General features: G+C 46.2%; 1 protein-coding gene across 1 annotated transcript; it reads left to right on the top strand.

The window, feature by feature from the left end:
* Positions 1-35,103: 35,103 nt before the first annotated feature.
* ASB4 (ankyrin repeat and SOCS box containing 4) lies at positions 35,104-63,429 on the top strand. The gene is made up of 5 exons (XM_014603037.3): positions 35,104-35,296; positions 41,865-42,164; positions 59,205-59,695; positions 62,030-62,143; positions 62,501-63,429. The coding sequence occupies exons 1-5, from the start codon at positions 35,104-35,106 to the stop codon at positions 62,687-62,689; spliced, it is 1,287 nt and encodes a 428-aa protein (XP_014458523.1). The 3' UTR covers positions 62,690-63,429.
* The last annotated feature ends 211 nt before the right edge of the window (positions 63,430-63,640 follow it).

Raw genomic sequence — 63,640 nt, 5'->3', positions numbered from 1 at the left:
CTAAGTCCCCTTCCTTCAGCCCCTTTCAGATGCTCCGCGGCTTCAGCGTGAACTAAGAAATTCGTGTTCACGGAGAGGGTAGTTCAGGTGATCAATCTGACCCGGGCTATACTTGCGATTTTTCCTTCGTTGGTCTACAAGTATAGTCACCTCCAAATTGGGACAGTAAGTTACAGTTTTTATTGAGTGAGCTGCCGTCAGGGGGCTCCTCCTACTCAATATGTCACTGCTCCCAAATTTGGGCTCGGATCTTACTCAACAGATTCTTTTACCTTTGTTGAGCATTTTAAATTACCTTTGGGAAACTTCCATATCACTGCAAATGCCCTTTTCTTACCAACCTAGTCAAAAGGCCCCAGGGTTTGATCTCTTGGAATTCAGGATATTTGCTCTCTTTGTAAAAGATTTCTAAAAGATGAAATTTAAATTAAGACTTTAAGCAAAGTCAGGACCTTTTGCACGTAGTCCCAAAACAATGAACTAGATAAGGAGATAAATCTTATCTTCTTCCTGAAACTGGCTAATGGGCAACCTTTACAAACATTCAAACTATTTCATTCAATATGACAATTGTATGGGCTCTTGATGTTCTAATTAAAAAACCCCACAACCCCAACTTGGTATGACATAGTTTACTTAAGTAGATTCATCTCTGATATAGCTCAGCTGCCCCTTAAATATTTGTACCTCAAACTACACATTTCAGAGACAGAAAAAAAAAGAAAACATGGATAAGAGCTACTCACAAGGCAGATATGCTAAATGGATCTTAGAGCTGCTCCAGGTTTCTTTTATCAAATTAAAAAATTTCTCCCCAAAAATAATTTTGACATTTTGTCATTGGATCTTTTTATCAGCTTTATGTTTACCAGAAAAGTGTGTGTGTGTGAGGGGGAGGGATTGCAAATATGTCGAAAAAAATCTTAGTTGATACAGTTTTTAATCACATCAAAATTGAAATCAACCTGATGTTTGAATAGGTATTATTTTAAAATAGTCTTCATCTAGTATAAATTTGTAGCTTCATTAACTTCAAAAGAGTTTTTACTGTAGCTGAATAGCTGGACTATCATTTAACCTGATATTGTCCCTCAAATTCTTTTACTGTCTAAATAGGGTAATAGCTAGGGATCTACCCAACTGGAGAAAACAGCCAGACAATTTTGTGAGCAGATCACGGGGCCAGTTGCCATTTTCACAGGCTAATCATGATGGGGACCCCCTATGACTCTGATTGGCCAAGGAGAACCAGGAGTCCTGCCACTTCGTGTAGATTGCCAGATGGCCTGAAACCACAGCTTAATTGCTTAATAAAGTTTCCCTTACTGGCTTCCACAGGCTTAATCAAGGGATTAAACCTGTGGACTCCATTAATTGATGTGTTATTAAGTAATCTAAGCATTTCATTAAACTCTAAACTGAAATGTCTTATGAAATTAAAGCTATACACAACATGAATTGTAACTAACACCAGGACTACTTTATTGAACATTGTTAAAAGTTTATCAGTGCTTTTCAGAAGACAGGCAATTCATCCTAGCTATTAAATGCTAGCATGCTGCATGCAGCAGCAGTACCTACCTGCAGACATTTTCTGTCTCTATGGGGTGAACACTTGTCCATACACTGAGATGGCATGTTCAGCATCCACTGAGTTTGTTGGGATGGCAAGACAGTGTCTTGCCAGGGTGTAGATATGTGAAAACTAGTCTCAGACAAAGTCCCAAAACACAGGCAGAGGTATCTGGCACTCTTTGAAAAAGTTCATGTAAGCAGCACATTTGTTGTCATGCTCTTTCCACCATCCAGGGATCAATTTCAGTAGCTGAGGGTCACAGCTCAGAAGACGCACTTGTTTGGAGTCCAAAATGCGAACAGCACTAAGGAAGGAGGCACTAAGGAAGGAAGGAGGCTGTCTGAACTTCAGTGGCAGTAACAGTTCATATCTGTAGTACTGGTTCAGCTTCACAGCTATTGCTTAGAACTGGTCCCTTCTCTGCTGGTTTTCACTAGGACACCTTGACAGTTCTTGTGATGCCCTGTCTTCAACCCAGTTTATCAAATCCATCAGCTTGTTGTTTGTGTGGTGGTTCACAGTCTGCCAGCCTTCAAACCACATTAGAAGCTGCATAAACCAGGCAGCATTTTCCACCATAAACTTCACTTGTTCTTAAATGTCATCTCTCTTAAGATCTCTTGTCTTAAGAGATTGTGAAGTTTAAGTATGCACTGTGTGCTGGGTGTGATTTCCAGCTCCTCACTCACAAATTGCTGGTAGTACTACATATGCTTGGCATGGTAACGGACCATGCTGAACCACAAATTCCACCTTGTGAACACAGGCTCTGGTGGCAATGGCACAGTCGCGTGTGGGTCCCCACTTGGCAATGGATTCCATGTACTGGAGTTTACGGCCTGAACAGTCCTCGAAGGCTTTTTTGAAGGTGGACACTAGGCTAGCCAAATCAGGGGACTACATGTACCAGATGTCACTTACTAAAGATAGAATCTGTGCATTGCAGGTGACATGAATTGCACTGGGCAGCATTCCTTGGAGCATATCAGAGAAAGCCTTGCATATGTACATGGCATTGTCAGACAGAAATGCTGAAATCTTGTTAAATTATAAAACTGTAGTTCACAATTGACTTCACAATGGCCTGAGACATGGTAGAAAAATTGACAGAGATGAGGTGGATCAGCTGTCTTTGAAATACAGGGAGGTCCTGGTCTGTCCAGCTCCCTGGCACAAATAAAATGTGCAGCAGGTAGTTATCTTGAAGGTCAGTGGTTTTGTCTGCCACAATGAAGAAGAAGTCATACTCTACCAATACAGCCTTTGTGGACCGGTCATGTCAAGCAGTCACTGCAGAGAAATAGCGTTGGTGAAGCTTGTTGGCACACAGAAAACTGTCAGCATTTGGCATCTTTTGGTTCAGGTAGTACCTTCACTCAGGGTGATCTAGTTTCTTCAGCAGGAAAAGCCTCCAGGAGGGAAAATGCCAGCTCTCACCTTTCCAAGCTGCTTTCTGTGGTCCTTTTAAAGAGCAAGAATATGGTCCCTTGCTCCTTTCTCTGACATTCAGCCTCCGTAGCAGCTTTTCACTTCATGTGTGCCTTGGACTCTAAGGCTGCATCCAAATGAGCATGGCTGTGTGGTATGTGATGCCGCACATACCTGCCACTCACCACACATTCAGGTATTTGCCATACTGCAAGGTAGCAGCAGGGGAGGGGGGGGGGGGGGGCAGAGTGGAGAGGGGATGTTGACCCCAGGAGATCTCAGATCAAAAAAATCCACGCCAAAAAAAAAGTGGGGCAGTGCACACAGGGGTAGCGCATGCTGGCTAAGCTCTGAGCAGGAGGATTGCCATGGCTGCAGCCCCAGGAGGCCCCCAGGTAGGGCTTCTGGGGCCTGCCCCATGCTGGCCCCAGCCTCCCCTACCCCACCTGGGGAACCTGCTGCATTCCAGAGGGCACATGGCACAGGCATTCTCTGGGGACAAGTAGCAGCAGCACAAGGTGTGCCACTGCTTCTTGTCCTCATGGAAGCAAATGTCCATGCTCATGTACACGTGGCCTAAGGGCAGTTGTACATGCGGCATTTTTTGCCCTTTCTTGCACTGCAATGGCATAACTGTTTGCATGAGTGGGTTTTCCGTATGATTTTAAAGTATTTCTGGTGCATTAAAGTAAAACTCCTTAGATGTAGTTTAGTTTGGCTCACCGTGAATTAAAGCATCATGTCCATGGATTTGTTGAGTGCAAAAACAAAGGCACTCAAAGACTTGTACTGGGCCTCTTTGTCCACCAGATGGCACTGCAACATTTTGTAGTTCACCCTTTTGAATTACTGCTGCTTTCAATTTCTTGTGCTATGTGCCTGCTCCCACAGCTGCATGGCAGGACATAGGTTGGAGGGCCAAGGACAGGGGGGCAGTGTGGGACCGTCTCACTCTTTTGCGGCGCTGGCTGGGGACTAGGCTTAATTTGTTTGAAAACCTAGTACGTGCAAACACTGATGTGATGCTCCAAAATAAGTTTAACATTTTAAAACCTATTTAATTTAATGAGGATTTAACCCCATGGTTTGTACAGGTACCCTAGATGTCTATACTGATTTGCCTTGACACATCTTGAGTCACATTGCAGGTGGGAAAGAAGCCAGTTTTCTACCGCCTCCACTTGTGTGCCAGGTCCCTGCAGGATAGTGCCATGTACAGTCCAGAGCTGAAATACATTTGGCTCTCTTGGAGGAGTTCTTCTCAGTGTTCATGCTCAATCCTCCTCAGGCTGCAGCATGCTGTACCAGAATGTCTATGGCTGCTTAAAAGCTGGCCCCAAAACCCTCTTGCTTCCCTGACTGGCTCCTGTACTGAGGCTACATCATAGGCTCACCCTCTGATTTGCTCCCTTCGCCCCGCCCTGCCCTCCACCCCTGGTGGTTCAGGACTGCAGGGCTTCCTGACCTTTTCTCTGATTGCCAGTAATTTTTTTTTTCCGTTCAGTCCGCCAAAATTGCAGAGCCTGCCATTTTCCCAGAGCCAGTCATTTTTTATGGAGCCCTCCCAATTTCACATTTTGCATGAAAAATGCAAGATTGCGATTTTGGTCCCCAGTAATAGCATTTTCATTTTGGCAGAAGTAACCCAGTATAAATACACAAACATTGTAGTTAATGTCTTTAACACCGTTAATCAATAATTTGAATGCTTGCCTTTGCTTAGTAAGTATTCCCTTAAAAATCTTTACATCTATCTTTGTTTGGGAATTTAAGAGCAAATAGCTTATTGGAGAAATAAAAGGGGCAATTGTATGTAGAGTTAAATTAATAATCAGACTTTCTATTTTTGCCAAATATTCTACCTACAGACAAAAATATCTGCACTACTAATTTATTTGGTAGAAAAAATAATTTCAGGTTTGAGGTGCAGACTTCTTTGGATATTGTTCTTAGACATAATAAGTAACATGATAATCACAAACTAAATACAGAGGATGCAGAAGGGGGCTGGACTGTAGGCTGGTGTTTAGGACATGTGGATGAGATTAGAAACCTAAGTCCCAGTCCCCGCTCTCAGGTTGAATTAATGATTCTCTAATGCAAGATATACAAGCAGTCCAGATCTCCCCTCTCCCAGCTAAATGCCCAAACCACTTAAAATGAAATTATTGTGGATTTGCATGAGTGTAACAGAGAAAAAGTCTAGTCCTAGATCCTTTTGTTGTTGTTGTTGTTAGAACCTACTGCTTTTGCATTTCATTATGGCAGAAGCCGATTAGTTTTGAAAAGGTCTGTGTTAAACTGATAAGCTATGTGTATAATACATACCATCCTGTACAGTTTATTTCATTAAAAGAGAGACTTTCTCTAAAATGCAACACTAGAGAAGTAAATGTAAATGGCATGCAAAATAAACTAAAAACTCACAGTCTTTAATCTATTTTGCAAATATCAATTAAGAATACCATAAATCTATTCTAAAATTATTCTGATTAGTGGAACAATACTAAATAGTGGATAATTAATTGCATGGTGCACCCCCATGACTGGGAGCCCCATCAACTGACAGGGCTCCCTCTGCACTGGCAATAAGGCATGATGGGATCTGAAACTTGATCCCACAATTACACCTTCTGCCATACCACACATGCATGGCAGGAGACGTGATTGTGTGAATCATGCATCAGATCACATTACACTTTTACCTGCATGTGTGGTCAGTGCCTAATACTATCTTCAAAATTGACGTGACCGTGACCCACTTAATTTCAAAGCTACTGCTATTATAATACTGAAAGCATTGAGATAAACTAAGATTAGCTATGCTGCCCATTTTTTTAGTACCCAATAAACCCACTGTATGTAGTTTAGTTTGTAGTTGCAGATCATATTATTTCTAATTTACAATACAGGACATTTAGAAAGCTGTTTCAATATATTGTTCTATGAGTACAAAATTAATAGAAGAATATTATGAAAATCATTAGGACAAGATATGTAAGTGTAAATGTCTCATATGAGTTTTAAAATCCAATACATTTTACAATATTTACTACTTTGTGTCAGTTTTTCACCTGCCCAAGGGGGTCACACTGTCAGATAGGACGCAAAGCATCCAGGAGCCAGGATGGGCCCACAATTGACATAGATCAAGTGAGAGAACACCTCGAGAGGCTTGACATCCATAGGTCCACAGGTCCAGATGGACTGCACCCGAGAGTCTTAAACGAGTTGGCAGACATCATAGCATGCCCTATGGCCAAGATATTTTGAAAACTGATGGTGCTTAGGCAATGTACTGGAAGACTGGAAAAGAGCCAACAGGGTCCCAATCTTCAAGAAAGGGAGGAAGGGAGATCCAGGGAATTACAAACCTATCAGTCTGACATCCATCCCTGGAAAGTTCTTGGAGAAAATTACCAAGGAATCCATCTGCAACAGGCTAATGGAATGCAATCTACTGAATGCAATCTACTTCTGCATGGAAGCGGAAAGGGATCTTGGAGTCCTAGTGGACTCCAAGATGAACATGAGTCCTCAGCGTGATGAAGTCATCAGAAAAGCTAACTGCACTTTATCATGCATCAGCAGATGCATGACAAACAGAGCCAAGGAGGCTATACTTCCCCTCTATTGGGCGCTGGTCAGACCGCATTTGGAATACTGCGTGCAGTTTTGGGAGCCACGCTTCAAGAGGGATGTGGATAACCTGGAGAGGGTCCAGAGAAGGGCCACTCGTATGGTTAAGGGCTTGCAGGCCAAGCCCTATGAGGAGAGACTAGGGCACCTAGACCTCTTCAGCCTCTGCAAGAGAAGGTTGAGAGGCGACTTTGTGGCTGCCTATAAATTCATCATGGGGGTGCAGAAGGGAATTGGTGAGGCTCTACTCACCAAGGCGCCCCTGGGGGTCACAAGAAATAATGGCCACAAGCTAGCAGAGAGCATATTTAGACTCAACATTAGGAAGAACTTCTTCACAGTTAGAGTGGCCAAAATCTGGAATGGGCTCCCAAGGGAGGTGGTGCTCTTCCCTACCCTGGGGGTCTTCAAGGGGAGGTTCGATGGGCATCTGGCTGGGGTCATCTGAACCCAGCACGCTTTCCTACGTATGCAGGGGGTCGGACTCGATGATCTATTGAGGTCCCTTCTGACCCTAACATCTATGAATCTGTGAATGCCAACCAACATGGTTTTATTACTGGAAGGTCTTGCCTGACCAACCTCATTTACTTCTATGACCAGGTGACACATTGCCTGGACAAGGGAGATGAGTTTGGCATTATTTATCTGGATTTCTTGATTTGGTCTCCCATGATGTCCTCATGTCCAAGCTGGGGAACTGTGGCCTCGACCATCTCATGGTCCGATGGCTGGGGAACTGGCTCTGGGGTTGGACCCAAAAGGTACTAGTTGATGGGAACAAATCAACATGGTGCAAGGTTACCAGGGGAGTCCTCCAGGGCTCAGTGCTCAGGCTGGTACTCTTCAATATCTTCATTAATGATCCGGATTTGGGCATCAGATGTGGATTAGCAAAGTTCACGGATGACACAACTATGGGAGAAAGTGGTCATGCTGGAGGATAGGCTGGGGATACAGGCCGACCTGGACACGCTTGCAAAGTGAGTGGACCAAAACCCGATGACATTCAACATAGAAATGTGCTGGGTACTACACCTTGGGAGAAAAAACAGCATCATACTTATAGGCTCAGCGGTGCTACACTTGCTAGCACCACGACTGAAAGAGATTTGGGGGGTCTTGATCGACCACAAGATGAACATGAGCCACCAATGCAATGCCATGGCTGGCATGCAAACCAAACTCTGGCATGAATCCATTAATGCATCTCAAGCAAAACCAGGGACGTCATCCTCCCACTTTGGTCAGACTTAGTGAGGCAACAGCTGGACTAGTTTTGGGCCCCCTACTTCAGGAGGGATGTGGATAAGTTTGAGAGAGTCCAGAGAAGAGCCACCCATATGATGAAAGGACAAGAGAGCAAGACTTACAAGGAGAGGATGAGGGACATGGGACTCTTCAGCCTGGTGAGGAGAAGGCTCAAGGGGGACTTGGCGGCTGCCTATAAGTATATAAGAGGGGTGCCTCAGGATCTGGGAGAACAGTTGTTCACCTGGGCTCCCCAAAGGATAACTAGGTCTAACAGCCCCAAACTTCTAGAAGGCTGATTCAGACTCAATGGAAGGAAAAACTTCTTTACAGTCTGAGTGTCTAGGGTCTGGAACAGACTCCCCCCAGGGGTGGTGCAAGCACCTACTCTGGACTAATTCAAAAGGCATTTGGACATTTATCTTGCTGGGATAATTTGATCTCTGTAGACTTCCTGCCTCTGGCAGTGGGGGCTGGACTCAATCTCACGAGGTCCCTTCCAGCCCATAATGTCTATGAAATCTATGAAATCTTGTATTATTACAAAGGAGGAAGATACAAATATCTCCATATTAAAAAACAAACAAACCTGAAGAATGGTTTGTAAACTGACATGCCTAAAAATAAATCTGTGGGTTCAGAGTTTGAGTATACATGATTTATTTATGAATCTGCTTTTTTAAGTTCTTTTCAATAGCATAAAGAAGATTAATTGGTTTTGATTCCCAGGCCTCCTCTTTCCCATTCTGAACTGTCCCAGATGTGCAGCAAAATTCTACTCTTAGTTTACACCTGCGTTTATCCAGAATAACTCCAGAGATGCCAGTTTTCTATTGTCTTGAAGTAGTCTGTATTATTGTCTGCTCTGTATTTTTGTCCTGTCCATGGACTGCTACCTTGATAGGATGGAGAGGCTTGCGTGTACTGATGACTCTAAGAGCGACATCCTCAGGAGTCTTGTACTTTGCAGCAAGGCCAAAGGTGAGGTATCAGATGAAGAATAGCCCAACATAACGTAAAGATCTCAGTGGTGAAGCAGGCAGATGAAGAAATCATACCTGTCAATGGCTGTGAAAGCAGATGAAGGATGCAATGAAATAGTAACCCCAGTCATCTTGCATCTCCTTGCCACTGGACACAGGTTTCTCCTCTGCCAAGATCCTTGTGACTCCTCACAAAGAAGTCACACACAGGCTTGTTCCTCTAACACCTACCACAATAACCAATCACCGACGCCCATAATTTCTACAAAGTTCTGCAGTACTGGATGAGTGGCAATGGGGACAGACAAAGTGATCTCTGGGAATCCTTAGTCACAGATCTACATGCAGGTTGCTTCACCCTTGGAATGGGACAGTAGGGTGATTTGGCTGTGATTGAGACTGAGAAGTCCTTTTCAGCATCCCCTCTGCTCACCCTACACTGGGAGGGGGCTAGAAAAGGTGCCCCAAACATAGGCTGTCCCCCATTATCTTACCAACTGGATAGCCACTTCTAGGGGGATTACTCAAATTGAGGTTGAAACACAAAAATGTCCTTTGCATCCTAGAATGTACAAACCTTACTAGATGAACCAAACAGTGACAGACCTTAACGTAGAAGATCTGTTGCTGCGTGAGAACTCTCATGATACAACATCAATATTGCTACTATCAGTGAGACCAGACGTGCATACGAAAGCCATCTGAGGGAAGAGGGGGTGGCTATATATTTTTCTGGAAAGGCAAACCTGTAAACAACAGGCAAATATACAACATTGGTTTCACCATTAAGAGCCAGATTATAAACCAAATGACCGAATTCCCTGTTGGAATTCATGAGCACCTCATGACTCTCCACCTCCAACTGACCAACAGTCCATTTGCTACCATCATCAGTGCATAAACCCGAACATTCAATGCCAATGAAGAAGAACAGAAAAAATAGTTTTATGGTGACCTTGATGAAATCTTTACTATGATCCTGAAAGAGGATAAGATCATCCTCCTTGGAGATTTCACTGCAAGAGCTGGCCAAGACTAACATGTGGAGGAACACCACTAGAAAGGAAGGAGTGGGCAAGGCCAATTCCAACAGCATCATCTTAGTAAATGTGCAGAACATGACCTTGTCATTACTAACACTATCTTCAGACAATGTGACAGGTACAAGACCTGGCAACACCCCTGCTGAAAACAATAGCACTTCCTCATCTGTCTCATCATAAACATAGGAGACACATAGGGTAGGCACAGGGGGGGCCAAAATTGGACGCCGCCAACGCTGCCACCAGTGTCTGTGGGTGGTCACTGCTTGCCACCCCCACCCTTGCTGCTGACACTCCCGCAGCCACCTGCAGGTGATCCCTGCTTGGCCTGCCCTCGCCACCAACATCCTGCAGCCACCTGTGGACAGTTTATTGAAATTATTTTTCTTTCTCCATCTAAAAAAATGGATTGTCCCCGTGTCATGCATCCAGCTTTTCAGGCTTCTTAGGCTTCTTACAGACAGTTAGGGAGGTTAGAGGAGTGGTTAGATCATGTTAAAAATAGCCACCCAATCTAAGATAATGGGGGGCTAGCATAATGTGGTAATTGGGATTGGGGGGCTAGCAAGGAGGGTTGAGGAGCCTGGTGGGAGATCATGGAATCCATGGGGGAGCTTGGGAGGTGGGGAGCTCTGTCCCCCACCCCCTGGGACCAGGGGCTATTAATAGCCCCCTGACCCCCTACCCACAGGCAAACAACCCCTCCAGTGAACCTACCTCCCCATCCCTCTTGGTCCTCCCCCTACTTGAACTTACTCCCTCAGCTCCCAGCATAGGCAAATGCTGATAAAACTGGCACTGGGAGCAGGGTTTGGTGGCCTCAGGGGGTGGGGGTTGGTGGTCTGTGGGGTTGGGTGTCCATCTGAGGCTGGGGAAGAGGGGCTAGGGAGGCTAAAAATAGCCTGGGGCCAGGGAGGGGGTAGGAAAAGCACAGCCACAGGGTTGGGGCCAGTGGCTGGACAAATAGCCCTGGGGCTGCACTGGGAACTGTGCAGAAGCTCAGTTAGATCAGTCTTGCCAGACCCAAGATAAGTTAGACTACCTCAAATATACACTTAACTTAGATCAAGTCAGTCATTTTTAGACTGATCTAACTGTCCTGAACTTGTGTATAATTCACACATAGATCCACTTAACTAGTGCGAAGTCCACACCTGGGTGAACTAAGTTAGATCCTGAGGCCATTTTTAATGCAATCTAACCTCCCCCTAACCTTCCCAAATGTTTGTGCACGGCCTCAATGAGAGTAAAATAACAACAAGTAGAGTCTAATTACTTTTCCAGAAAGAATAATTTTTTATTTATTATTTGCTGTCCACTGATCTTTGAGAGTTTCAAAAATTATTTCAGTATTTCATTGTAATCTCCATTCTCCATTTATAAAGCCCCCCCATTTCTAACCTGGATGATTTGCACAACATTGGACCTTCACTCTGTCATTGGCCTTAAATTAACCATGCCACGTTTGAATTTGAATGCGATTTAGAGGGAGGAAAATGAAAGTGATTTTATGTTTGTTTCTTTGTTTGTTTATAAAAATTGGCTGGTGTTTAAAAGTTGCTCTGAAGTTTGGCATGTAAGTAGTAAGCCAGCTGCAAGGCTGGAGTGTTTGGCAGAGGGCTGATAAGGGTATTGCAACTGCAGAATAAATGGAACTGAGACGTTACCATGTGATCCACTAGATATTAGGACTGTCTTAAGATATGATTGCACCAGGAGTGCTTAAGAAATAGGGCCTTTAGTTTAAAAACAGCATGGAAAACATTACATTTGATTTATCATTCCTTATACCCATGAGCCTGTTAAGAGAGAGATGAAAGCAACATTGTTTTCTTCCCACTGCTTTCCAACACTAAATAGAAAAATCTTTCTACAAATCTCACGTTTGCTTTGTTTGATTTGTTTTCATAATCCTGCTAGCAGATCTGCTGTCACATGAGCTACTTGTTAAACAATGCTAGTATCTAGATATTCAAGAGGAAATAATAAAAAGATTGTAGGAGATTTAAATGTCATTAGCTTACTACAAATGATGTAATAACCCACATTTCTATAGTAAGAAGAGACAAATATATTGGATCTCTTACTTAAAAATCTGTTTTCTTCTAAGCAACAAAAATATACTGAAATAATACTGTTCTCCTGGCAAAGGTAATCTGAGTTACAGTGGCAATAAAGTTCTATATTATACTTGGAAATTTAATGTAAGCATATGAATAACCAAATGAGGCTATTGCCATGCAAGAACTATTCACTTACATGCAGGCATATACTTAATGTACTGCTTTCATTTAATTTGTGACCTACTTATACCTCCTGAGGCCAGACTGCTAGGAAGGTTTCTTGAAAAGGAATCAGGGCCTAATCCAATACCTGCTTAGATAAAAAAATAGCCAGTAACTGTTAGTGTCTACCCATGCAAATGCGTAGGGTGATGTTTTGTCATAGTTCCAGTGCAGTCTTTGTGCAGAGTACTTTTCCAATGGAACAAGGAGGAATAACAAAAAAGTCACATTACTACTCGAAGTCTGTTGACAGACATTTAATATTAAACCATTTTAAAAAGGGAGGAGTAGTTGCCACTCAGGGGCATACATCAGCTGTTCTGATATAATTGCTACATCTGTGTGTTTGTATAGGGATACAAGTGAGCTAAATCGTTGTAACTTTAACCATGGGTGAAACAAGGCTCAAGTTATAGTGATTTTGTTCTACTTATACTGCAATAAGAACATGCAAATGTAACGAAGCAGAACAGGTTATACTGGTATATCTGTCCATAACTTCAGATTCAGTCTGCTGCAGCCCAACAGTGTGCTGTCTTTGGTGGATCTTCATGGGAGAGGCATAATTTAACTTCAGCACAAGTCAGGCCATTTTTCTATTACAATCTTATCCCAGAGACACATCAGAGGAAGGTAGCACTGGTTGACCCCAGACATGCGACTGGTGGAAAATGGCATCCCTTTGTTTCTTACTCCTCAGGCTGTGCTGATCTCTCAACTGTGGAGGGAAGAGACCACCACATGCTTATAGTAGCATATAGTGATATGCTACTATAAGCTTCCTCTTGTAAATGTTTTACCTCCTGGGAACAGGACCCAGGAGGTATTGCATAGAGCAGGGGTGGGCAAAATATGGCCTGCTGCCAGATTCAGCTCATGAGGCCATTCTGTCTACCCTATGGGGCCCCTAAAAAGTTTAGAAAATTAATATTTATCTGCCCTTGGTTCCTGTCAAAAATGACAGGAACCAAGGGCAGTAGGATCCAGGGGAAGCCCAGTGGGCTCCCACAACAGCAGGACCCACCCAGCCCTACCCCCCAAGCCAGAAGCTCCAGCTGAGGCTTCTGGCCTGGGACCAGTGGCTGCCCCGCACTGGAACAGCAGGTAAGGAGGAAGGGAGGGGGAAGGGCAGAACCCGAGGCAGGGAAGGAGCCCAAGGAAAAGAGGCCTGGGGAAAAGCTGAGCACAGGCGGGGGAAGTGGCCCCTCACCCACCCCGTGGCTGGCACTCCATGCTGCAGCCGCTTGTAGCCTGCCTGGGGCTGCTTGTGCCTACTCCAGACAGCCCTGTGTAGGCTGCAAGCAGCTGCAGCAGGGAGTGCTGGCCAGGGGGCAGGGGAGGGGCCACTTTCCCCCCCACCACCACACTAAGCTTTTCCCCAGGCTCCTTCCCAGGATGGAGGAAAGTGGCCCCTCCCCCACCCCGTGGCCAGCACCCCGCACTGCAGCCGCTTGCAGCCCACACAGCGCTGTCCAGAGCAGGCATAGGCAGCCCCATGTGGGCTGCGAGTGGCTGCAGCAAGGGGCGTCAGCCATGGGGTGGGTGAGGGGCCATTTTTCCCCCCACCCACGCTCCGCACGAGCTTGTAACCGGCCCCTGCAGCCAGCCTGGGCCCCGTGCCGGCTCCAGGCTCACTCATTGTTGCTGCACATGGCAACAGCAGCTGCGGCCCCCCCACTTGCCGCTTCGGGCAGTGTTTACCACCGCCACCTATAGGCTGCCCAGCGTGTGAGCTCCGGGCCGGCAGCAGCAGCCAACACTGCCCAGCATGGCAAGTGGGGGCGCCACAGCTGCTGCCGCTGCACGCAGCCTGGATGGGTGAGCCTGGAGCTGATGGGCCTAGGTTGGCAGCAGGGCTGGGTTACAAGCTGGTGCTGAGTGCGGGGTGTGGGGGGGGAAGCCCCACACTGTAGCTGCTTGCAGTCCCACCTGGGGCTGCCTGTGCCTGCTCCAGACAGCCCCACATGGGCTGCCAGCAGCTGCAGCAGGGAGCCCCGGCCATGGGGCGAGGGAGGGGCTGCTTTTCCCCTCACTCAGCACCAGCTCTCCCCCTGCCAGTGAGCAGGGGACTGGGGCTGTGCGCCGCCCCACACTGTACTGTGGGGCTGGGAGTGAGTGGGTGGAAATCCAGCAGGTGTACGGGGCCCACACCGATGTCCCGGGGCCACTGCTGGCAGGGCCCAGAGCAGGGTGGCAGGAACACGGGGTCCCGGCCAGCAGGGGCTCTATGGAGCCGGGCCAGCTCCCCCCTCTCCCTGCTGGTGCAGCCCAGCCTGGTTCCACAGACCCCTGCCAGCCTGTGCCCCGCTTTGGGCCCCACCATTGCTGGCCCTGGGACATTGGTCCCAAGATGGTGACTGGGGGGAGGGCAACTGTCAAGGGGTGGGGCTACCCATGTGGCCGTTGACAGCCTGCCAAAACTGGGCAAGTGGCCCACTGCCCGAAATAATTGCCTGCCCCTGGCATAGAGAGTCAATGGCAAAGCTGGGAAGAGGACATGAATTATTGCCTTTGAATCCTATAGTTTGTTCACTGCATCACATTGCTTCTCTATCCTCTTAGTAATTGCCTGTGTTCCTTGCTACAACATTCCCAGTAAAACAAAACTGACCTCGTTAGAGTACAGGCTTTTGAGTAGCATCTATTACTCTGGATAATACCCAGCTTCTTGCAATATGATACATAACAATCATAGAATGTGAATTGTTCATTAAAATTCTGATAGAAGTAAATATAATTTTAAATTGTGCAGTACATAAAAAAGGTAACTTCCTGTAATCCTTGGTATTCCAGGTATTAAAATTCTGAGAAAGGCAGTTCTTCACTTTCTATTATTGATTTACATCCCCAAAACAGGTAATTTTGTGAAATAATTAACAAGTTCAGCTGTGTATTTCGTTGACACAGTTGTAGCAGCTCAGACAAATTGTCTTATGAGTAAAAACTGTTTCTAATATGTAATGTTCTAAAGTTAATAAAACAGAAAATTGGTATATCCAGTTTGATGGTCTTGAAATTCTAGTAAGGACTTTGTAATTTTTTACAACAGTATTTTAATTAAAGTATTACATAAACTAAGGATTACAAGAAAAATCATAGGGTATTTCTAATTTTTCATCACACTTGAAAATGGTTTGAATTTGATTGAAGCAAGTAAGTACTTTCCTGGGTTAGATGCAATACAGTAGCTCTTAATGTCTGAGAATTATCATTTTAATTATCCTGAAATCTATCAGCCTTCAAAATAAATGCTTTAAAGTCCTTATAGGGTTGAAGGTTGTAGCTGTGTTGGTCTAAGGACATAGGCAGACAAGGTTCCTTGGGTGAATCTCATATCTTTTATTAGACCAATCCAAATAGTTGGAAAATAATTATTAAGCAAGCTTTCGGGTTCAAAAACCCTTCGTCAGGCTAAGGAAGTTTCAGCAGCTGGTGTGTGCTCTTCCTGGATGGAACTTTTCATTCCATCCAGGAAGAGCACATACCAACTGCTGAAACTTCCTTAGTCTGACGAAGGGTTTTTGAACCCGAAAGCTTGCTTAATAATTATTTTCCAACTATTTGGGTTGGTCTAATAAAAGATATGAGATTCACCCAAGGAACCTTGTCTGCTTAAAGTCCTTATTTCATTTGAACTCTGATTATGGTAAAGAAAATTCAAATTGAAAAGTTATATTTTTCTGATTTTTCCTTCATTATTTCAAAGGAAGGGCCATGTCATAAGATTTGAAATGCAACTGGCAAGGGACATAAAAAGCAATTAAAAGGAATTCTACAAGTATGTCAAAAGTAAGAGAAAGAAAATAAACCATAGAAAAGAAGAAGATAAGAAACAAAAGAAGCCACAGGTCCCTTACAAAATACAGAAGGCAATCTAGTTATGGATAATGCAGAAAAGGCTGAAGTATTTAATGCCTTTCTGACTACAATGTTCACAAATAGAGGCAGCAACTCAATGACAAATGGAGTTGGCAGCAAAGATAGGGAAGGAGACAACCTGGAGTAGCAGAAGAGCAGGTAGGCATTACTTAAAGATGCTTGATGGTTTCAAGTTGGCAGGGCTGGATGGGATGCACCCTAGGGCTGGATCCAGGCATGCAGGCTGCTAATTTGCAGCACGAGAGCAAGATTTGTTATCAGGATTTCCCGGTAGCATAAAAATAAAATAAAATAAAAAATTTGGAAAAACAGCTGCACAAACCACACCAAAGTGGTGGGCACTGGGACAAATGCAAAGATGGGAGAGCAGGCAATGCAGGACTGCCTTCTCTTTTGTCTCCACACACTGTAGACAGCACAGCCCAGCCTACGGCTGAAAAGCATGCTGGGATGCTGAGGGACTCTGATTTAATTTCAACTAGGAAGGGGTCTGGGACAAAATTTTATAAACTGGTTTGACCTAAATCAGTTAAGTCTGATACTACATTCAACCAGGTTTATCTTAAACAACTTTCAGCCATTTTGAAACTGATTTATGTGCATTGAACGTCTGTTCTGTTACAGGTTTAAACCAGTTTCTGATCACTTAAACCAGTTTATGTATAACTTCTGTCCCTAGCCCAGAGGAAAAATCTCACATTCATCATCTCAGTTTTGCAGAAATGTAATATTCAGAGCCATATTCTAAAGTTCCAATGATAGCTAGTTATGAGTTTTTGTTCCTCAGCCACTTGGACTATAAGACTTTTGCTCATGCCACTCCTACTATGAACAGGATAAAAGAGTTGGAAAAAGGCTCCAGTTCAGAAAAGTTCACATCCCAAGTTCAGTTACAGCAGAAAGGTAAGGGCTTGCTCCTGTTAACAAAACTATTCCATGGGTAGGGGGTCTACAAAACATGAAGAGGCAGCCAGCTGATTTTGTGAGCAGATCCCAGGGCCAGCCACCATTTTTGTGGCCTGTGCATGGTGGGGTCCCTCCATGCCTCTGATTGGCTGAGGGGCCCCAGCAGTCCTGCCCCTCCTCCAGCTTTCCAGATGACCAGAAAGCATGGCTTAATTGCTTACCATTAATGGCTTCTGTGGGTTTAACCAAGGGAATTAAGGGATTAATCCCACTGCAGTCATTAATTGATGTACTATTAAGCAATCTAAGTATTTAATTCAAGTACTGAATTCAAGAATTTAAGAATTCAAAATTCAAGAATTTAAGCAATCTAAGTATTTAATTCAACTTTAAACTGAAATATTTCATCAAATTAAAGCTATACACAACATGAATTGTAACTAATACCAACTATATACACTTTGTTAAAGGACATTGTAAAAAGGAGTTTACTGAATGCTAACCTTGAAACAGGGGTTTAGGTTGTAGCCGTGTTGGTCTAAGGATATAGGCAGACAAGGTTCCTTGGGTGAATTTGATATCTTTTATTAGACCAACCCAACCTTCTGGATACTAGAGATCAGGGACTAAACATAGACATTGGATTTTTGATACATTACAATCTGACTGGCAACTGACTCCCCAGCCCAGCCCCTGGCTTCTTTACTTTTCATTCCATCCTGGAAGAGCACGCAGCAACTGCTGCAGCTTCCTTAGCCTGACAAAGGGTTTTTGAACCCGAAAGCTTGCTTAATAACTATTCTCCAACCATTTGGGTTGGTCTAATAAAAGATATCAAATTCACCCAAGGAACCTTGTCAACCTTGAAACAGAACTTTCATGCTAGCTATTAAATACTAGCATGCTGCATCCAGCAGCAATTGCTGCAGACCTTCTCTGTCTCCATGGGGTGAACATTTGCCTATACACTGAGATAGCATGCTCAGTGTCTACTAAGTTCACTGAAATGGTGAGGCAGCATTTTGCCAGGGTGTAGAGATGTAGAAACCAGTCACAGACAGAGTCCCAGATCACAAGCACAGGCATCTGGCACTCTGACAAAGTTCACATAAGCACCACATTTGTTGTCATGCTCTCTCTGCCATCTGGGAATTGATTTCAGTAGCTGAGGGTCACAGCTCAGAAGATGCACCTGGTTGGGGTTCAAAGTGAGCACTAAGGAAGGTGGCAGCTAGTTGTCTGAACTGTGGTGGCAGTGATGGGTCATACCTATAGTACTGGTTCAGCTTAACAGCTATTGCTTGGAACAGGTCCCTTCTCTGCTGCTTTTCACAAGGACAGCTTGACAGCCTTCAGACCACATTAGAAGTTCCATGAATGAGGTGGCCACAAATGTCACGTGATCTTGAGTGTTCCTGATCTTGATCTCCTGTTCCAGGAGCTTGCAAAGCTTAAGCATACATTATGTGCTGGGTGTGATTTCCAGCTCCTCACTAGCGAACTGCTGATAGTACTGCATATGCTCAGCATGGTAACAGACTGCGTTGAACTTTGAATTCAATCTTGTGAGCACAGGCTCTGGTGGCAGTGGCACAGTTGCATTTGAGCCCCACTTTAACTGGTGAGGAACTTCCTGTACTGGAACTTACGGTCTGGGCAGTGCTTGAAGAGTTTCTTGAGGGGGAACACCAGGTTATCCATATCAGGGAACTGTGTGCACCAGATGTTACTTACTAAAGGCAGAATGTGCACATTGCAGGTGACATGAACTGCATTGGGCAGCATTCTTTGGAGCACATCAGAGAAAGCTTTGCACATATACATGGTATTGTCGGACACAAATGCTGAATTTGTGTTAAATTCTAAGCCATAGATGACAATTGCCTTCATTGCAGTCTGAGCCATGGTAGAAAAATTGATGGACATGAGGTGGAACAGCTCTGTTTGAAAGACAAGCGACAGATCCTGGTCAGTCCACCTCCTCTGTACAAATAAAATGTGAAGCATATAGTTATCTTGAGGGTTGTTGGCTTCATCTGCCACAATGGAGAAGGAATCACACTCTGCCAGTGCAGCCTTTGTAGACTGTACATGTGAAGCAATAAATCACTTCAGGGAGAGAGTCTTGGCAAAGCTTATTGGCACAAGGAAAACTGTCAGCATTTGGCATGTGTTGGTTAAGGAGTACTTAGAGTGATCCAGTTTCTCTAGTGGGATATTTCCTGCCACAAAAGCCTCCATGATGGAAAACGCCAGCTCTCGCCTTGCCAGGTTGCTTTCCATGGTCCTTTTAAAGAGAAAGAACATGGTTGCTTGTTTATTGCTCTGACCTTTGGCCTCTGCAACAGCTTTTTGCTTCATGTGCGCCTTGGCCTCTAAGGGTGCCTATACACATGCGAGGAGGCTGCTTTGATGTGCCGTAATTACAGTGTGTCAGAGCAAACTCAATTAATTAAATCTGCTGAAGCATGCTAATTAGCGTGCTTCAGCCAGCCTCTGTGTCTCATATATCAGCGTCCCCACACTTCAAAATGGCAGTAGAGACACTTTAAGTACATCTTGTTCAATGAATTTTAGCTAAAGCACCCCAGTACCATTTTGAAGTGTGTGGATGCTGATATGTGAGATGCTGTTGCTGCTTTAATTAGAGAAGCTCTCAGAAAGGCTCTTAGAGTGGCTCTAATTAAAGCCCTCCCCCACACCCACCCCTGAGTACATGTAAAAATGCCCTAAGTGTCCATCTATACTGATTTTCCTCAACACTTCCAGAGTCACATTGCAGACAGTACCGAACACTTGTGTGGACACTTTAAAAGCAGAGCCAAAATCCTCTTACTTTTCTGTCTGGCCTCAGACTGGATCCTAGACTGAGCCTATGTCATAGTTTCAGCCTCTGATTTTCTCTCTCTCTCCTCTTACCTGCCCCTTCCCCTACAGCCCATGCTTCAGGATTGCAGGGCTTCCTGCTCATTTCTCTTCTTGCAAGCCAGTTTTAGGGTTTTGTTTGTTTGTTTGGTTTTTTGTTGTTTTTTTTTTTTGGGGGGGGGGGGGTTACAGCAAGCCCACCAAAATCATGTAGTCTGCCATTTGTTGTGGAACCTTTCCAATTTCACATTGTGAAAATCATGCATTCGCAAATTCAATAGGTCCTTATCCATGGGTTAGATGCTTTAGAGCCTTAATCTTATTGACTTAATTCTGAATTCTGCATTTAACCATGTCTGTTTTGCACATGCTAATACTTTTGAAGCATGCTTTCTCAAAAAAGTAGAGTCTACAGGCTTCATATCCAAAGTACACTGTTTGTTGGAACTGTTTTCCAAAAATATCCATGTTTTGCTTTAAAATTTAAGGAAGACGGGGTATTAAAATTAAAAATGAAAACAAATTGGTTGCTTTTCATAGATTTCATAGACACTAGGGCTGGAAGGGACCTCGGAAGATCATCGAGTCCAGCCCCCCGCCCGAAGGGCAGGAAGTCAGCTGGAGTCATAGGATCCCAACGAGATAAGCATCCAATTTATTCTTGAAGGTGTTCAATATAGGTACTTGAACCACCTCCGATGGCAGGCTATGCCAGACCTTGGGGGCTCGGACAGTAAAGAAATTCTTCCTTATGTCCAGCCTGAAATGGTCTTGCAGTAGTTTATAACCATTCAACCTTGTCATCCCTTGGGGAGCTCTGGTGAACAAACGTTTCCCCCAGATACTGGTGGTCACCCCTGATAAACTTATAGGTGGCCATCAAATAACCCCTGAGCCTGCGCTTTTCCAGGCTAAAAAGCCTCATAGATCTCAGCCTGTCGTCGTAAGGACTGTTTTCCTGACCTCTGATCATGCACGTGGCTCTTCTCTGAACTCTCTCAAACTTCTCCACATCCTTTTTGAATTGTGGGGCCCAAAACTGGATGCAGTACTCCAGCTGGGGCCTCACCAAGGCTGAGTACAAGGGGAGAATGACGTCTCAGGATTTGCTTGAGAAGCATGTATGGATGCAAGCCAGCATTTTGGTCGCTTTACTAGCCGCAGCATCGCATTGCAGGCTCATGTTCATCTTGTGGTCAATGATGACCCCCAAGTCTCTTTCTTCCATAGTGCTAGTGAGCATAGCACTGCCAAGCCTATAAGGATGCTGCAGGTTTTTTTCTCCCAAGGTGGAGAACCTTGCATTTTTCAGGGTTAAACACCATCAGGTTCATGTCCACCCATTTGTTGAGCCTGGCCAGGTCAGCCTGGATTGTCCTCCTGTCTTCAGGTGTGGATGCTTTGGCCCAAAGTTTGGTGTCATTGGTGAACTTGGCCAGTCCGCTTCTGACTCCAATGTTCACATCATTAATGAAGATGTTGAATAATATGGGTCCAAGGACAGAGCCTTGGGGAATCCCACTGGTCACAGGGCACCATGACAATTGACTTCTGTCAATTACCACCCTCTGGGTCCGACCACGGAGCCAATTTCCCAGCTAGCAGATCGTGGTGGACCCACGTGGCTTTGATCTTGTTTGATGTATATCTCTGTAAAGGCAACACACTATTTATTATCTCAACTCCAGTTTAATGAAGATTTTTTTTATTCATGGATTTTAAATGCCTCTCAAACCTAGTAGCTTCTTGGCATCTTAACAAAATAAATTCATATTAGAATTTAGAGCAATGTGGAAAATCAAATACAACAACAATTCCCTGAATAAAAGGTACAGAGAAACACTACACAACAAAAATGAAATGGATTCCAAGCCAGCTTTAGCTAGGTCATTCCCCTGGATCTCTGTAAGCCAGGAGGTAGGTGTCCCAGAACAGAACAAAGTGATAAGCTTCCACTACATTATGATTTAAGAGTATCAGCATCAACACTTGATTTTACAATATATGTGTGCCTCTAGGCAAAGCAGATGTAGTCTTTCAAGCACAATCTGCAAGAAGAGAAGAAAAAGGGGGCATACTTTTCTGAACTGGAATATTGCTATAGCTCAATGACATCTAGTAAATTTGGATTCTATTTGATTCTAAGACCACTGTCAAATGGAAAAGAAAATTTTGGATATTTATGTAGTTTAAGAATATGGGCCTAATTTCTTTACAGCTTCATTAGAATGGAGAAAAATGAAAGAGTGATAAAGGGAGGAAGGATAACATTCTACTAAGCAAATGAGGAGGAAAAAAGTCAATAATTATTTCTGGTTTTTGTATTCAAGCCTATTTTGCGGCAGAGTGAATTCACTTCAAAGTGTGCTTCCAGAGACAGAAACTAGTTTTGTTAATCAACAGAGCTCCTATGATGAGCAGTCTGTGTTCATGAACACAGTGCCCCTGGCAGCTGGGGATGTGGGCACGGCTACGGTGGCGACGGCAGGAGCCTGGCGGCAGCAAGTACAAAGCTCCCAAGGAGCTCCGGTAAGTGTTAAAGTGTATTTAAAATACGGGTTCAGCATTCGCGAACATTTGAAACCGCAAATGCTGAACCCACAAATACCAAGGGTTTCCTTCATGTCATTATAGGAGGCTTTAACTTCCTGGATATAGATTAGAGAACAAATGCTATTGATGATAGTTTCTCCTAGATGTGATTTTAGACAAATTTCTGAACCTGTTACTGAACCACTCAGGATTTATAAATGAACTAGTCACAGAAAATAATCTTGGATGGAGTGATTGTAAATTGGTATGGTTTAAATTAAAAGTAAAAATGAATTAAAATTTGTCTGTGACTAAAATTCTCAATTTTAAAATGCCAAATATTGCCAAAATACTGCAACAACCTAAAGAAATTAGATGCACTGGATGAATTCAGGGACTCATAAATAGAAAAATATCAGGATTTCTTTACTTAACAGTTAAAAAAGTATCTTGACTTTGTACCCAGGAGAAAAAATGGTAGGAAAAAGCTCCAGGCCTAACTGGAAGGAAGAACCACCTCAAAAGGGATATCAGGAATAAGCAGACAGCTTGCAAGAAATAGAGTGAAAGACTAATGAGCAAAGAAATGCATGCTTTAGAGGTAAAAAAAAAAAATACAGATAGAGGAAAAGCAATGCCCCTTCTTTATACAGACTGTTTCTATGTAGTGGCAAAGGTAGGGTGTGAATGGAAGCAGAAATTAGCATTCTGGGGGAATGTTTGTTCACCAGAGCGCCCCAAGGGATGATGAGGTCGAATGGTCACAAACTACTTCAAGATCGTTTCAGGCTGGACATAAGGAAGAATTTCTTTACTGTCCGAGCCCCCAAGGTCTGGAACAGCCTGCCACCAGAGGTGGTTCAAGCGCTTTCATTGAACACCTTCAAGATGAAACTGGATGCTTATCTTGCTGGGATCCTATGACCCCAGCTGACTTCCTGCCCTTTGGGCAGGGGGCTGGACTCGATGATCTTCTGAGGTCCCTTCCAGCCCTAATGTCTATGAAATCTATACCTGAAGCAAAATGCACCTAGACTGGGAGGCCTAGATGATCTCCACCCCAGAAATCTGAAGGAATTTGCAAATGAAGTTGAAGTTCTAGTAGCATGTATTTTAATTAATCTATTAAGCTGGGTGTGATATTATATGGTTGGAGAACGGGAACTGTATATTTAAAAATGAAGGCAAAAATGATCTTGGCACATACATGTTTGCTTTTATGACCTCAGTAGCCCATAAGGCACTAGAAAAAATATTGAAAGAAAGAATAGAGACATGGGGAGAAATAGAAAATAGAATAACTCATACCACATTTTTCAAAGGTAGACTATTCCAGACTAATGTTGTATCTTTGATAAGAAAACTGATTTTCAAGAAAGAGGGAAGGTGGTTGTATTTATCTGGACTTCAGTAGAACATTTGATATGGTGCCATCTATTAGTTAAATGGAGAAGGTGGGAGTTATTAAAGAATTGTAAGGTATGCAGGTACGGGTAGGGTGGATCCAGGGTGGTGTGGTAGCGCAGTCTCACCCCTCTGATTCTTCCTCCACTTCTGCTGTCTGCAAGAGCCAAAGGCCTAATCCTACTGGACTGGGTCGCCTGGCTCATCTTCCTGAGTTGGATAGGCAGCCAGCAGCAGCTCTGGATGCCAAAGTCCTGATCCTGACCACACTCCTTTTTTCAAAATCCTAGATCTGCTGCTAGCTAAGGGCCAACAAGATTCTTTCCACAAAGATTCCTCTGAAAAGATGGGGGTTACTAGTGGAGTTCCTCAAGGAATGGCTTTGGGAATGATCTTTAATTTTCCTCAATGACCTTGACCAAAAAAATGGAAGTGTACTTGTCAGATCTGCAGATGACACAAAGCCTGGAGGTATCACCTGTGCAGACTATTATTATTCAGAATATTATACAAAAAATTAGATAACTTTAGGTACTGGAGTAACAGAATCGGGACAGAAGTAAATATGCAAGTTCACATACATAGGGATTAAAACAAGCCTTTCTGCTATGAGACAGGAGATCTTCAGCTGGAAATGACTTGAGAAGGAGAAGGACCTATATGTGCCAGCTGACCACAGAATGACTTTGAGCCATATTGTGGCATGGGGATGAATAAAGCAGACATGGTCTTAGGATGTCTCAGGAGAGGTGTTTCCAATAGACAGAGAGATATAAGAATGCCATTATATAAGAGCTCATCTGGAATACTGTGTACCAAAGTTATGGTCACCTGTATTCAAGAGAAATTAATTTAAATAGAGTAGGTGCAGAGAAGTGCTGTTAGTATGATCAGAGGAATGGAAACCTTATATGAGAGGAGGCTAAAATAGGTTAGCTTGTGTTGTTTAGCCTAGAGAAATGATAGCTAAGAGAGGATAGGATTGCTGTCTATAAATACACCAGGGTAGGTACTGGAGTATTTATAGGGAGTGAAAAGAACTTTAAGACAGAGGATGGTGTTGGCACAAGAAAAACAGGATATAAACTATAAATTTAGGCTGCAAACTATAAAAAGTCTTCAAATCCTCAAAGCAGTGAGGATAATGGCAGTAGTAGTGGCAAAAACTTCACTCATTTGATAAATTCATTGAGATCTGTTTTATGATGCAGTATCAAGGGACTGGACCCAGGAGATCCCCTCCAGTTCTGTGTTATGTTACTTTCTTAGAATGCATGTAGTTGTGAAAAAGTTAATTGGACTCTTCATCCTTCCTGTTGGAGCTGTGCAACTGCACAGAAGTAAAAAGATACTGATTGAGAAAGAGAGAGAATCCATGACTCTGTAGCCTAGATGAAGCACTCACCTGGGAAGAGGGGGGCCTGGATTTTGTCCCTACTCTAAGAATGTATTTTACATTGAATAGGTCTTGGATATAATACAGAAGCAGTCCTCTGATCACAGACCAGAACCCAAAATCCTATGCCTCCCTGACAAGCGTCCTAATCATTTGGCTATTGAGTCTATCTCATTCCGTCTGTTCACCCAGTAGAGAACGGGTAGGCAATGTTTTTTGGCCAAAGTGCCAAAAAACCCACAATGTCTACCTTGGAAGGTGCTGGAGTGCCAACATGCCAGAGCCTGGAGCAGTTGTTTGCAGCCTCACAGCTGCAGCCAGCCCATGGAGCAGTCTGGGCTCTGTGGCTGACAGCAGCTGCTTAGAGCATGGGCTGGCAGTGGTGCGCCGAGCAAAATGGCCTCGCATGCCATGCTCGGCTCGTGTGCTGGGGGTTGCTGACCCCTGCAGCAGAGCTTTAAGGTTTTTCTGCAAAGTGTATCAGCTCCACAAGCAAGGAGTGAGACTATCATCCTATAACACCCCGAACAAAATGTGTCCTAATGCATCTGTGGGAGATGAAGTTTTGCAGCTTGTCAGGCTACGGAGAGAACTGAGCTGGGGTGAATGCTCTTTCCACTACATAGAAACAGTCAGTATTTAGAAGGGGTGCTGCTTTTCCTCTGTCTATATTTTTTAAAGAGATGGCTCTATCTTGTTTTCAATAGAATAGACACTTAACTCCAGGAAAGAATTCATTACTGTGAAACCTGAGTGAGGGTAGTTACTTCCCTGCAGCCCAAAACTAAGAGTTTGAGTCCTGAAGAGAGATGAAACTTAAGACATACCCTTGCGTAATTGCTTTCGGGCTCCTGGGTGGCTAGAATGCCCCCTGGAGGCCATGCAACCCTTACCCTGCTCCAGCTCTAGGGTGCCTTCCCCATCTCACTCACCCACTATGCCTTTGATGTAATCATAGGTGGTGGGAGAAAATATTATTTGGGGGGGAGGAGGGTTTGATCCCTGCCCCTCCCTCCTGCAGGGCCATTGTGGGGCTAGCACACACTGGTGCTGTAGGCAGCAGCAGAACAGTATGGGACGGGAGCGCTGGGCATGGTGCAGAAGTGGTGAGGCATGGCGGTGGCACTATGGGATGGCGTTGCTGTTGTGTTGCTGCTGTCATAGGCTGCTGCAAAATTAGCTAAGCCCTGTTAGCCCCAGCCTTCCACCGCCTACAGATGTAATTGATTGGAAGGAAGGCTGCCAAATAGGTCTTTCAGTGAGCCCCTGTTTTTCTAGGTGCCAGCTAGTTCTCCCTGGGCATCCGTTAGCCTTAAGGACTAATTACATGGCTCTGACTGCCCTTTACAACATGCCTATGCTTTGCAGAAGTTACCAGTTAATGACTTGGGTGGGCACTTGGCCCCAATCCAATAGCAGAATGCCTAAGGCCCTTATACCCTTGTTGGGGCCTCAGCCTTCCTGACCTCAGCCCTGTTTCTCTTGATGGTTCCCTTAGTCTAGGGCCACTGTGCCAGGCCTGACTTCTGGGTCCCAGCCTAAGTCTCACCCTCTCAGGTTGTGCCCTGCTTGGGCTCTGGATCACCAGCCCTGATCTCACCTCTCTATGGCTGTCTCTGTCCTGCTCTGGGCACTGAGCCTGCTTTGGCTCTGTCTGGGCCCTGGGCCCCTGTCTGTCCCTCTTGTGCACAGGACCCCTGGCCCTGGCTCTGCCCTCCCTGGGCACTGGACCCTCTAGCCCTTGTCCAGCTCGGCTTCAACCTTTCTTTCTCTCTCTAAGCTTGGATCTCCCCTTCACATCTAAGCCTGAATCAGGGCCCCTAGCAGGGCTCTAAACACTAGAGCATGCCCTCCATGGGTTAAACCCCCAGGTGCCCCTGCGGTGGCTTCTGCTCATTCCCCTTTCAGCCACTCCCAAACTACCAGAAACTGTAACCCAGGAGTAAGCCTTTTGGCAAGCACAACTACCCCATCTGGGTCCAAACATAAACAATGGCTACTGTTTGCACAACAAGGCTTCCCTTAATCCAGGTAATATTCCCCTGTAGGGCACCAGCACTATTTGCCTTTCTCAAGACAGCCTCAGTGCCAGCTAGCAGAGCTTCTGCATGTCCCTTGCTCTGGAGCTTGCCCTTGCAGCCTCCAAGGCCAGACTGATCCTCCTGGCTCAGGCCTGAGTTCTTATACCTCCCTGCCCCTGCCCCCTGCTGATCATGTGCCTCCCTGAGCTGCCACAGGTGTTTCCTGATTTAGCTCGCTGGCTCAGTCTCAGGGTGACTTACTGCTATCTTACTCCTCCCCATACTCCTATTTTGTGTCCTATGCCAGGCTCTAGCTCATTGTGCTACTTCAAGCCCAGCTAGTTCTGTGCTAAATGTTTGTATCAGGTACTTCCAGTACATGTTCCTTGGGAGCTCATAAGTGGGTTTCCATGCATGAGGCTCTCTCTGCTGCTCCTTCACCCCTAAAGTAGCACTACTCTTTTTGAAGCTGAGCCAAGAATACAAGATTCCTGGGGTCAGAGGACAGCAAACACAGCAAATATGGCTATAGTCTAGTGAGAAAGGCTTTCAGTTGTGGGAAGACACTTAGGCTATATCTACATGAGATGCTTACTGTGCAGTAGCTCGTTAATACTGCACCATAGCATTGAGGGGCACGAACCATGATGCAATGCTACTGCGCAATAGTAACAAGCTACTGTGCAGTAGTAATGAGCTACTGCATAGTCAGTGTCACTAGGAAGCCATGTGTGGACACAACTGTGCAGTAACGCTGGTTACTGTGCAGTCATTTAGTATTTGGGTATGCATGTACTAAATGACTGCCCAGTAACAGCTACGCAATCAGCATCTCATGTATATGCACAAGATGACATCTTTGATCTCTGAATTTTCTGTTTTTCTTCAAAAGACTCTCTGCTCTGAAAGTGTAAAGAGTCCTGAGAACAGGGACCAAACACTAGGACTCCCTTCTTCCAGCTCTGTACTCTATTCCTAGGGTAGAGGATCAGCATTTTCAAAATATTTGACAGCATTTGGACTCAACTCCCATTCATCTTGACTTTCAAAAACAAGCTGCCATCTTGTGGTACAATTGGAGAAGTGTACATAGAAAATTGGACTCAATGCTGTATTTGCCCCTGTTTACAATCAGTTTTAAAAGTAAGGCCTGAGTCTCATTAACAATGAAGCACCAAATATTAATACCCACTTTTAGATCCTTTCATAGTATCAGAGTGGAATAAAGACGACTTAGGACAATGAAGTCCTTTAGACTTTTTCATGTAGTGCTACATTGAAAAGCTATGTATTAATTTTATATCTGTTATTAATTTAAAGTAGATGAAAACTACTGGTAATTCACTTCACATACACTTACAAGAATATGTTACCTAACAAAAATGAAGTGAAAATACTGCTAACTTTAGGAAGTCAGGGAAAGTAGAGTTATAGTTGCATTTTGTAACACCCAATAATCCTGTAAGACAGCCTACCATTTACCTTGCTTCATAGATAGAATAAAAATGTAGGAGACTAAGAAGGAGAGAGATTCTAGGCTTCATGCAAAAGCCATTCTAATTTTATTTCAGGCTCTTCACTGAAACTGATCTCAAGGTATGGCTAGAAAGACTCAGATCATCAGCTGGGAGCACATACTGCAGGACTCTTCTTTTCCCTTCCTTTGGACTACATTAAAAAGAAGTAGAGCTCTAAGCACTCTTACCTGTTGGGAGTATTTATTATCTTGTATTCTCTAACTGCTTTTTGGCTAGTTTAGATCCAGGAGAAGCCAGCTGTACTTTTTGGTGTAAGAACTGACCAATTAATGCCAGAAAAGATAAAGCTATAAAATGTCCAGATTTTTCTGGGTCCCCACCCTCCAATGTATTTTCGGGTTCTGAATTTTAAGACGTGCAGAGACCCTGCCTTCTGGCAACCTCACTTAACCTGAGGTAAATGCCAGATTATCCGACACATTTCACTGCAGGTAGGAGCATGCATACAAGTGGTTATCACATAGTAGCAGATATGCCATAAATTCACACCCTATTTTACATAATTTGTTTGTGTACTCCTACCATCAGTGCTCCTCTTACTGTTGAAATGGACACAGGATGCATAGCTTCATACTGGTGTACATTGTTTTACTTTGGCTTAAAGTTCCCCCTCAGTGAGTAGTAACTACCTACTAATGTAAATTACCAATGGTGTAGGTATTGTGTGCCACCAACCCTAGATGGCCTTATGCCAGGATAGCACCCTCTCCACCCAGTGGCCATGTGCAGTAATACTGCCTACTGCCGGCAGCCAGCATGGGAAAGCTGGTCATGTGTCTGTTCCTATTTTAGTGTATGTGCTACCAAAGCACATATTTACTACATAGTAAATTTACTAGGGAATAAAATCCGGGGCAAATTATTCTGGAGAAATTGTATTGTGTCCTGAATCTAAATGACACAATCAATCTATATATGTGATACACACAGCTTCATCCACTCAGCACCATTTTTGAGCACTGTCAAACAAGTCCTTCAAGAATGCCCTGTGCATTTATCTCAGAATGAAATGTTCAAATACTTTAATGTCTACAGATTCAGAAGTAGCCCTGGACCTGGTGTGCCCAAATTAACAAGCCTGGGACCAGATTTTAGGGCTAGGGACAGAAGTTACACATAAACCGATTTAAGTCATCAGAAACTGGTTTAAGCCTATAACAGAACAGACGTTCAGTGCACATAAACCAGTTTTAAAATGGCTGAAACTAGTTTAGATAAACCTGTTTAAATGTAGTATCAGACTAAACTGATTTGGGTCAAACCCGTTTATGAAACTTTTGTCTCAGACCCCTTCCTGGTTCAAGTTAAATCACAGTCCCCCAACATCCCAGCATGCTTTCAAGCCCTGAGCTGGGTTGTGCTGTCTGCTCCAGCAGAGAAGGGTTGGGAGGGGCAGGGGGGAGGCAGGGACTGCCCCTCCAGGCAAACCCCTGCTGGGGCCTGGGTCCAGGGACAGGGGTTAAACTTCCCTTCCCCTGAGTACAGAGCTGCCCTGCCATGCTAAAAACTTACTTCTGACTACAACTGTGGACTACAAATCCCAGAGGCACCTGGAAGCAGGAAGAGGAAGTGATGAGCAAGGATCCTGGTTTTGTCTGATTAAAAATTGCAAATTCTCTGCTTAAAAACCCAAAATCCAGGATAAAATTAAAGGCCCCTCCCCCCATCCCCGCTGGTGCCCCGCACTCCCCCCTACAATGTCAACAGCCCTCCTGATGCCCCTACCAACAGCCCCCCCAGACCCACAGACACAGACATGCAGACACAGACACTGACACCCACCCCAGCAGGTAAGCGTGTGTGGGGGGAAGGTGCTGGGGGGTAGATCAAGAAGGGGAGGAGTGTGCCCCTGTGCCTATTCCCAGGAGCAGGGCCAGGGGGTGAGGGCAGGAGTGCCATTCTGTGGGTCTCACAGATGCCGGCCGGCCTGACAGGAGGTTCGCACATGGAGGCCACCACCACAACTCTGCCACTGCACCCTGCGCTACCATCCTGCTGCCACCCTGCACAGCTTTGTGGGCAAATGGTGCAGGGCATGGCAGTGGCAGTGCAGTGGCAACCACTGTGTGTGGGCCACATATATGCTGCCCAGCTGGGGAGTGAAATGGGGGGCTTATATGCAGCGGCATGCCTCTCACCCAGCTGCATGGCTTCACGGTGGTGCGGGGTGGTGGTGGCTGCATGTAGGCTGGGGGGGCTTTGCGGGCAAGTGCTGCCACCACAGAGCCATGCCCTTTGTCTCTGGATCTTAGAGGTAAGTGGGGTTGGGGGCTGTGGGGCAGGGCTAGGGAAGATGGTTGGGGACTGAGGGTGTAGGGGGTGCTGGTGGCCCCAGACAGCACACCACAGCTGGGAGCAGAGCCAGGGGGTGAGAGCAGGGGTGCTCCTCTGTGGGGGGGCTTTGCGGGTAAGCAATGCAGGGTGCAATGTGGTGGTGCCTGCCATGTGTGGGTTGCACGCATGCTGCCCAGCCGCTTGTCCAGGGGAGGGGGAGAGGGAGGCTGGCATGCAGCTGGAGCACAGCTCTGTGGCTGGCTCTGCATCCACAGTGAGGGATGGCAGGGGCTGGGGCTCGCATGTGGTGGCTGCTGCCACTTACCTGGAGCGCCATGACGGCAGTGATGGCTGCTGCCTACAAAACCTCCCGCTGCTGCCGTGGAGCCATGCCCAGAGCTGTGTGGCCGGCCGCTGGGCAGCAGCGGCAGTATGGTGGTGGCCAGGCACACAGCCATCCCCACCACCAGCCCATGCTGTGCTGCACCACTGCCGCCAGCCACAAAGCTCTGGGCATGGCTCCGCAGCAACAGCAGGAGGTTTTGTAGGCAGTGGCAGTCACCACTGGCATGGGCGGCCCCACAGGTAAGCAGCAGTGGCCACTTGTGCCAGCGGTGACTGCTGCTGTGTATAAAACCTCCTGCTGCCGCCACGAAGCCATGCTCAGAGCTGTGCAGCTAGCGGTGGGGATGGGAATGGCCACCTGACCACCACCAACCCAGACTGCACCACTGCTGCTGGCTGCACAGCTCCTGGCACGGCTCTGTGGCGGCACCAGGAGGTTTTGTAGGCAGCGGCAGTCACTGCTGGCATGGGTGGCTGCTGCCGCTGACCTGGGGGCCGCCCATGCCAGCGGTGACTGCCACTGCCTACAAAACCTCCCACTGCTGCCGCAGAGCCATGCCCAGAGCTGTGCGGCTGGTGGCAGCAGCACAGTGCGGGGTGGTGGTGGGGATGGCTGCATGCCAGCCACCACCACGCTGCCGCTGTCTCCCAGCAACTGGCCACACAGCTCCGGGCACAGCTCCGTGGTGGCAGTGGGAGATTTTGTAGGCAGCTGCCGTCATGGCGCTCCAGGTAAGTGGCAGCAGCCGCTGCATGCAAGCGGCCCCCCCCGCATTCCTTGTAGTAGATGCAGCACCAGCCAGGAGCTCTGCTCCAGCTGCATGCCAGCCTCTCTCTCCCCCTCTCTTGGGCAGGCAGCCGGGTGGCATGTGCCCCGCAGAGGGGCACCCCTGCCCTCACCCCCTGGCCTTGCCTCCAGCTGTGGTGTGCTGCCTGGGGCTAGCACCACCCCTCCACTCCTTCAGCTGCCAACCATCTTCCCCACCCCTGCCCCACAGCCCCACTTACCTCTATGCTCCAGCGGTGAAGGGCGAGTCTGAGCCTGAGCCCAGCCTTGGCTGCCTCAGAGGCTCAGGCCCTGCCCTCTCCCTCCCCCTCTGGCCAGGGCTGGAGGTTTCCTGCCCTTTTTGCAATCAGCTCTTGCAGGCTGGAGTTGTGCCAGCCTGCAACAGCTCTTTGCAAAAGCAGAGAATCCATGAATTTCTCTTCTAAAAAAAGAAATTCATGTTTTCTCCAATAAAAACAGGGAATCTGTGTTTTTTCCTGTTTTTCTGTGGGAAATGGAAAACCCAGACGTGGTGATGAGCAACCCTGCACAGTTCTGCTGTTGTGTTTCTGGACTGCAAATCCCAGAGACTGGTTGGGGGCAGAGGAAAAGGAAGCAAATACACAGCCCATGCTGGCCATAGAGCTGTGCTGCAGTGCCCCCTGGCTTCTGGCCTAAGCCACTGCAGGCATGTGGCTGCATTTCTGGAATCAGAAGCAAATGCTGTTCAGTTTCAGTTTAATCTTTGCAGTTTAGACTAGCCTTCAAAGACTGAATCAATTCAGCCTTGGGCTTTTTGACTGTCTGTACTTAGCTTAGATGTCCTAAACACCTGAAAACCCACTGACAGTAGTTGAAATTGTAGGTAGCAGGGAGACTTCTAACTGAAGAGGTAGGTACACAGCATCTCTGAAATCCGGCCTACCATGTCTTGAGCTTGAGCAGTCAAAAAGGTGAGTCACCCAAAATGAAAGGCCTTTGCTGAAACTGTGATCTTTGCTTTTGGGCATGGCAGTCTGTCAGCAATTCTGTCTCATGTACTATTGAATATATCTAGCTATAGTGAGATTTCTACATCTATCTCATGCATCTTTTGTACTTCAGTTATGTGATGACCTTGTCTAAAGTGTCAAAAGTAGATGGCAGTTATAGTAATTCTCCTTTCTGGAAATTCCTATAATTACCAAATGGAGAATGAATAGATAACAGATAGAAGGATCATTCTGTTTTGGAGGATTTTAAAGTTTCAAAACATAGTTTTGTTAAAAAAATCTAAATTCTACTTAAAATAAAATTGTTTTGCTCCCTACTCTTCTCTTCTGAAGCCTGCTTGGAGGACTTTCCCAGAGGCAAGACCCCAGGACCTCAAATTTCCTGTTCTGACATAAAATAAGGATTTTGGAATTTGGAAAGCCAAGCTGCTTAAGGAACTCAGACTCCCAGTGTTTTTACAGAATCATAGAGAAGTAGGCTGGGAAGGGACCTCCATAGGTCATCTAATCCCACACCCTGCCTGAGGCAGGATCATCCCTATCTAAACCATCCTATACAAATCATAATCTAAACACTTCGTAAAACTACAGTCAACCCTGACACAACACAAGACACAACACCCTAACCTGTCATAAGTAAAGCAGGGGAACCATGGCAGTCAATGTCCTGCTTTTATCCAGGGTTGTTAATATATGTTCAAGAGATCCTAGGTAGAGGGCTATGCCCTCCCTGCCCCCCAGTTTGTAGTACTCTGACCATAAGGGAAAACTTTTTTTTCTGAACCCACATATGGTGAGTAGTCTGTGGAGGGCAAGATCCTTTAGCCAAAAACCTCTGACTTCAAGTCCCAGCAGGAGCTGGCACACCCCAACAGCCAACGCCCAATGCTTCTGAGGAAGGCATAAAAACACCCTGACACACGTAGCAGAGAGCAGTGGGGGGAGAGGGAAACAAGCAAAGCCCATAAGCATGGAAAATATCCGTAGTAGAACATAGGTATAGCTATGCCTAGATCATCCCCAACCAATGGCTGTCCAACCATTTTTTGAACATATCCAGTGATGGAGAGTCCACAACTTCCCTAGGGAGTCTGTTCCGTTGCCTCATGGTTCTAACAGTGAAGAAGTTTTTCCCGGTTCAAACTCTGTGCTCTTCAGCAGCCTGCCAGGCAGGTTTCCATTAGAGCTTAACCTTTGTAACAATTTACTGAAGATTGTAGTGGATTCTTCATCACTGATAAATATTAAATCAAGAGGGGTATTGACCTAACATATAAGCTCTAGTTTAAACAAGAATTAAGACCAGGAAGTCCTCTGGCCTATGGTGTTACACAGGAGGCCAGACTAGGCAAGCACACCAACCCCTTCTGTGAATGCTTGAGACCTGTCTGGCAGTGTTCTGTGTGAAGCACGACAGATGGCTAGAGGAATTGAATCAAAATTGACACAGCCTTGATGGAATTAGTTTAGAAGAATGATTACATTTCAGTGAAAATGTGCTGGCAAAGTTTTATCCTACCAGGGCTAGTCAAAAAGGTGCATGTGGAAGATGTTTTTAAACTAAGTGATAAGCCAGATCAGGCAACTGGTGCTCTGGCAAAAAAACTTGCTCATGGCATTCCCAGAGAAATGATGCTAGGGTTAAGTGCCTTTTAATTAATCTTAACATGTTCACATGAGATAATAGACTGGTCAATGAAATGTAGCATATGTTAAGCCCCTGGTGATATTCTTTATAGTGGTATCATCACGAAGGCTGTCTGTGCTTGCCTTGACAAAACTAGGATATTCAAGATTGGCATGTCAATGTTTGCAATGCTCCTTATATAAATAGAACAAACAGAGCAGCATGACCAAGTGCTAAAGTTACCTTCTGGCCTACCAGATCTCTAGCATGGTACTGCACTTATAGGGACCTCAGGGCAGTTCTCTGCCTAACCTAAACAAATACATTGAGAAACAGAGACAAGGGAGACAGACATGGAAAGACGGAGCATGGAAGAAAGAATCACTCGGTGTATGGCTGAGAAGTTAGCGAAAAAAACTTTTCTTGAAGCTCTAAAATCAAATGATTACAAAACCATGGAAGATCTTTTGCTTGAAAAGCAAATAGATGTAGACACAGTGTTCGAAGTGGAAGATGAAAACCTGATTTTGGCATCCTACAAACAAGGTAAAACAGTGGCAGCTATTGCATTTGCAAAACATGAAACAAACAGGTTTTGGTAACTAAGTTTTGTAGAAAAAATGGTGTTAGTTTGTTTCTTCAAAACATATAGCTTATACTGAGCTGTAAAACTTTTTAATATACTGCTAGCAGGATTTCAATCTAAGGGATAAATCTAAGGTTGCCAGCTCTGACTGAAGCTATTCCAGGAGATTTTTTCCCCCCAACATGACGTAATGTCATTAATAGGGGTACACCGATAGAGATTTTTTGGGTCGATACCGGTGGTCAATTTTTAACGAGCCATATTGGACAATACTGATCCAATTGCGAATATGCAGCTGGGCTGCTCAGAAAGCAGCACCTGGCTGGTAAATCTATTGTTGGGGAAGGGGCGAGGGAGATGAGAAGGGGCATAGGGGAGGCAGATCGAGGCCCCCACGGTGAGGGAGGGAGCGGAGCTGGGGGCAGGGGCAGGTGCTGCATAGCCGGGACAGCATGCAAGATGGAGCCATGAGTGGTTTGTCCAGGGGACACTGGGCATGGGGGGGAGGTGGCTCCCATCACTATGCAAACCCTGGAAAGGTACAGTGGGTGTGTGCCCCTGGCTCTGCACGTGGGGTGAGGGTGGGCTGCCACTGTGGGCTGGAGCTGAGGCAGTGCCAAGCTCTTCCCACTGGGGGGTTGGGCCGGGCTGTGCTCAGGATGGGTGGCGGTGGTGCTGAGAGGGGAGCCATGGGAGGCTGCAGTCACCCCAAAATTTTCCATAGCTCTCCTCCCAGTGCTGCCACCACCTGCCTTCAGTGCAGCCATGACCCAGCCCACAGAGGCAGCCTGCCCTCGCCCCACACACAGATCTGGGGGCACATACCCCCCATACCCTCCCGGGGTCTGCACAGTGGTGGGAGGTGCCACTCTCTCCCTGCGCCCCCTGGATGAGCTGCTTACAGCTCCATCCTGCCCCTGCCCCATCCTCCCTCACTACTGGGGACTCGATCTGCCCCGCCCCTCACCCCCCTTTCCTCACAAGAGACTTACCAGCTAGACCCAGCTGCTCTGCATGCTGCCAGGCAGCACTCCTGCCCACCTGTGTGCTGCACTGTGGCCGCACGCATGCACTGGGCATTTATTGGCAACATTATCGGCCCATCAGCCAAAAAAAGCAAACTGCCAGTACTGTCAATTTTCCTTCTATCAGTGCTGATTTGGGACCGGTGTATCGGTGTACCTCTAGTCATTAATTGTACTGTTCAACCCATTCACAATATCAATCTCCTGGATTGCTTTCAACAGTCACCGGGAGATTGATGCTGATTCCAGCAGACTTCTGGCCAATCTGGGATGGTTGGCAACCATAAATAAATCCTGTGCCTAACACTGCAGCTCTGGAAGTCTCCAGAAGTTATTGAACTTGTGTTATTTGACTGCATTGTGTGAACTATATAGAAGTTCCTTACATCTTTTCTGAAAGGGTATCTTAAGGGCAGGCCAAGGATTGAAATTTTTAAAATGTGAGGATGGACTACTGCTACCCTCCTCAGAGTTGTGGAAGTTGCTGCAGGTTCAGTGATGTCTGGGAAGAGGATCCTTTGCTTTTTTCCTGCATGGTGCAGAATATGCACATATATATATATGTCTATGTAAATTCCTAATATATACCTATTCAATCCACATAAAAAGCCCATCCAGAAACATAAGTTGAAAATGGGAAGTAGGGAACTACATATAATAGAAGTATTATGTCTTCCTCTTAAGCCTGAGGAAATTCCCTGGGCCTGGATGTTATTTGGTAGAGAAAATTTCTTTTTCAAAATCTCAGAAGTGAGATGCTTTGAGATATGTGTCAAGTCAGGCTAAACCATGTATTGTCACCCTGGAAATATACAGTCAGAGCTAACATTTGAGCCAAAGAATCCAATTCAGGGTAGAAAAGAAACAAATCATGAGGTACAGACTAGGGCTTTGTGAAATGTTGCTGAGTGTTTCGTTTCAATGCTGCTTTGACCCATTTTAAGCTCAAAACAGCAAAATCGAAACAGAACAAAAGGCTTTGAAATAGCCTTGAAACAAAATGAGGGCAGTCAAAATATTTAAAAAGTTTTGAAACATTTCAAGTTTCGAAGCTGGGCTTGCTTGCACCTAAAGAGAAACTAAGGAGAGGGAGGGGGAAGAAGGGAAAAGGACTGTTCTGATATTGACATGTGTAGCTGGCCAGTGACTGTGATCCTTCCCTGAGGTCCCTTCCAGTCCCAGTGCTCTGGGGGAGGGATGGAAAAAACAGCATAAAAAGCACTGTTTGAACTGAGCTTTCTCCATGCATTCACACTTACAAGTGACACAAGTTTTGCTCTGAACAGTTTAAGGCGCAGTTTCCCAGAAACCACTGCACCTATCTCCTTGAAACTTGACAGGCATTGTGGCCTCAGCAGGGGCTACTCCCCCCGCTGTTTTCATTTGAATCAGGCAAGAAATGACATATTTTTAGGCATTTTCATGATTCCCCAGTATAGCTTATGGGCGAAACGTCGAAACGTGGCGAAACAGTTTTGACGAAATGAAATGGAACATCAAACCAAAATGTTGTCCCTTTGAAATGGCAAAACAGAAGTCAAAATGAAATGGTGCTGTTTCGCACAGCCCTAATACAGACCAGTTTCCAACCACTGATGACTTGAAATAATAAAACAAATTTGTCTTCTACTAAATTCAATACACCCCAATGTTTACTCTCTGAGAGTAGCTGACAAGTTCTTGTCCTGTTTGTGATGCTTTTCTTTTCTATCATGTCACCTCTGGAAACACCCTGTCTTTTGGAGCATAGGTAGCTTCCATGATGAACAACTCTCTGATAACATGGAAAATTCCAGAATCCTACCTCCTGTGCAGTATGATGGCACCAGTTACTCTTTGCCCAGGGATCTTGACATCCTAAAATACCTGGGGGGAGGGAAGGGGGTGGAAATCAGCTTTCCATGGGCATAGCTTATCCACAGCAATATATGAAAAAGAAATAAATGCTGGATCAGGCAGAAATGTGACTGTATAAAATAATATCTTGGTGTCTAATATTTTCTCTTATGTATTTACCCATATTAGATCTGCAATTAACAATTTATGTATACAAATTTTCTAACTTTTATCTCTGTAGGCTCATATTAGTAATTGCAAATCATATTCTGCTTTATCTACATTCCATATTTTGTTGGCTAGGGGTGCACTGATAAAGATTTTGGAGGCCAGTACTGATAGATGATTTTTATTGAGGCATATCGGCTGATATCAATCTAATTTCCAATACAGCTAAATGCAGCTGGTACGTTTGTTGTGGTGGAAGGGGAGAGGGGAGGAAAGGGGCATGGGGGGGGCACATCAAGGCCCCTGCGGTGAGGGAGGGAGTGGGGCTGGAGCTGTGGCAGGTGCTGCCTGGCTGGGGCTGGGCGGGGGGTGCAGGAAGGAGCTATGGCTCATCTGGGGGCATGGGTAGAGGGGGGGCTCCTGCCCCTGTGTGCACCCTGGGATGGCATGGGAGCAGCTCTATGCCCCCAGATCTGTGTGGAGGGTTAGCAGGGAGGCTTCAGCTGTGGGCTCTTACAGGCACTTGGCAGTGGTGGCACTGGGAGTGGGGGCTATGGTGAAATTTGGGGAGGCTGAAGCCCTGCCTTGTAGCCCACTCCCAGCACTGCTGCTGCCTACCTTGAGTGCAGCCTAGTCCAGCCCACACTGGGAAGAGCCCCCCACCTTGTGCCCTCCCAGGGTGCATGGGGAAGGGGGGGCAGCTCCTGCCACTGTGCGTACCCTGGGAGCGCATGTGGGGTGCTCTTCCTGGAGGGGGCTGGGCTAGGCTGTGCTTGGGGTGGGCAGTGGTGGCAATGGGAGGAGGATACAAGGGGGGCTTCAGCCACCCCAAATTTTGCCCTAGCCCCCACTCCCAGCACCACTGTCGCCTGCACCGAGCAGAACCCCGGCCCAACCCCTCCCCCACAAGCACCGGGAAGAGCCTGGTGCAGCCTTGGCCCCAGCCCACAGCTGCAGCCTCCCCCCCCACGCAGATCTGGGGACATAGGGCTGGCCCCGTGCCCTCCCAGGATGTGCGCAGTGGTGGGAGCCACTCCCTCCCCACGCTCCCCCAAATGAGCCACAGCTCCGTCCCATGCCTGCCCCACCTCAGCTGGACAGCTCCTACCCCAGTCCCAGCCCCACTCCCTCCCTCACCATTGGGGGTGGTTGATCTCCCTCCCCCCCCCCAGCCCCTTCTCTCGCCCTTCCCCTTCCATCACAACAGACTTACCAGCTGCATGTGGATCTCCAAGCTGCTGGGTGGCGCTCCTTGCCGCCTGCATGCTGCACTGCGGCTATGTGGACATACGGGCATTTATCAACCAAATTATCAGCCAGATCAGGCCAATTTCTGATACAATTAATTTTCTTTATATCAGTGGTGATCCAATATCAGAAAGAGGTATCGATGCACCTCTATTGTTGGCAACAAGAAAAAATCTGGTTTCTTAACCTACCTGACAGATTTTGTAGTTGATGTCTAATTCAGACAACTTGCTTTTCTACAATCATACTGAATCTTTCATGCCAGCAGTGAAAAAGCCAGCAAAACAGATATACCACAGAATACAGATTAGAAGCAGATATGTGCAAGTAATAGGCTGCTGTAGTCAGAGTCACTTTTATGACTATAACCTCTGAATGAAAATCAAGATTTGTAGAGCTTTATAAAAAATGCATTATCAAACAAACAGCATTCTTGATATATACTTGAAACTGAATTAGGAGGAGAGTAAATGAGTGCGCAGAAAGAGAAAAGAGCAAGCTTTTCATCTAAATTATATACTATTTTTTCCTGTTCTCTCTCTCTAATACAATACATTTTTCAGTGCAATAAACTATGTTAATGTAGCATTAAGAGTGAACAGTTGAAGTCATAGAATACAGGAAATGCAGACATTAAAATTCCAGTTGAACTGGCTATATTGTACATCCTGGAAATTCTGGTATACATTTTACTGGTATTACATTATATAAAGTACATATATTTTACATAACATTTTATATGTATTAAATTAGCCAAGGAGAGAAAAAGACAGAAATGGAAAACTCAGCGTATGTGCACTAAGATTACATTTTAAGAATTTTACATGTTTATGACTGGAATTTTACCTTAAATTTTCTTCTGGTAAGTATTCCTACTAGAAAGTGTGCTGCTTACAAGATACGATAGCAGTCCTGTACGTCCGCTGCTCATTCTCCAGAATATTATTTTATTTTACTTTATTTACAATTGATTACCATCATTATTTCTGGGATGATCTATGTGCAGTCATCAAGAATCAGTCCCGTTTGGGTACAATGTGGGGTGCTGGTGGGGAACAGACCAAATTTGCTAAAGACTATATTCTGCATGTCAAAAGTACACATGCATTTAATCTTCTAAACTTTGTCTTCTTTAGATTTGGGTATTATTATATCTTGCTGAGTGTTGCTCATCTGTACTCAGTACAATTAAGTTCCATTTCCCCTACCCACTGTTTAATTCAGAACTGGCAAAAATGTGGGCATTTGATTTGGTTGCCTTGGTGATCTGTGTGAGTCAGACAGATCACTTCAGCACAGAACCAAAGACTGGTCATCAGACAACTGGCTACAAGTGCACTCCACTTGTTGGACAGTTGTGGGGAGGAAGTTGGGGAAAGGAGATGGGAGGCAGGAGCACCCATCCTCCTTCCCCTTCAAGTCACTGTGCCATTGTGTTTCTGCTCACTGTTTATCACATGAAAGGTACAATGTCAAGTGTTACATAATCTTACATGTGTTTATGTTTCAAAATAAAAAGGAACCACTGATGCAGAATTTCAGGGGGATGAAGGGGAGTGGCAAAATTGCTATTAAGAAAACAGTGAACATTTTTTAGTCAAGTTTCATGCCATTTCTCACACAGATCTATGCATGGACTAATTAAGTCTATCATCACTACAGGCAGCTATGTGCCCGGGAGGAATAGCATTTGACAATATAGCTGTGACACTGCTGCAAACACGTTGCAAGGGGGCGTCCGCAGTACGTGCATCACAAGCCCATTCTCAGGAAGGCTGAAACCAGCTCCTGACATGTGAGATCCTGCCATCTCCCACACAAGAACAGCATGATATGCTATCTGTTGAGTCACGGGCCTAAGTAAATGCTGCTTTTTAATTCTAGTGTAGCATTTGCTCAGCTGTTACCAAATCAAAGATCCTATTTTCTCCGTAAGTTTCAGCTGGTGGCATTTCAAATGCTTTAGGCTTTTCTAGTCAGTCTATAGAGGTCACAGGAAGAAAATGTTACTTTCAGAGTACAATGAAGTTGGAATTAATCTATTCAAAAGTCAATCTATTCAGCATGTGTGGAGAAAGTACTTAATGAAACTGAAGCTATATTCTATGGAATTTTGTATATACTAAACCCTGATTGAATTTCATTACATCAAAGCTGAACTCCAACCACACCCAAGAAATTTGTTCCCAGTTAGTGATTTCTACAAAAGATCCTTATCCAAGAATGGTAATACACCTTCCTTTTTTTACAGGGTATTGGCTGCCTGGTTATAAGCTAAAAACATCCTGGGCAACCGGACTTCATCTAGCAGTCATGTATGGACATATGGAGAGTCTAATGGTACTGCTAAATCACAAAGCTACAATCAACTGCAGGCCAAATGGGAAAGCTGCAATTCACGTGGCCTGTGAAGTGGCAAATGTTGAATGTCTCAAGATCCTTTGCAAGCATGGAGCTAAAATCAATTGCTTTTCAATGAGTGGGCATGCACCCTTGCACTTTTGTACTACAAAAACCTCTGTGCCTTGTGCTCAGCAGCTGATTTGGAGAGGTAAGTCAAAGCATCATTCAGATTGTCAAGTACCCCCCAGGATTCAATCCAAGTTTTGACATCTCATGACAGTAGCAGCCCTTAAGCTTCTGTATTATTATTTGGAAAAAAAATAGCCATGCTGCACATTTTGTAGATTGTCACGGCGGGGTCTTCTAGGAGGGCCGTGATCTCCTCGAGGTCCCTCGCTCCGTGTCAAGGCCGGCCCAAGGCACCCTCTTATTCTCGCCCGCCATGTCTTGCTGGTAAATATAAGGTTGGGAGGCTGCCTATGACTCCCTGGGCACGGCTACTCGGGACCTCTGTCCCCGTGTGTTCCTGGACCCCCCTGGGGGTCTCCTGGTGTAATGGGTGCTCCCCGGGCATCCTAGCCTTATGGGCTATGTGTGGCTCCTACCACCCCTAATACCACGCCCCAAGCCTTGCTGATGTGAAAGACGTTGGTGTGTCTGCATGCCCGCTTCCCGGGCCCTTCTTCTATAATACGCTAGTCCCCTCTGGGACGTCCCCTTGAGCCGCCAGTCTTTTAGGCCCACCTCACCACTACCCTCTTTGGTACGGGCTCACCACGCTGCTACTCCCCGTCCTCTCGGGAGCAACCACAGCACCTTGCCCTTCTCTGGGACGCTGTACTGCTAACCCTTTCTGTCTGGGTCCACTGCAGCACCCTTCCCCTGTCCTGGGCTTTCCGTGGTGCTAGCCTGTTCCCAGGCTCGCTCCTCCTGTCCTGGGTTTCTCAATCGGGCCCCTCTTGGGCCTCTCAAACGTTGCCCCACTCGGGCTCCTCAGTATGGCCCCTCTCAGGCTCCTCAGTAATTACCCCTCCCTGGGGCTGGGGTCTATGCACCCCGCAAGTGACGCCCGTGCTGGCGTCTGCTGTGCCCGTCCTGGGCTCCCTAATATGGCGCTCCCCCTCTTTGGGGCTCGCCATGCCCACCTTGGGCTTCTCAATAGACCAATATGGCGCTCCCCCTCTTTGGGGCTCGCCGTGCCCACCTTGGGCTCCCTGATAAAATCGCCCCTCTCTGTGGGGCTGGGGTCTACGTACCCCGCACACAACCCAGGGTCTGTGTCCCCCCGTCCGCAACGCACTGGTTGCGCTCGCAAACCACTGGTTGCGCTCCTCACTGTGAGCTGTGCCCTCACTGGCGCTGCGCCCCCCCATACCACTGGGGTACCTATGAAGATAATGCGCTAGACTTGGCGCTAGACTGCGCCCTCACTGGTGCTAGGGCACCCCACCCCTATGGGGTCCCTATGAGGCCTCCTCCAACCCCTACAGCCTCACCCAAACCTCCAGTGTAATACACACACTAACCAAACAAAACACAAGCCTCCTGGCTGTAACTTAACTCAAGGCCGCCTGGCTGCAACAACATAGCTCCTGCACCACAGAACCACCATCCTTCAGCCTGCTCGAGCAGTCCTTGCATCTTAGCCCTGTGAGCTCCTGCGTTGCTGGCAGGGAACTGATAACCTGGCCTCAGCCCTGGGCTTTATAAATGCCAGGCCCTGCCCCCTTCTGGCCAGCTGATTCTTATCAGTTGCCCTGGCAACCTGCAGCTGCGCTCGTTATCTCCGCTGGGGCTCCTTATGTACTGTCAGAGCTTCTCCTCCGGCAGCTTTCCCCTCTCTAGGAGCAGGAGCACCAAGGTGCCCTGTGACACAGACTTCTTCATCCTCAAGTGCTTTACAAATGCAGCCATCTCTCCCCTACAGCTCCTTGTGCCCAGCCCCCTGCCCAACACACCCCAGTTTTCCCTTTCCCACTTCCTCATCCAATCCATTTCAGCCTCATGTCCTAGCTTCCCCAGGCTCTTCAACCTGTTCTTCCTCCACTCCCCTGACCCACTCCTTTTAGCAGTCTCTTGATCCAGCCAGTTTCAGTTCCCCTTCTGTATACTGGTTCCTCTCATCCATGTTTTCCTTCCCAGAACCCTGTCCTAATTTCTTTGTCTGATCTCAGTCACCCCCCTAGCAACCTCCCTAGGAACGCTTTTCCCCATTTTCCTACATGACTTCCTGTTCTAGTCAGGTCCCAGTCTTTTGCAGTTTCCAGCCCCAGTCTCTTGAGCCAGCCAGCCTCAGATGCACCCTCATCCCCTAGTCTCAGTTTCTCACCCAGTTTCCTACTCCCTTCAGCACACAAGAGTCCCCATGCCTAGTTCCCCTGTCTCATCTGCAGCTGATACAGCCCACTTCCTTCACAGCAGGGGTTTGAGCATGCTGCTGAGAAAGGAAAACAAAGGCTTTGTTCTTAGTTCATAGACCCAAACATAGACCTGGGGCACAGCCTGAAATACCTGGAATTGCAGCCCTCCACAGCCCTGGAGCATGTTCATTGTCAATAAGATCCTGGGGTAATAACACTAAAGAGCTAGCAAACTCTTTGTTTAGCACAAGTGCAAACCACCACTTTTCATAGGCTTATTTATTTGACCAGACGTGGGCAATTTTTCAAGGGGATGGCAAAAGGCACATCCCAACCCCTCCTAAATCTCATGGCCTTGATACTGTGAATGGGGGCACTAAAGATTTTCAAAGAAAAATTGGCAGAATATTTTAATATGAGCGAAACAAAATGATGCCCCCTAGCCTCTGTCTCTTTTCCAGTCAGTTTCCTTCTTCCTCAGTTGGGTCCCCAGGTCAGAAGGACCTCTTTATACAAAAGCACTACCCCTGTTACACCCACCTTTTTCTGAGAGTCCCTCTGTTCTCTCCACCTCCAGAGTTTTTCTTGCTTTTGGCTTTTTAAGACTCAATAACTAGACCTGATTTTTTGTTCTCCTGTTTGGAAATTTTACACCCTTCTGCAGATAGGATGGAGAAATGTGGCATTATCTGTACCATTACTCTTTTGCTTTTCTCAGGTCAGAAAGCTCATAACCAGGGCCATGTTTACATGTGCTATTACTGCACATTAATAAGCTCTGGTGTTTATTGCTCACAGGCAAGCTGTTTGCCTGGAAGCAATTAACTCTGGAGTAATAAGCTCTAGAGTTTATACATGCATAGTACAGGGAGCCAAGTTGGAGCAGCCCCGGTTGGTAGAGGGCCCTGTGGGCTCCAGCTCACAGTGCTAAGGAGGGGCTGGCTGGGGTATAAGGGAGCTTCAGCATGGGGCTAGCTGGAAGACAGCCCCAACACTGAAGCACCCTTGTGCCTCAGCCAGTGGGAGCAGCATCTACACACACGCTGCTGTGGAGCTTTTTACTCCAGAGCAGGATAGTACTTGTATTTACAAGTACTATTTTAGTATTTATAAGTACTATCCTGCTGTGGAGTCAATTAGTTTACTCCAGCCTAATAGGGGTGCATGTGTAGACACCGAGACGTTTACTGGACAGCTAATTAGTCAACCGTGCAGTAAATGTCTCATGTAGACGCACCCCGATGAAGCTTTTCACAGATAGACATGCCAGTGTTACTCCTATACCTTTAGCACAAGGAGCAAGTATTGCACACCAAAAAAGTCAGTCAAAAGGCATGTGGACACAGAGGGTTCATAAAATCAAATAGAAATTCATAAATTTCATAGGCAGAGTCCCTGATTGTCACATGCTACCACAGCAAGTGTAAGTGTTTTGGTGTAATTTGCTACATATGCTGTTAATGCAGACTTTTCCCAAGGCTAAGTTCTAAGAGCCTGAGTATGTCTCAGGGGCAAAGCAATATGATCCTAATAAATTACTCTATCACTTGCCTTCTGCTGGAAGGATGCATATTATTTTGTTTAGTAGAAAGGAAAATTAATGCAGCCAGTCTTATTCTGCCCAAAGCAAATAATTCTGAGAGCAGGAGTTATATCTGCTACCACAGGAAAGCATAAAAAGTCAAATACACTCTTGCAAAAGGCAGAGTAGGATGAATGCATGTGAAAGGCTGTATTCTAATGGCTTGCTTCCCCAAGGTATCAACAATACAGTAATAATACCTTGCAGTTGCAAGTCCCCTTTCATCCCAAAGCTCTTAACAAACTTGAACTCCCATGCAAACTAAATATAGAACCTCAACACATAACCATACGGCCTGTGGAGTGAAACGTGGCAGGTGATTAAGAGAGCATAGCGACATCACACAATAGCTTAGCACAGGGCTTCAGTTATCATCCTTGCACTGAGGACTCATAGATGTGCCTCTCCACCCCTGCCCACCCTAATGCTTCTCATTCTCACATTACCAATTTCTGCAGTTTTTCCCCCCTGCTTCCCCCAACAACATCTTAAGCTGACAAGAACTCAGTATTTCCTCTTTTGTGTTTTTTCTCTCTTAATGCTTAGAGAGAATTAATGCTTTGTTCCTCAGTCTGACAATGCAATGTCATTTTTGAGTGCCCTCGCTCCTTCCAGCCCATCCTTGATACTGAAAAGAAATCCTAGCCATTATAGCCAGGAATAAGGGTAGAGAGATAAACCCAGTGTAGACAAAGACATTGTAGGGGTTTCCCCAGGAGTAAGGAATTTGCTATAGACTTACTTTTGCCCCTCTGTGCCTTATAAATTCTGATGATTCTGGGTCCTTTCCAGTCTAGATGCTGTTACTCTGTCAGTTTTTCTTCTATGTTAGCAGCCTGCAATCATGTCTTTTGCACTGGCCTGCAATTATTTAGAGCAGGTTGTATCTAAGAGGCAGTGAGACACTTAGAGACTCTGGCTGCAGCAATTAGAAAAGAAGAGCATTAATATTCTACCAGAAACCATACACAAAATTCAATGCATGTTCCTTTTTCTTTTGCTGCCATGTAGAAAACACATAGCCTGACTGCCCAGTAGATGGTGCAGTTGTTTCAATTGCAACATAAACATGACGCCAAAGGCAGCAGCTGTATGTATCCTATTAAGAGCTTAAAAACAGGGCCTGAATCCTTAGTTCATGCCTTCACTATGTCTAAACTATTTACATTATTAACAAAATGCTTTTTCTCCTAAATTCTCTGTTAAGGAAATACTGGGGAAAGTATGGCAGTGTTGATGCGTGTCCGGGGGGGGGGGGGGGGGGGGGGGGGGTTACTAGTGTAGAAAGTCCTGAGCTTTTCTACTGGAGTTTTGCCTTTCCTTTATTTCTTAACAACTTCAGATACAGATTTGGACCTGATTCTGAAGGAACAGAGAGGGTGGGGGGCATTCAGAGGTGGAAGTTCTTCCTACAGCTCATTATGGCAAGAAGTCTAATCTGTGAGGTTTGGCTCTGACATTTTGAACTTTCAGCTTTATAGTGAAGTCATAGGAGACTCAGAGGCCATCTCCACAAACCACGAGCATCACCAGGGAGCACTCATGTTTCCACACCTGTCTCCTTTGGTAGTACAGAGCCATTATATCTCTACTCTATCTGGCTTGTACTCCTCAAGAGGGTATGAAGTAGGCAGTACAGTTGGGTCAACTAGTCATAACTTGCGAGAGGATTATTTTTCACAGGAATCTGCCTGGTCCCAAGGGGCACTTTTGCACATGCTCTGAGGGGCGACAGCGCTTTAATTAGAGCAGCTCCAAGAGCCACTCTAGTTAAAACATCGCAGCATCTTGTGTATCAGCATCCCCACGCTTCAAAATGGTGGCAGTTCAAGTGCCCCGCCACCATTTTGAAGTGCGGGAGCACTAATACATAAGATGTGGGAGGCTGCTGGAGCATGGTAATTACCATGCTTCGGCAGACGTGATTAATTGAGTCTTCACTTGTGTAGAGATACCCAAGGAAAACGGCAGTATGGTGCGTGGTTACTCCAAGCCTTCTCTCTTCCATGCTCTTAAAGTAGTACCTAGTGGGAACAGAAGGGTTAGTTCAGCCTAGTTTAGTCTAGCTGGTAAGGGTCACCAGATGGCACTGTTATACAAAGATTTAAAAATTATTTTTCTTAAGGCTTTGGCACAGCTTACCTGTATAAGGTCAGAATCTGTGAAATTTTGTGATTTCATAAAATGATGGTGGTTTTAGAGCAGTCTCCAGTGAAAGCTTCATGCTTTTTCAGACCTGCATGGCTGTGACTTGCCAGTAGTGGGCTAACAAGCAGGGGTGTGGAGAGGAGCCAGGACTTTTTCTCCCCTGTGGTGGGAGAGGAAGGGGAAGGTAGTACTTAGCGTGGAGGTGAAGAAAGGGGTCTACGGCTTCTCTCCCTCCACAGCCAGCAGGAGCCCAGCCAGAGCAGAGAGTGGGAGGGGAGCAATCTTGAAAAACTGTTTGAAAGGGGTGGGGGGAGTAAAGGGAAAGGAGTGAAAAAACAGATTAAAAAATAAATAATAATAAAGGACTAAAATCTTGCATGTATCTCAGCAGCTTGGGATTGGGTTGGAGGCAGGGGAGCTGGGTTAGAGGCAGCCAGGGATGTGCTGGCTGGGATGGGGGAGCTGTCCTTTCCCAGGGGACAGGGGGAGGGAGGAAATAGCCAGGGCACAAGGCGAAGAACCAGCATGCTTCCTGCATGGTGCAGAGCACTTTTTTAAAGAGAATTTTTCATGTTCCAGTCCAAATCAGCCATGAGTTAGTCAACCAGGACAGGGCTGAAAAACAACAGGTTTGTGGGGCCAGGGGAACTGCGGCACAATGAAGCTTCCCCTGCTGTGTGGCCTCCATTTAATATAGAGCTCCCATGACTCCCTGGGAAGCATGGAGTCCTAGTTGTCACAACCCAGTGATTTTGGTGCCTCGGCACAATGGAATTTTCCCGTCACATGAGAGCCTCTTGCAAAGTAAAGGTTTTCTGTTGCAGCAGAACACCCCCGGTGAAAGAGAGTTCCCGCCATTCGAATGCAAATTTGTGTCCCGCTATTGGCCAGTTCTAAATTATTCCCACGTAGTGGCTAGAAATTGGCTTGCTAGCCGTTTAAAAATTAGCGTGACTTCCGCCCAAGTCGGAGAACTTTGAGCATGCTGCAGAGTGCCTCTGAAGAGATCTGACTCGTGGCTGAGCTGATCGATAGACTGATCACCTATCGATTCTTCTCCCCGTCGCCGAGCGCAATCCCAGAAGTATCCTTTTCCCTGCTGGCCTGATTTGTAGACAGACGTGCTGGCCTGAGCCCTGCTAGCTGGAACAACTAACGTAGTTGTTCAGACGACCGGAGCGTTTTCGTCGCAACAGCAAACGACGTAAGTAAAGTTTTACAACCATAAAGCTTTCTCGGCCTCTCTATTCACCAGCCCACCTGACGAACAAGCAATTATTAAATCGCCTCGAGTTGGCTTTGGCCATCCGAGACATGGTGACGAGGATGGGATTAAAGGGCACGGTGATAGAGAAGAACCTAATCAGGTGCTGCCCCTGGCGCACCGGGACCCGCCACGTAGAGAATGCCAACGATCTATGGGCGCATATCACTTACCACCAGGCGGTAGAAGGGGATGAAAGAAACATTGATGGTTACTTCTCCGTAAAGAGAGAAGAAGCAGTAGTGAAGGAATGGAGAACTAAGCTATCCCTTGGGGAGTTTGGATGCATAATGGGGAGTGACCGGGTCTATTATCGACCCCCGGAGGAAACCTCAACCATATCCTTAGCCGGGGTGAAAGCGCGGAAGGCAGAAAAGCTGACCCCCGCTCAGGAGTTCGCTCAATGCATTCGATACTTAAGGGAAGGAGGGGAACCCACCCCCACGGACTGGTTCAGCTGTCCGGATTTGGTGCCTGAGTCGCGGGGCCATGAGCTCCTCGTTCAGCTCCGGGAGGATTTGGAGACTAAGGGCCGTCGTGTGCCGAGATGGGGTCTAACTAAATGGAAGAAGGGAAAAATGATGAATGTGCTGTTCCGTACAGTAGCGGGTCTACTAAGGGAATACGCAAATTTAGAGGCACAGATGCATACGGCGGGTAAGGAGTCGCTGGAGCGGGCAGCAAAATGCTCCGGAGCAGCGCTTATCAATAGCACCGGCCGCATGATACCGCTAGCAGAAAATGGCGCCGAAAGAAGCGCGAGCCATCCGGGGAACCTGGAAAAGAGGGGCGGAGCTTCAGAAGACCCGGCGGGGATCCGCCTAGCGCCTCTGCCCCCTGAGGTGACGTCGTTCCCAGCGGCCCCGCCTCCTTGCCAAGGGGAGGGGGCAATGGGAGGAGAGATGTACCCAATGCTCCCAGACGAAGAAATGAACTCTTTCTCTACCGCAGCACACCCGATAGCTGTGATGAAGCATGTTGCGGATGAAGATGGTGCTACACGTACCACTGTTATCTCTCGCACACGCACCCGACCAGAAATTCAAGAGCTTTGCAAGGAATCTAAGATAAGACCAGAAGAAACCTTGGCAATGTGGTTAGGACGGTTAATAGTGGAATTTGGATCTGACACCTTAGACAAAGAAGAAGCGAGTGCCTTGACCCGACAAGCGGCATGGAGCAGAGGGCGTGCTACCGACTTGAATGTGGTCACAGACAGTGCCCACTGGCCCATCCCGCTCCCAGCGCTCATAGTGGGACAGGTAACCCACAAATTTCACACCTGGCACGAAGGTCGTCCACAGAAGGCTACTGTGGAGCAACTCCTCCTGGCTATAGTTGGGGTGTCATATCTCTCATGGAACCCGAGAACAAATCCAATGGGACTAACCGCCATGCAACGAAAACAGAGATGGGCTCATCGCCACCTATCGGACCCAGGGGCAATCCCAACGCCCTTGGAAGCTATAGATGCCTGCATGGAGGTATATGGAGGAGCAAATGCCGTTACACTCCGACTCTTCTTGAACCCAATGGCAGGTCAACCGGTGGGAAATCTCTTAGGCCATCTCCCACATCTACAAGCACTTATGAGGCAAGGTGAAGAAGCTTCTAATGATATAAGGGACCGACCTTCAGCATACCCAGCCGGAACACTGATACCCAGACGTCAAGAATTTATCCCTCGACGACAGCAAGGGTGGTCACCTCCAGGAACCCCGAAGGAAAGGACCCTGAAGGAAAGAACCACGTTTGGTTTTCTTCTCTCCCGCACCGGACTTACCAAGTCTCAGTTGCGAGTTTTGGGAGAATGAACCCAATATCATATAGCCGAAGCATTAGGATTTAAATTCGAGGACCCATCAAAAAACGAGTAATGGCCGTCGGCTCCGCCGGCGGCCTTCTCCAGTTCAGACCTGACCCTACTGATTCTCGACCATACGCCGAACTCACTGTTTGCAACCCTACTGATCCGGATGACCAACAACAAGCATTCTTCCTTCTCGATACTGGAGCTCAGACCAATGTGATTACCTCAATGATACCTCACCAAAAGACCACCAAAACGATCAAGGTACAAGGGCTTAACGCTATCGCCGTCCCAACGAAGGTCAAATTTTGGGTCCAAGGCCACCGATACCCCTTAGAGGCTGTCCTAGGGGGCATCAACATTTTAGGGATCCCGGGGATAAAAGCGCTTGACCTTAAAGAACAAGTGCTACAGGCATTACCCGTTATTATCCCAGAACAGCATTGACCAACGCTTTGTAACACCTCTACCTGGCGGTATCGACCGATCCCAACTAAGGGTCCTCTAAAACAGTCCCTTACTGACCTCCTGCGGCGACTCGAGCGATGAGGCTGTATTAAGACCGTAACAGCCAGCACCTACCTGTCATCAGGATGGGGGGTAGCGAAACCTGGAAAGCCTAATGAAGCCCGGTTGGTTGTGGACTACAGAGAAGTCAACAAAAGGTGTCAGGTACTTCAACAACCTAATCCATCTACTCTGCCACAATGTATGTTTGAGATGGCACAGTTTCAACAAAGTAAGTGGGTCGGAGTCACATTGGATCTTAAAAACATGTTCTTTTCCATCCCAATAAATGACCCGGAAGGAATACTAAATGTGTATTGATGGCATCATGTACAGGTGGACAGTCTGTCCACAAGGATATCGCAACGCTCCATCACTAGCCACTGGTGCCATGAATAACACCCTAAAGAACTTTCAAGCTTCATACTTTCTTCCCCCAGAGAAGGAACTAAAGATTTGGAGTTATGTCGATGACATCGCTATCATGGGTCGTGATAGTTCCGTAGTTACTAGTATAGTTAACCAAGTAGTCGCTCACCTCCAGAGTGAAGGATGGACGATTAACAAGGAAAAGTCATGCCTACATCCTGTAGATGACATTACGTTCCTTGGTACTCGGTATATCAGTTCCATCTGCCATGGAATTTCGCATGAGGGTCCGGACATCGATCCATTAAAAACATTCTTCCCTACTACCAAGAGGCACTTTCAACAGCTTTTGGGTTATTTGAATTGGTATCGGCATTATGTTGGACCTAGTGATTTGGCACTCCTTACCAAATTGCAGCGACAGATCCGTAACAAATCCCGAAGGACCACGCCTTGGACAAAAGGAGATCAGCGAAACCTGCTTTGTCTGCTAGCCACGGTTAAAGATACACAACTCCATGCCATTGATCTGGGTGAATCATTAACCGTAACCCTCGGGTTTACCACCAACCATGTGTGGGCTGTCGCACATAACCCTCACGATGAGCTAGTATATACAGCCCATAAGACTCTTCAGGCAGCACAACATCGATATGGAGCTGTAGGAAAAATCCTCCTAGCCGAACAACTGGTGGAGCCATTAGCAAGGGGGCATGGAACATTACGCGCTCCCGGTGCCACATTGTTACCCTTGCTGGATGCAGACAGAGTTGACCCACATTTTCAGGGAGAATCTAAGACCTGGAATACGCTAGTGCTTACCCACCATTACAACTGGCATTGTTGGAGGTTGGAAGACACGGTACCTGATCCAAGCCCAGAAGATGAGGAGAAGGTCCCTACATTGTATGGAACTTCTGCCCCGGCGTGGATGGCCTCAGATGGAACCTCCCGACATGGCGGAGGCTATGGGTACTATTGCAAAGCTTGTAACGATAGGGAAATATTTCAAGCCGACCCAGATGATAATTCGGCCCAAAAATGTGAATTATTAGGATTCTTTAAGGTACTAGAACATTGTCTGACACATCATAACGATACGCTCCCTGTTCCAATCATCGCAATTGATTCGCAATATATTTATAAAATTCTTACTGGTACAGCTTTTCCCTCCGAAAATTTGAATGATTGGCAAGATATTTGGGAAACGTTAACTAAATTTGTGCGCCTCCCGTTGATTAGGCACACTAAGTCCCATTGTCCAGATACCGATCCAGTGCATGAGGTAATTGATAAGCTCTTAGAAGATCCACTCCGGACCGACATAGTCCTGCCTATTACATCTACCTCCGGTCCTGAAGTAAATCCATTCCTCGCGTGGCTTCATGAAAATTGGGGTCACCCGGGACCACGAGCTTGCCATCAACGTTGGTGCCGAACCCTTACAGAACCGGCTTCACACGGAGCTCGGCGCGATTGGGAAAAGGTAGCTCAGGCCTGTGAGATATGTGCTAAAAAAAAGTGCCATAGAACCAAACATCAGCTCGGACCTTTCAATTCTTCACAGTTTCAGGCTGGAAAAGTTTGGCAGGTGGATTTGCTAGGACCCCTCCCAGGGTCTAAGCCGCCAAATAAAGGACTAGTTGTTGGCGACTTGGGAACAAGACAGTTACAGGTTATCCCCTTACGGAAAAGTAATGCCACTGCTGTCATTTCGGCCTTGACTGCTGTATTTGCTACCTGGCAATCCCCTCATGAGATTCAGTCTGATGGAGGACCCCCGTTTAATTCAAACGCTCTGGACAAATTCGCTCGTCTTCACAATATAGCCTGGCATCTTCATTTGCCGTACCACCCGCAGTCCAACAGTGTTGTGGAAAGACACATAGGTCTGTACAAAGAGCAACTTCGCCTTAGAGGAGGGGGGACGTTTAAAAACTGGACTAAATTTAATCATGATGTTCTTATTTCACTAAATACTGCTAAAACGTTATGGGACGAAGCTAATGTCCAGAAACCTCCACCTTGGGAGCCCAAGTTCCAACCAGACGAGTTCAATACCGCACCCCCATCAATCTCATCCACAAGTTCACAAAGGGACCGTTCAGCAGTCGGGACAATATCCCAACACCTATTCTGTCCAATTGGAAGAGAAGCCCGATCGTCCTCCTATTATCGTTCATCACAACTGGATGACACGCCGTTCCGATGTTCACCCAGTATCCTTACAGTAAATTTAACTGTAAGTCTCTTTTGTGTTGTTGTTTTCTTTCTTCACAGGCCTAACCCCAGAAAAGTAATAATCCACAACCGCCCGATTGTGAGATTCATTGAGCACCAGACTGCAGTTCGTTCGAGTCAATAGAGTGATGGTTGTGAAGGAGACACTGAGACGGTGAACGTCCATTTGCTCAGGACTTGCTATAACACTATTTTCTCATTTTATTAAGTATTTTATTGACATTGTCTGTTAATAGGAGAGGACGAACTGACTACCAGACGAGGAAAGTCCCAAGCAGACGTTCTCCAATCAGACGATGATCAACAGTTGTTATTATATATTCAAAGTTATTGTATTTTGTAACTTGTTGAAAAGACCGGTCTATCAAGTTGTTTGTTTATGTATGTGTATATGGCATCTTGTGTAGACAGTATATATATATTACTGGTTGTTAAAGCTTTACCAGGTCAGTGAGTCCCGAAACAAAGATGCCGTATGATGTGCTCATGTGTCTAAAATTCCAGTTGTGCCATCGGCAAGGGGGCATGTCACAACCCAGTGATTTTGATGCCTTGGCACAGTGGAATTTTCCCGCCACATGAGAGCCTCTTGCAAAGTAAAGGTTTTCTGTTGCAGCAGAAAACCCCCGGTGCAAGAGAGTTCCCGCCATTCGAATGCAAATTTGTGTCCCGCTATTGGCCAGTTCTAAATTATTCCCACGTAGCGGCTAGTAATTGGCTTGCTAGCCGTTTAAAAATTAGCGTGACTTCCGCCCAAGTCGGAGAACTTTGAGCACGCTGCAGAGTGCCTCTGAAGAGATCTGACTCGTGGCTGAGCTGATCGATAGACTGATCACCTATCGATTCTTCTCCCCGTCGCCGAGCGCAATCCCAGAAGTATCCTTTTCCCTGCCGGCCTGATTTGTAGACAGATGTGCTGGCCTGAGCCCTGCCAGCTGGAACAACTAACGTAGTTGTTCAGACGACCGGAGCGTTTTCGTCACAACCGCAAGCGACGTAAGTAAAGTTTTACAACCATAAAGCTTTCTCGGCCTCTCTATTCACCAGCCCGCCCGACGAACAAGCAATTATTAAATCACCTCGAGTCGGCTTTGGCCGTCCAAGACGCTAGTCAGAGAGACCATGTGGCTGGGACAAGCAAGCTTCCCTCCCACTGTAGCCTCTCCCTTGAATAGAGCCCCAGTGGCTCCATACTCAGCACAACCCCCAGGCAGTAAGATCATGCAACTGGGCTACATGGTCTCTCTGCAATTAAACACTGTTGGCATGTCTACACATGTAATTAATGTGCGAGAAATTTCTCCACAGAAAATTCAGGCACATTAAACTGGGCCCCTGCATGATTCTGAACGTACACCCATTGGGAGCAAATTTGCTCCTGATGGGAGCAGTTCAGTTTAGGGCTGCTCCTGCCACGCTTTGCCTCTGCTGCAGCAGCCAAGGGGAGCTCAGGCTTCCCTGGGTGCCAGCCCCAGGCTGGCAGGGGGCACAGGGGCTGGTCTCAATCCCTACAGGGCAGGGGAGAATCCCAATCTCCATGTAGCTGGGTAGCAGCTGCCTGGCAACTGGGACAGCTCTCCCAGCCACATGGAAATCAGGACAGGTCCCAATCTCCACATAGCTGGGAGGCAGCTGCCCACCAGCCAGGACTGCTCTTCTTGCTCCCCACTCTGCAATATTCTCCTGGTCAGCATCTACATGTGTGCTTTGGCATATGAGTTTAATGCACAGATTCCTAGTACCTGCACTAGACAACAGGGTATTAGACTAATCTACTGCTGTAGTAAAGCATCTTGTGTAGACAGGTCCTCTGAGGGTTGTTCTCAGCATGGAAGGAGAGGGGGTGAGAAGCTGACTAGAGGTTTAGCGGATGGGAAAGGGTAGAGTAGTTGGGACCTATGGATCCTGGGATGCTGGAGGAATGAAAGTAAGGAGTTTTATTTCCCCAGAGGATCCATATAATATCCTGGAATGACCTGGGTAAAACAAATACAAGATAAACCTCATCTGTAGTGCCATTTCTTTGAAACATTTAGTGGATACTTAAAGCAGTTTAACACCTCAGTGTTCCTAAGTGAGGGGCACGACAAGTCTCTCACTGGGGTTGTAGAGAGGCAGCAGCAAGGCGCCAGACTTCCATGCGTAGACCCTGAGACAGTGCAGAGTCACTTGGAAGAACTGGATGCCTTTAAGTCGGCAGGCCCGGATGGGCTCCATCCGAGGGTGGTGAAGGCACTGGCCGACATCATTGCAGAGCCACTGGCGGGAATATTTGAATGCTCATGGCGCACGGGCCAAGTCCTGGAGGACTGGAAAAGGGCCAACGTGGTCCCCATTTTCAAAAAGGGGAGGAAGGAGGACCCGGGCAACTATAGGCCAGTCAGTCTCACCTCCATCCTTGGCAAAGTCTTTGAAAAAATTATCAAGGCTCACATTTGCGAGAGCCCGGCAGGACAAATTATGCTGAGGGGAAACCAGCACGGGTTCATGGCAGGCAGATCGTGCCTGACCAATCTAGTTTCTTTTTATGACCAGGTTACGAAACGCTTGGACACAGGAGGAGGGGTGGATGTCGTATACTTAGACTTCAGGAAGGCCTTCGATACGGTATCCCACCCCATACTGGTGAACAAGTTAAGAGGCTGTGACTTGGATGACTACACAGTCCGGTGGGTGGTGAATTGGCTGGAGGGTTGCACCCAGAGAGTCGTGGTGGATGGGTCGGTTTCGACCTGGAAGGGTGTGGGCAGTGGGGTCCCGCAGGGTTCGGTCCTTGGACCGATACTCTTTAATGTCTTCATCAGTGACTTGGACGAGGGAGTCAAATGTACTCTGTCCAAGTTTGCAGATGACACAAAGCTATGGGGAGATGTAGACACGCCGGAGGGCAGGGAACAGCTGCAAGCAGATCTGGACAGGTTGGACAAGTGGGCAGAAAACAACAGAATGCAGTTCAACAAGGAGAAATGCAAAGTGCTGCACCTAGGGAGGAAAAATGTCCAGCACACCTACAGCCTAGGGAATGACCTGCTGGGTGGCACGGAAGTGGAAAGGGACCTTGGAGTCCTAGTGGACTCCAAGATGAACATGAGTCGGCAGTGTGACGAAGCCATCAAAAAAGCCAATGGCACTTTATCGTGCATCAGCAGATGCATGACGAATAGATCCAAGGAGGTGATACTTCCCCTCTATTGGGCGCTGGTCGGACCGCAGTTGGAGTACTGCGTGCAATTCTGGGCACCGCAATTCAAGAGGGATGCGGATAACCTGGAGAGGGTCCAGAGAAGGGCCACTCGTATGGTTAAGGGCCTGAAGACCAAGCCCTACGAGGAGAGACTAGAGAACCTGGACCTTTTCAGCCTCCGCAAGAGAAGGTTGAGAGGCGACCTTGTGGCCGCCTATAAGTTCATCATGGGGGCACAGAAGGGAATTGGTGAGTATTTATTCACCAAGGCGCCCCCGGGGGTTACAAGAAATAATGGCCACAAGCTAGCAGAGAGCAGATTTAGATTGGACATTAGGAAGAACTTCTTCACAGTTCGAGTGGCCAGGGTCTGGAACGGGCTCCCAAGGGAGGTGGTGCTCTCCCCTACCCTGGGGGTCTTCAAGAGGAGGTTAGATGAGCATCTAGCTGGGGTCATCTAGACCCAGCACTCTTTCCTGCTTATGCAGGGGGTCGGACTCGATGATCTATTGAGGTCCCTTCCGACCCTAACATCTATGAATCTATGAAACTTTGAACCCCTTAACTAATGATTGCTATAATTTTAAATTATTAAGGTCCGTTTTTAAGGGGACCTGTGCCAAAGCTGTTAGTCAGTAAGCACTTTGCAGGCTTTGGAACTAGTTGTGTGCTGACACTTCTTTTTTGGGCAGAGCTGGAGCCAGCAGAAAAGGAGTTCTCTCTTTGCCTTAATCTCTCTGAATAGAATCCATTCTAGGAGACAGAACTGCTTACTGAGACAAATATTTTGCTTGTGCTGAGGTTCCTGGTTGGGGGGACTGACTGTGCACAGTTTGTGCAATGAGATCTGTTTAAAAACTGGCGTATAGAGTATAAAGTTATCTAGGTGTACTAAGAATATACTGACCTGAAAGATTTCAACATCTACTTCTGCTTGACAAAGAAGTGACAAAACTCTGCTGTACTTTTGTTCCAATTCTGTGTCAGTTCTAAGGTGCATGGGTGACAGTCCGGAGGTCAGGAGTTTGAAGCCATAGCAGAAGTTATTATGGCGCAGCCCTGTCAGATTTCAACAAAATCTGTTAATTCTGATAAATAACTTGTCACAAAGACATGAGAAAAGAAAGCACAGTAATTAAACAGGAATGCTACTGATTATCACTTTCCACTATTTTTCCTACTGCATCCTTGCCACATTTCCCTATCCCATCCACCAAAGTATGTTCTGGAGAAGATTAGATGTTGATGCATACATGTATGTATATATGTATGTATGTATGTATGTATGTACAGTATGTATAAAATAGGTCTAGAGAGAGATTTGTGTCTGTGATTTGTGCAATGTGCTTGTGGTGATGAAAAAAACCCTTATGAAAATATAGACAAGTAAAGCTGCATAGAAAGAAGAGACTATGAGATTTGAGAGGAGGCATATAATAAATGGAACTTTGAACAATACAAATGAGAAAATTACTGCATTGTTCTGAAATTGTTTTGTTGCGGTTTTTATTTTAATATTATTAGTGTGTTTAACCTTTTGGGTCCTTTCTTTAATTATTCAATTACCCTGTGGGATTTTTGAGAGCAATAGCAGTTCAAAGTTTTATCTATAGTTATCAGCTAACATTCTGAGGAACCCCCCCACTGTTTTTCCTAAAATTGGACCTGAAAATTTGGGGTTGACTTATTTAAAATGGGAACAATACTGTAGATGTCTCTGAAAAACAGGCTTATAAAAGCAATGGATGCTTGTGTAACTGTTTTCTGTTATTCTTCTTAACAGGAGCAAATGTGAACATAAAAACAAACAATCAAGATGAAGAGACTCCCCTGCATACAGTTGCACGCTTTGGCATCCCTGAACTGGTGGCATTTTATGTGGAACAAGGAGCAAATGTGGATGCTATCAATGCACACATGGAAACCCCTCTGGCTTATGCTGCTTACTGGGCCCTTCAGTATAAAGAGCAAATATACAGTACAGAACACCATCTAATCTGCAGGATGCTCTTAGACTATAAAGCAGAAGTAAACTCTCGAGATGAGGATTTCAAGTCACCACTCCACAAAGCTGCATGGAACTGTGATCATGTGCTGCTGAACATGTTGTTGGAGGCAGGAGCTGAAGCCAACATCATGGATGTCAATGGCTGTGCCCCCATACAATATGTTCTGAAGGTGACACCTGTGCGACCAGCTGCCCAGCCTGAAATCTGTTACCAGTTGTTGCTGAATCATGGAGCAGCTAGAATATATCCTTTGCAGTTCCACAAGGTTAAGTAGTTAGGGTACAGCATGCTGCTCCATATAAAGATGGGGGAGAATTGGTGTTGTGATATAGATCACCTTTGGGATGATTTTCAGTTAGGGTTTGAAGCTGGATTTGATGGCATCAAAATTTTGTGTAACCCTTCTGCCAGGTACCAGATGGCAACAACATAGGCCGAGTTCACCTTAGGGCTTTTACACAAGTTGATTATCTTGGCTTGAGCTCCCACCTAGCAATTTGAGAAAATTGCCTGGGCATAGGTGATGCATGCCTCCTGAAATTGGTGGGGCACAGCAACCACCCACAGACGGCAACACATGCATTGGAAGCGAGGGCAGACTGAGTGGGGCTCTCTGCAGGTGGCCAGGGCAGTATCAAAGGCGGGAACGGGTGGGGGTGTCACTGCAGCCAGATGCCGAGCCCAGAAGTGCCAGTGGTGTGTCTGGAAGTGCCAGCAGCACTTGGGGGGGGGGGGGGGGGGAGGTAGGGCAGCACCAGCTCTCTGTCTGCCCTCCCTGCCCGATACCTAAGCCAAGAGTACTTACTCCCGGGGGGGCACCAGAGCTCTCAGGGGGTGCACGTGCACCCCCACGCACACCCTATGTGTTGTCTACATGCCTAGGTGTTCCAATGTGAACAAACTGTTCCTCATCGCTCCTCATTGCTGCTGGGGGGTGGCTGCTGGGTGCACTGCTCCTCATTATTCCTCATCACTGCTGGGGAGATGGGGTACTTCTCCTTGCTACTGCTGGGGGCCCTGTTCCTAGTCACGCCTCACCACCCCCATTGCTGCTCCTCATCACTGCTGGCCTGTTACTCCTCTTCTGGTTGCAGAGGCAACCCAGTTCTTTTAGATGCAATTCCAGCTCTTTCAGGATCTGGCAGGTACCAGTCAGGGCAGAGTCCATGGGTTTTCCTTTGGTTGAAAACTTTACTACCTATTTAGAAATAGTGATATCTTCCTTCATTTCTTCAAAAGTTTGGGTAGGAACAGGGCTTGCAATTAACACTCATAAAAGTTATGTCCTATATTTCAGAAGGAAAGTACAAAGGATAGTTTATTTGCGACTGACTGCCTCAAGGGATAAGATGATTTCATAGACATTAGGGCTGGAAGGGACCTCGGAAGATCATCGAGTCCAGCTCCCTACCCCAGGGGCAGGAAGTCAGCTGGGGTCATAGGATCCCAGCAAGATAAGCATCCAAATTTCTCTTGAAGACGTTCAGTGTAGGTGCTTGAACCACCTCCGATGGCAGGCTATTCTAGACCTTGGGGGCTTGGACAGTAAAGAAATTCTTCCTTATGTCCAGCCTGAAATGGTTTTGCAGTAGTTTATAACCATTTGACCTTGTCATCTCTTAGGGCGCTCTGGTGAACAAACGCTCCCCCAGATACTGGTGGTCACCCTTGATAAACTTATGGGTGGCCTGAGCCTGCACTTTTCCAGGCTAAAGTTCCCCATGGCTCTCAGCCTGTCGTCGTAAGGTCTGTTTTCCTGACCTCTGATCATGCACGTGGCTCTTCTCTGGACTCTCTCAAGCTTCTCCACATCCTTTTTTGAATTGTGGGACCCAAAACTGGATGCAGTTCTCTAGCTGCAACCTCACCGAGGCTGGGTACAAGGGGAGAATGACGCCCCGGGATTTGTTTGAGAAGCATCTATGGATGCAAGCCAGCATTTTGCTTGCTTTACTAGCTGCAGCATCGCACTGCAGGCTCATGTTCATCTTGTGGTCAATGATGACCCCCCAAGTCTCTTTCTTCTGTAGTGCTAGCCAGCATAGCATTGCCAAGCCTATAAGGATGCTGCAGGTTTTTTCTACCAAAGTGGAGAACCTTGCATTTTTCATTGTTAAACACCATCAGGTTCATGTCCGCCCATTTGCTGAGCCTGTCCAGGTCAGCCTGGATCGCCCTCCTGTCTTCAGGTGTGGATGCTTTGCCCCAGAGTTTGGTGTCATCAGCAAACTTAGCCAGTCTGCCTCTGACTCCAATTTCCACATCATTAATAAAGACGTTGAACAATATGGATCCAAGGACAGAGCCTTGAAGGACCCCACTGGTCACATTTGCATTCATGAGTCCAACCCTGGTATGGTCCAATAGCCAGGGCTGTTGACTGGGGACTGAGAGACAGTTATTTCTACTCCCAGACTCTGGAACTGATCTGCTCTGATGTGGGACAGCCATTTTCTTTCTTTCTCCCACCTTTATTTGTCTCTCAATGATTGTCTCTTATTATGGCTTTGCACAGTACCCGATGCAATAGGGCACCATCTCAGCTTGGACCTGTAACTGCTACTGAAATGTAATCATCAGTGTATATTCCCTCTTGCAGGTGTTGCAGGCCTGTCATTCCCACCCAAAAGCTGTTGAAGTTGTCATCAATTCATATGAGTACATCAAATCAACATCCAAGTGGAAAGCTGCTATACCTGATGATGTCTTTGAGGTAAGCCTTTAAAACATACAATTGACTAATAGCACAAAGTTTGTATCCCTCTCGTATCTGCCCAGACAAAGAAAAATGGTTATGATTACAGATAAGGCTTCTGAGACTAATCCAGATGAACAAATTGAGTATGTTCTAAAATGGGCTGCTCGTAGAAATAAAGAGAAGGTTATAAATTATTTGTTTCTGGATTTGCCAGGTGTATGAATAAGAAACATATGACTGGAAAAAATCTCCTGGGCCTCCTCATTCACAGGCAACTGTTTATCCAAGAATCTTCCAAATCTCCACTTTAAACTATTACACACAATAAATATACTTATTAACCAAAAACACATTTTTTTTTTTGCTTTGCAGAGACACCAGGATTTCTATAACTCTCTATTCAATGTGTGCAGCAACTCACCACGGTCGCTCATGCATTTATGTAGATGTGCTATTCGAGGGACATTATTCAAAAGATGCCACAGAGGAGTTCCTTTACTTACCATTCCACCTTCATTGAAGAAGTATTTACTTTTGGAGCCAGAAGGAATAGTGTATTAAGCCTCATCAGAAAAGCTCAGCAATTTTATTTGTGACAGAAATCTGTGGACCTCCACAAATGTAGAAGACAAGCCAGAGATCTTGGCAAAAACCAAACAAAACAACAAAAACCCTTCTGCAAAGTTTCTACTTACAACCAGCTGCTGCTTGGCTTAGGAACAGATTGGTGTTTACTGGTTAGTCTCAGTCTAACCACTAGAACTTTTTCCCAGTAGCTCTGAGGAGTCTACAATGAAATATTTGCACAATAGATATAGTGCTAGGAAAGGCTTTTAAAGCTGTCTTATCCATCAGTGCCAAGGCAGGATTGCTGTCTGTAATATATATGTCAATACTTTGGTAGAACAGGGCTTCTTCCTTTTCTCTTCAATTACTATTATACTGCCTATGAGATATCCCCCTTTGGAAGCCTTTCCAAATTTTCAATACACACTGCTTTTCTATATTTTATCAGTATAATATTCACCAACCATCTTAGGAAGAAGAAAAAGAGTAGCAACAGAAAAATCTCTCCCTTTTATAAAGGCCAGCTAACTCTTTTCTGAGGAGGAAACCAGCCAAGGGCTTTGAATCATACCCATAAACTGCATTACAGTATTTTCAAGATACTTCCATGTGGATCTACACTGAAACAGATGTTAGTGTATTGTCAACTGTGCTATGTATCATATCATAATATTCTTTGTCATCATAATATGGTTAATTTTAATTACATTATTGTGAGAATAAAGCAAACAAAAAAAGATTAGCAGTATTAAAATTAATATTTGTATGTATTGATAGTATTGGAGTGATGTTGTAGCTGTTAAGGTCCTGGAAATATGTGAGGGAAGGATTTTTGTTGGTGATATCTTTTATTGGACCAACTGTATGGTTGGGTAGCTTGTCTAAGTTTATCCCAACCATGCAGTTGGTCTAATAAAAGATATCAGCCACAAAAATCCTTGCCTC

This window comes from Alligator mississippiensis, chromosome 5, assembly GCF_030867095.1.
Source record: "Alligator mississippiensis isolate rAllMis1 chromosome 5, rAllMis1, whole genome shotgun sequence".
NCBI lineage: Eukaryota > Metazoa > Chordata > Crocodylia > Alligatoridae > Alligator > Alligator mississippiensis.
This window is presented reverse-complemented; position numbering and strand designations above follow the sequence as displayed.

Bases quoted from the DNA above. Each gene is read 5' to 3' on its own strand.
- ASB4 (XM_014603037.3), top strand. From the start codon at position 35,104: ATGGAAAGACGGAGCATGGAAGAAAGAATCACTCGGTGTATGGCTGAG. The intron at 35,297-41,864 runs GTAAAACAGTGG...CTTTTTTTACAG, and splicing joins TTTGGCATCCTACAAACAAG to GGTATTGGCTGCCTGGTTAT. The intron at 59,696-62,029 runs GTTAAGTAGTTA...TCCCTCTTGCAG, and splicing joins ATCCTTTGCAGTTCCACAAG to GTGTTGCAGGCCTGTCATTC.